This window comes from Homarus americanus, unplaced genomic scaffold, assembly GCF_018991925.1.
Source record: "Homarus americanus isolate GMGI-L3 unplaced genomic scaffold, GMGI_Hamer_2.0 scaffold39745, whole genome shotgun sequence".
NCBI lineage: Eukaryota > Metazoa > Arthropoda > Malacostraca > Decapoda > Nephropidae > Homarus > Homarus americanus.
Window position 1 is genome coordinate 518,519 of NW_024714068.1, and position 72,089 is coordinate 590,607.

General features: G+C 46.8%; 1 protein-coding gene across 1 annotated transcript; it reads left to right on the forward strand.

Annotated features, from left to right (window-relative positions):
* The first annotated feature begins 11,177 nt into the window (after nucleotides 1–11,177).
* On the forward strand, nucleotides 11,178–34,871 carry LOC121875503 (extensin-like). The gene is made up of 3 exons (XM_042380073.1): nucleotides 11,178–11,294; nucleotides 11,609–12,146; nucleotides 33,886–34,871. Exons 1-3 carry the CDS (start codon nucleotides 11,178–11,180, stop codon nucleotides 34,869–34,871), a joined length of 1,641 nt encoding a protein of 546 aa, XP_042236007.1.
* Nucleotides 34,872–72,089: the final 37,218 nt, after the last annotated feature.

The following is a 72,089-nucleotide window of genomic DNA, read 5'->3' on the forward strand; positions in this document are numbered from 1 at the left end:
CATGTTATGTTAATGTAATAAAAAAAAAATATAGCATCGTTTACCACCTATACACCAGTCACCCCGCACGACCAATAGGTAAGATGCCAGATATTACAACAAATAAAATAAAAAAATAAAAAATAAAATTGTCAAGGCTATTTTGCCCACAACTGTACATTACACGATATCAGTCATCACCATTAGACACACAACCACATTCCTCCGTGTACTGGTTCCCCTCGGCATAGTAAACACCTCTCTCTCTCCCCCACTCCCACACACACTACCCGCACCCTCCTCACCTCCCCCACCCCCTTACACATCCCCACACACCCTCCCACACGCACCCACACCCCACAACACTGATTTCCTCTGCTAACCAAGTCCTGTCTCGTCTCTACTCCCCCACTTGAGTGTCCTCCTCTTAGTTCCAGCGACATATACACCTGTAGGGTTGACCGTCATTCTATCCAAGGCGCAGTTGTTACCACGAGGCAGAGTATAATACGTGGTTTGTGTGTTACGATGGTGTGACGGAGTGAGTGTGACGGGAAGATGTGGAATGCGGGTGTTATCGAGAGGTGACGGGAAGAAGCGGTATACAGGTGCTAGAGAGAGGTGACGGGAGGATGCGGTATACAGGTGTTATAGGGAGGTGACGGTAACATACGGTAACATATTGCCTGTGTTACGGGAATGCCTTAACTTGTGACGGGAGCGAGGTGATGGTACAACACACACAGTTCCTTATAAGTTACATACAGAGGAGGGAATTACCACACACGTTCCCGAATGCAACACCAATACTGACAACACAAAACACAACACCGATACGAAACACAACACCGATACAAAAACCAATATGAAATATTTCAAGAAATTACACGGTATTATCTCTCAATAAAATTAATAACACACGGTGCCATCTTTCACAACACACGGTACCATCTCTCACAACACACGGTACCATCTCCCCCAACACACGGTACCATCTCTCACAACACACGGTACCATCTCCCACAACACACGGTACCATCTCTCACAACACACGGTACCATCTCCCCCAACACACGGTACCATCTCTCACAACACACGGTACCATCTCTCACAACACACGGTACCATCCCCACAACACACGGTACCATCTCACAACACACACCATCTCTCACAACACACGGTACCATCTCTCACAACACACGGTACCATCTCCCACAACACACGGTACCATCTCCCCCAACACACGGTACCATCTCTCACAACACACGGTACCATCTCCCACAACACACGGTACCATCTCTCACAACACACGGTACCATCTCTCACAACACACGGTACCATCTCTCACAACACACGGTACCATCTCATAAAACACGGTAATATCTCTAACAACACACTCAGAAACGTCCTCTCAGGGGTTCAAGGCTACACGGTACACTCAGAAACTTCCTCTCAGGGGGCAAGAAATGTTGGGAAGGTTTCATTACATTTTTGTACATCCGGCAAGGCAAGGAATTTGTCCCCCGTGAAGCTAATTTTTACCAGACACAAGATATTACATGGAGGGCGGTGTGTGGATGGTGGGCGGGTGTGGGCGGGTGGGTGTGGGGGGGTGTGGGGTGTGTAGGTGACTTTAGGTAACAGTATGTGAGTGTGTGTATCCGTCTGTACACACACACACACACACACACACACACGATATTTCCCGACCTGTTAATTAATCCCTCAACCTGTATTTGTGTTATTACAGTAAAACCAACAAGAAAACTCCCCAACATCCGTGTCACCAGGGGAGGGGGGTGTGTTGAGGACTTGACCGAATCTCCTGTAGGCGCCCCCACCACAACCCTCACCACATATATTGAATTCTGTGGTGTGTGTATATGTGTGTGGTGTGGGGGGAAAGGGGGTAGGGAGGGGGGTAGGAAATGGGGAGAGGAGGCCACACCAGTCACCCACTACCCGGCGATGATCCTATGATTCCCATCCAAGTCCAGTCACCCAGTCATCCTTTCTGTCCTCGTCGCCGCCGCCATCTCCGCCTCCACAATGCAGACGGTGCACCACGGGACACTTTTTATGCGTGGTGGTGCCGGCCCTCATAGCCAAATATCTGGTCCAGTGATGATCCGAGAGTGTGAGTTATTGTGGGTCACCCGAGTCCACTGCTTCTTACAGCTGACCTCCTCCACCCCCCCTCCCTTGGCTATAGTGGTAACTTAACGTGTGTGTGTGTGATGGTGGTGGTGGTGCAGCTGCTGTCCGTCTCACACGATTCTCTCTCCTCTCCCTGCACTTTCCACGACCACGCTCTCTGCCCACGCTTTCACTGTTGTACTTTAATCCTCATGTTCTCATTGTTCGTGTTCACATAATCAAAGCCCACACACACACACACACACACTCCAGCCCACGCACACACAACCCATACTTCCCCCGGTGTCTTTCAGTCAAGAGTATTTACAGTAACGCCAGAATAAAACAAAGTGTGTTACCTGACCACGACGCCTGGTGACCCCTGCCTCACCTTCCTCACTCCCTCCTTCATTCGCCCCCTCCTTCATTCATTCATTTACTCCTTCCCACTCACTCGCCCACTCACCCCAGAAACACGTGTTGGCTTTTGTACCCTCACTCACCACGTGCTGGCCTCTACACTCTCAATCACCACGTGCTGGGTCATAGTTACAAGCAGATACTCCCCCTCCACACCATGTTCTCCTCCCCCTCCACACCATGTTCTCCTCCCCTGCCACACCATGTTCTCCTCCCTCCACACCATGTGCTCCCTCTCCCCCTGCCACACCATACTCTCCCTCCACACCATGCTCTCTCCCTTGCCACACCATGCTCTCTTCCTCCACACCTTCACACACCACCTTCTTCCCTCCACACCTGCCTCCCCCTCCACCACCTCTTCCTTCCACACCACCTCCCCACACCTGCCCCTCCACACCACCTCACACACCTGCCCTCTCACTCACCCCCCCACATCAGCCTCCACACTCACCTCTTTCCTCCACACCACTTCTCCACACCACACCCATAAATCAAGATAAACACCATCTCTCAGTCGCGCTTAAAGCCCAGTGGCCACCTCCACCTGCCCTGCAGCTCCGCCATCATAGCTCAGGGTGTAATGAGGGGCCAGGGTGTGTGTAGGGGAGGGGAGGAAAGGGAAGAGATAGGGGATTTAGGAGGGGTGTGAGAGAAGGGTATGACGGGGGTGAGGGAGGGGGGTGGGAGGGAGGGGGAGGGAGGGGGGGTGAGGGTGGGGGTGAGGGAGGGGGTGAGGAAGGGGTGAGGGAGGGGGTGAGTAGAAGGTGAGGGAGAGGGGTGGAGGAAGGGGGTGAGGGAGGGGGTGGAGGAAGGGGGTGAGGGAGGGGCAGAGGAAGGTGGAGGAAGGGGTGGGGAGGGGGTGGAGGGAAGGGGGTGGGGAGGGAGGGGGGTGAGGGAGGGGGGGGTGAGGGGAGGGGGGTGGAGAAGGGGTGAGGGAGGGGGGGTGAGGGAGGGGGTGAGGGAGGGGTGTGAAGGGGGGTGCGGGAGCAAGGCAAGGGGTGAGGGAGGCGGTGTGAGGGAGGTGGTGTGAGGAAGGTGGTGTGAGGGAAGCGGTGTGAGGGAGGTGGTGTGAGGGAGAGGGGGACGGGGAGATATAACACTAACTTTAGCTAAAAGAAATCCCCGTGTAGGCCTATACCTCACTAATGACGCGACAAATACCAAATTGAACCTCCCCCCAAAAAGAGCCCATTTGTTCTTCAGCTAGGCCTATGAATTGCATTACCTTCTCTTTTCTTTTTCTCTCTCTCACTTTCTCTCTCTCTCTCACTTTCTCTACCCTCCCCTTCCCTCCCCCTCCCGTGTGGCGTGGCATTGATTGGACATTGTGATGGGCGTGGGCGGGCGAGCGGGCGGTGTGGGCATACAATGGTTCAGAGGCGACGCTGAGGAATGATAAGGTAGTGAAGGTAATGCGGATAATCACCCCGATGAGAAAGTTTCAGCACGACACACCACACTGGGGAGGGGGTGGGGGGTGAGGGGTGGGGTGGGAGGGGAGGAGAGGGGTGAAGGGGAGGGGGTGGGGAGGGGTGGGGAGGGGGGGTGGGGGGGAGGGGGGTGGGGGTGGAGGGGTGGGGTGAGGGGAGGAAGGGGAGGGGTGGGGGGAGGGGAGGAAGGTGAGGGGGGGGGGGTGGGGGGAGGGGGTGGGGTGAGGGGTGGGGGTGGGGAGGGGTGGGGGGTGGGAGGGGTGGGGGGGTGAGGGGTGGGGTGAGGGGTGGGGGTGAGGGGATGGGTGAGGGGGGTGGGGGAGGGGGGGTGAGGGGGTGGGGGGGTGAGAGGGGGGTGGAGGGAGGTGGGGTGAGGGGGTGGGGTGGGAGGGAGGAAGGTGAGGGGGGTGATGGGGTGGGGGTGGAGGGGTGGGGGTGGGAGGGGGGTGAGGAGGTGGGGTGAGAGGGGGTGAGAGGGAGGGTGGGGGTGGGGTGAGGGGGTGGGGTGAGAGGGTGGGGGTGAGGGGGGGTGAGAGGGAGGGGGGGTGGGGGTAAGGGGGTGGGGTGAGGGGGTGGGGTGAGGGAGTGAGAGGGTGAAGGTGAGGGGGGTGAGGTGTGAGCAGGACATAAGCATCGTCCCAAGAGCTATACACAACCTTCACCGGGTATAGGGAGCAGAAAAAAAGAAGTGTTCGAAATCCCAGTAAAATGAAGAAGTCGTACCGGTACTTGACTTCTACCGGTACGAGGAATCCACAAAAATGTCCTAAACTCCCCCCCCCCCTCCACCAACCCAGTAGTACGTAAGTTCAATCTCGGTACTTTATCTCTACCACCAGTACCACCAATCCACAATAACTAGTCACATAAACACACACACACACACACACACCAGGTAATTCAATCACCAACACCTGACCACCTTACCGAAATAACTTAATATGCCCCTCGACACGTGATCACCACCAGCCATAGACGAACACACAAAACCGTAAAAGCTAAGTCAGAACCAACCTCTGTGTCTGTGTGTGTGTGTGTGTGTGTGTTAAGGAATCACTGGTTGAGGTGTAAGCGAGGGGTAACCAGGGTAAAAATTATCTACCGTCCCATCAATAAGCAAATTATGATGTTGTAAAAGTTTGATTTACCAGAGGAATGACTTTGTTTTGTTTGATTATATGTTCCATTCCAGTATATGTCCCACTCCAGTATATATCCCCTCCAGTATGTCCCCGCCAATACATGTCCCCTTCACACCACGTCCCCCTCCACACCGTCCCCCTCCACACCACGTCCTCCTCTACACCACGTCCTCCTCCACCGTCCCCTCCACACCACGTCCCCCCTCCACACCACGTCCCCCTCCACACCACGTCTCCTCCACACCACGTCCTCCCTCCACACCACGTCCCCTCCACACACCTCGTCCCCCTCCACACCCATCCCCTCCACACCACATCACTCTTCTAAGCCCATCCCCAAAAAAAGCAATTATTTTTTAATAGAAATGCTTTTATGAGCATACAGGCAGCACACTCCACTACTCGAGCCACTAAAGGTTAACCAGGACACATGAGACACAAACACCGGATAAAAACGTACTAGGGAATCCACTCATACCACCACGCCTCCTACACGGACACCACGCCTCCTACACGGACACCACGCCTCCTACACGGACACCACGCCTCCTACACGGACAACATAACACCTGCGAGTTATAGTTGAGGTGAAATGTAATCTCTCACAACCTAACCTAACCTAACCTAACCCAATCCAACCCAACCCAATCTAACCTGGGAGAAGCAAATTCAGGTCTAAATTGAGCGGAAAAACAAGATTAGAAAATATTTTGTGTTGTATCTTTGTGTCGCGCCAATGACGCTATAAATCAAATAATACCAACGATGCGTCTCTCACAGCAGCAGTCACAGGGAGGAGGAACAACTACCAACGGTGGAACCTTATGATAAAAACCTCAGAGCTTATGTGGTTGTCAACATCAAGCAAGTCAAACGTGTGTGTGTGTGTGTGTGTGTGTACAGAGTAGGCTAAGTAAACCTTTATTTACGTGGAAATGGACACTATGCAATATAAAAGTAAAGATATTATGAACAGAGGGTAAGTGGTCTTCTCGTCTAGCTTTTGCACACACACACGCGCACCCACCCACACACACGCCCACACAACCCCGAACGTGCCCGCCCTTACACCAAATGACTATCATCCAGGATGCTATGACGAAGATGAAGAAGCAGAAAAGTGAGGATGACTTTCCATAACAATAAAACACAGTAATAATAATAATAATAATAATAATAATAATAATAATAATAATAATAATAATAACAACAACAACACTGATAAGAATAACAGCAACAACACAACAAAACACCCCCCCCCTCCCCCCTCCGGACACACCACATTTTTTATCAGTAACTCCCGCTCATTACACTTTTACCAGAGCGCACAGCTATTCATAATCAGTAATGAAGAAAGTTTTACAATAAAGCGAGTCCCGAGGAACATACCCTGTGTAAAGCATGCCTAGTAGTAACTTTAATATGTGTGTATTAAATAGAGAGAGAGAGAGAGAAGAGACCCCAGATCTCTCTCTCTCTCTCTCTCTCTCTCTCTCTCTCGTTTGGCCGCGGGTAAAAATGTTCCTAAAACCGACGCCGCCAACCACAAGGGGAAAATATCACGAGGAGGATAGTAGATGGGGAGGAAAGGGGAGGGGAGGAAAGGGGAGGGGTGGCGTGAGTGGGGTGGGGAGGTGATGTAGGCTATCTTCGCTGGTATATGTAGTAGTGTAGTGTAGTGTTGCTGTTACGTGTGTACCTGTAAGCCATTGAAGGCTCTACAGTCTACACAATAACATTCTTGGGAGTTGGTTACGTACACAACTTGCTCCGGGTTCTGTGTTACATTCCCGTGAACGTGTAGTACATTTCTGAGATCATGTTGTACTATATTTTTTAGTACACATGTCTTACATTCTGCGGCTGTGTAATACATTTTGTAGTACAATTTAAGCCATGTGATATTTTCAAGGTCATTTAGTACAATGATAAATACATAATGAGTTCATGTAGTACATCCTTAGGCCACACAGTACACCCAGTGGCCACATAGTACACCCAGTGGCCACATAGTACACCCAGTGGCCACACAGTACACTCGAAGGTCCTGAGGCACAGCGAGGTCCTCATAAGTGTACATTCAGCAGAGAAATATCGTGAAATCCCACCCAAGTGACCGTCATATTACCATAACCATCGTCCAGTCGGGAACAGTTTAGCATTCCTGGTATTTTCTGCGCCAGTACGGCTAGGCTAAAGTGGATCACCTGAAGAATCTCCAACCCAGCTTATTTTAGTTCAAACATTAACCATCCTAGCGGTTACCTAACTTATCCTATCCCATGTGACTTTGTAGTCTGTTACATTACTGTACTCACACTTCAGCCAGTACCTTGAGCAAAACAATTACAAAGCATTTTATTTTATTTTTTTCAACGTGTATATGTAATCAACGTCTCTCTTCAGCACCCAGAGAAAACAAAATAGAATATGGGGCATTTTCTTTACCTTTTTTATATTTTTATGTAAACATATCTTCAGTGTCCAGACAAAACTAAATATATCTTGATAAAATCACACGGGATGTCTTGAATAAAGACGAAAGCTAAGGTGCTCCGTTGTTTCCCTTTTCCCCATGTGATTTTATCAAGATTTATCTTATCCACGTTTTCATTGTGGATCTACATTATATATATATATATATATATATATATATATATATATATATATATATATATATATATATATATATATATGTGTATATATATATGTGTGTATATATATATATATATATATATATATATATATATATATATATATATGTATATATATATATATATATATATATATATGTGTATATATATATGTGTGTGTATATATATATGTGTAACCATCTGCCATTCGTCTCCAAGAATAAAAAAATAAAATAAATAAATAAAGAAGCATCGTCTCTTCAGTACCCAGTCAAGAGAATTTTGTCGTGTGTGTGTGAAATGGCCAGCCGAGGCTCATTAGCTCCTCTGAAGTGTATTAGAGTCAGCTTATATATTCTTTCCGAGGAGGGAGAGAAAGAAAGAAAGAAAGAAAGAAAACATACCACGCAGGGTTCACACACTCCAGACCAGGTGCACTACTAGAGGTCTCGAACCCCCCCCCATCCTATACCTACCTTCTACACCCACCTACCCTCCTCCACCCTCCTTCATCACGTTTCTTTCCACTCTACAAATGATCCAACTTCCCACAAACATACTCCACCACACTCTACACCTCCTTCAACCGCACTTGATTAACCAAGTTCCTCAGGTGTTACGACTAAGCCAAAACTAAATAACAAATACACAAAGACCACCCCCATGCGCTCCTCTCAGTCCCAGACCTCCATAAAATATCACATTGTGAAGGTATGGAACAACTTACCCCCACACACCCAAGCAAAGACTACGCTCCCTTCCTTTAAATCATCTCTAAAAAAATATCGATTGTCGAAGTATTAATACTTCTTGTAACACTTACTATATTTACAGTACCTGCTTTTATTGCACCATCAAAACCGTTTTATCGGAAATTATCATGTAAATAAATAAGTAATTACCATTGCAATAAACATAATTGCCAACTAGAAATAATCCTGAGAGCTCTGTCCTCTTGTTCAACCTTATTACTGTACAGCCCAGGTTGTACTGCTCCCCCATTATACTTATGTTTTTCAATTCCACTGTAATTTATATGTATATGTGTATGTGTGTATATATATATATGTATGTATATATATGTATATATAAAAAAATAAATAAATATTTAAGTGATAACCGTGGTAACACTATGAGATGTACTTATTACTACCATGCCATTGTACTATTCCAGATGTTACTAAATGTTACATAATACTTCCTTGAGATAAATGTATAGTATACTGTATATCAGGTGCCTCAAAGAGAGCTCAGGTTCTCAACTGGGTCAGCCATGTTAATATTGTTATTATTATCCACTCTGTATCTGTATTTTTCTGGCTAAATAAACTGTTACAATTCAATTCAATGTCTAATTAAAAAAAAGTTATGACCACGTGGGAGAAAAATTTGTCGTAGATGTTCCAATTAATTTTAGAACTCTATCTCACACGGTCATATATATATATATATATATATATATATATATATATATATATATATATATATATATATATATATATATATATATATATATATATATATATATATATATATATATATATATATATATATCCCATCACTGCCACCACAACACCATCACATTTCACTACATTCTACCTCAAGACAGTCTACCTTAACACTGTCACCATCACACACACACCACGGTTACTGCCACACTGTCATAATCACCACACAACACTTCCATCACCACTAGACCACAACTCCCACACACCACCTCACCATCACCACCCACCACGTCCCTAAGCCTCAACATTAAGTATAAGCCACCTGATCCTCGACGACTGTGCTCATCTCGGCCTTAAAGCCTCGTAACCCAGCTGGTGGCACCCACTATCCTCACTTACACTCCCCTCACCCTCACTCCACCCCCTCTCCCTCACGCCACACTCCCCCAAACCCCCTTACACTCACACTCCCACCCTCACCCTTCCTCGTCCTAATTCCCACTCTCCCTCCTCCCCCAGCCTTCACCCTCCCAACCCTTACCTTCCCCCTTCACCCACATCTCGTCTCTACCTTGTATTCAAAGACTGTCATCCCCCCCCCCACATGTCCTCCGCTCCTGTAATCAACACAGTAGCATCGTCTTACAGCCCTGTATCCGGTGTTTAATACCTGTACCCTGGTATTTTTGTGTTCGATTATTCGTTCATTTTTGTTCAGTTTTTGCACCTTATTCGCATCATTCCAAAGGTTGTTCCTCGTTATTCCAAAAATAAAAAACATTTATGCTGCAATATAAATTATTACAGCGTTCAGCTGGCTGGACCACACGAGAAGGTGTCAATACTTTCGAGTTTGCACGACTGCAAAACTAGGCAGTCAAGCGCCAACGCCGGATAGATGCTGCCGCCGCCCCTCCCGCAGTAGATGTAGCCCTCTACATGTGCAACATCAGTGAACAACACTACCAGTCCCGTATCAGCCTCTCTAGTCACATCAGAGCTCACCAACGAAGGTGACATCTATAATAACTCATATTATTTTATCATAGCTGGATGATCGTCATACTCGATTCCGAGTGACAGGAAAGTAGTAGTGTGTATGCGCGTGTTGTAATACACATCTTAATATTACACCTACGGACTCAGTAGTAGTTCATGTTACATTCTACTGTACTTGTTATCTCTATGTTTTTAAGGGTGAATTAAAATAGAAATTATAAATGTTTTGATTACTGAGCGTAATATGAATCAATATATCTTCTAATAGGTACTAATGTCCTCACTACATGTTCACTACAACAATGGTACAACATGTTCACTACAACAATGGTACAACATGTTCACTACAACAATGGTACAACATGTTCACTACAACAATGGTACAACATGTTCACTACAACAATGGTACAACATGTTCACTACAACAATGGTACAACATGTTCACTACAACAATGGTACAACATGTTCACTACAACAATGGTATAACATGTTCACTACAACAATGGTACTACATGTTCACTACAACAATGGTACTACATGTTCACTACAACAATGGTACTACATGTTCACTACAACAATGGTACAACATGTTCACTACAACAATGGTACTACATGTTCACTACAACAATGGTACAACATGTTCACTACAACAATGGTACAACATGTTCACTACAACAATGGTACTACATGTTCACTACAACAATGGTACAGTAATTCAAGTAGTATAATAGTACTATAATTATGTTCGCTGCAACTCGGTTTCACGACAAGTAGAGTAATAAGCGCAGACACTCTTCTACATTCCACACTGAGGGCGACCCATCCATACACTCCTTGCAGAATGAAACCACTAAATAGACAGTTTTAAAGATGGCAGAAGCCCGCTCAAAAATATTCGAATATGATGTATTTGAGGTTTACGTTCGAAACATCCCAATGGATTGCACATATGAGGATATTAAATACATTTTTAATGAATAAGGAGGCATGGTGGATTGTTATATGCCATATAATAGTCATCAAACTTGGCACCGCGGAGATGCACAAATCAAATACCAAGATGAGAAGAGCCAGAAGTTCGCCCTCAAGAATGATGGACGGATGGTGTACAGCCAACATCTGAAAGTTTTCGTTCCACATAGTTACCAAAGCACTCACTATTTTAAAGATTCAAGTCATTAAGATAAAAATAATATCCATTATAATACGGCACAGACAGAAAACAGTTATAATCAACCTAAAGTGACGCCGTATTATCTTCAAAACTACATTCAAGACGAACAATCATATTTCCGAACACTTATCACCGGAATAAGAACTTTCAACCACAACACCTTCCTCAAGTCCTACCGAGCACCTTTACATGGGGAGGTGTCGGGAACAATCGTCTACACCCTCAAAACAGAACTATTCCACAGGAAACTGACGGCGACTATTGGTGCAGTGAAGGTGAACTGCTCGCCTTTCCTCAGAAACGAACTATTCCACAGGAAACTGACGACTATTGGTGCAGTGAGGTGAAGACTGCTCGCCTTTCCCCTCAGAAACAACCTATTCCACAGGAAACTGACGACTATTGGTGCAGTGAGGTGAAGACTGCTCGCCTTTCCCCTCAGAAACGAACTATTCCACAGGAAACTGACGACTATTGGTGCAGTGAGGTGAAGACTGCTCGCCTTTCCCCTCAGAAACAACCTATTCCACAGGAAACTGACGACTATTGGTGCAGTGAGGTGAAGACTGCTCGCCTTTCCCCTCAGAAACGAACTATTCCACAGGAAACTGACGACTATTGGTGCAGTGAGGTGAAGACTGCTCGCCTTTCCCCTCAGAAACAACCTATTCCACAGGAAACTGAAGGGGAGTCGTGCAGTGAGGAGGAGGACGACCATCTTCCCCCGCATAAACGACGACACCGTCGACACCGTCGACAGGAAAGTGACGAGGAGTCGTCCGGTGAGGAGGCTCAGTGAGGTACTTACTGTATATCCAATTTTTTGTTTTGAATTAATAAAAAAGACCGCTAACAGTGTCACTCATTGCCCTGAGAGTAAGGCTCACCTACCTACAGTACGTACTTTTAACAACAAATTTGCTACAAATTCAGACTGTAGAACTGGTTCGACTACCTTATTTAATACCACTACTACCTTTACTACTATTAATAAAATAAAATAAAATAAAATAAAATAAAATAAAACAAAATAAAATAAAACAAAACAAAGAGTTAATCCCATAATCAATGTACTCGCTCTCAGGACCATACTTCCTTGAATGATTCACCTGGCAGTTTATTCTGAGTTATACTGTACTATGGTGGAGAATCACATCGACTAACTACCTGCTCAAGGTAAACCTTGAGTACGATAGCTTAACCCCCTGGAGTCCATTACCATGGCATTCAAGATAAAATATTTTTTTTATTTAAAGGATTAAGACATCGTGCCCAAGGGATTAAAATTATCGTACTCAAGATGTTAAAATATCTCCATTAGCCTATCTCACTGTACTCAAGGGATTAGAATCGTACTCAAGGGGGGTGAATAATTCCACTCTCAACTCCATCTCACATTCCTGCACTCTGTATCCAACACCTATAAGCATCATAGACCATCTTACAGCTCCCCAAAACATCCTAATCCTGTACCCAAACACACCCCCCACCACCCCAGCTGTACCGAGCACCTCAGAGGGTCACCCACAAATAACAGCCGTCACCCGGGAAGAGAAAACACCGGGGGAAATTGGGAAAGTGTCAATGAGGCACAAACAGGAAAATTTACGAGCAACCTTTAAGTACCGCTGACCCCCGACACCAAAATTTCTTATAGTATCCCGTTTATTAATATCCGTTTTCTATTATGGGAAGATATGGGGAGGAAAAACCCATTGCGATTTTTAATAATAATAATAATAATAATAATAATAATAATAAAATAATAAAATAATAATATAATGATAAAATAGTAATAGTAATAAAATAATAATAATAATAATAAAAGAAGGCCATATACAGTAATTAAGAGTAAAACGTGCCATATATTAGAGACCGTACTGATACTGAACACAATTAGCCTCGGTACTGCCTTCACACCTCCCTAATTCTGCGACTCAAACCTAAAACTTTTATTAAAGAAAACTGAACAGAATTATCCCCCTCCATATGACCTGAATTATAGCCATCCCAGTTTATCTCACCTAAAGATTAACCACACTAACCTGACCTGACCTAACGCAAACCTCACCTGACCCTTCCAAGCAGCTCTCAGCCTAAGACCTACCCTACACCACCACAAGTATGTATCAGTTTCATCTAAGACTAGCGAGACGGGTTATATGATACCTATGGAATCTTCTGGCCCAACTCCCCCGGGTCACCTCTCACTCTACTGCCCCGTGTGTTCTGGGACAATATTGTTGTGCTGTATGTGGATAAGTTTTTCAGTGTTTTGGGGGGTTTATCGTATTGAGCTAGTTATCGTATTTAGCAAGTAGATTATTGTTGTTATTATTATTATTATTATTATTATTATTAAAACCATTATTATCTATATTATTATTATTATTATTATTATTATTAAAATTATTATTATTACTTTAATTTTTGTCAATGGGACGTAATTACATTAAGCCAGGCTAGGTTACCACTGATCATCATTCCGTCAACTAATCTGAAGCGTATCAATGGACCAGTTTGTGTAGGATATAACCTGATTTACATAGTTATTTATGATGTGTTTAAAGTGATATACGTAGCGTGTAAAATGTTATTACGGGGATATATAAAATACATCCTTTTGGCGTGTACATCATGCAGAATATTGGATAGGGTGGGTGGTAGTGGGTGGGAGTGGGTGGGTGGGAGTGCACGTTACTGAATGGGTGGATGGATGGGTGGGGGTAGTCGGGGGAGGAGGAAGGCGTTGGTGGGTGAGGGTGAGTGGGCGGTACTGAATGGAAGAATGGGTGGGTGGGTGGGTGGGCAGGAAAAGTGGGTGGGTGGGTGGGTAGTGGAAAGAGGTGGATAGAGACAGTGGGCGGTGGCGTTGGTTGAGGGTGTAGAAAGGTGGAGGGTGTGGGCGGTGGTGTTGGGTGAGGGTGTGGGAGGTGATGTAGAGTGAGGGTGGAGAAAATGGGTGTGGGTGGAGGAGGGCGGGAACACTGCAACAAAACAACCTCGGCCTTGACACACTAACAGTCTGCACCTTAGTAATTACCTTACAATACCTGGCCCACCCACCGCCGCCTCCTCCTCTTCCACCCCTCTCACCTCCCCCTTCCTCCCCCCTTCCTTCCGTTTCCTTCCTCCACCTCTCCCACCTCCTTCCTTCCTTCCTCCACCCACAGCAGGACCACTACAACATAGCCAGGGCGGCTAAATTAATAACGAACCTTTTAAGAGATGGAAATAGAGGCCTGAGAGAGAGAGAGAGGACAATAACAAGGAAGAAGAAATAAGAAGAAAAGGCTTAAAAACAACAACAAGACGACGAACCAAAAATAAATACAATAATAAAAATAGCTAACAGACACACCTGGAGGAGGAGCTTCAAGACACACCTGGAGGAGGAGCTTCAAGACACACCTGGTACCTCTCAACATACCTCAGGAACTTCATGACCTCTCCACGGCCTCAAACTCTGAAAGGGAGGAGAAGGGGGAGGGGAGGAGGGGAAGGGGAGAGGATAGGGGGGTAGGTGAGGAGTCAAATCCCTTAAATCAACAGCAGGTAAACCCCTCCCTTCCTTCCTCCCTTCTTCCTTCCTTCTCTTCCTCCTCTTCCTCCCTCCTTCATCGTTTTCCCTCATTGGTTTAGAAGCCTCATTTCTCATCTTTCCTCCTGTCTCACTGGCATAGAGCCCTCCCTCCTCCTCCCCACGCTACAGAGCCCTCTCCTCCTCTTCCATTACTGCCATAGAGCCCTCCCTCCTCCTCCTCCCTTCCCCTGCCATAGAGCCCCTCCTCTCTCCCTTACTGCCAAAGAAAGCCCCTCCCTCCTCCTCCCTTCCTGCCAGAGCCCTCCTCCCTCTTCCTCCCTTACTGCCCTCCCTCCTCCCTTACTGGCATAGAGCCCTCCCTCCTCCTCCCTTACTGGCATAGAGCCCTCCCTCCTCCTCCCTTACTGGCATAGAGCCCTCCCTCCTCCTCCCTTACTGGCATAGAGCCCTCCCTTCTCTTCCCTCCCTCAATGGCATAGTCTTTCCCTTCCTCTTCCCTTACTGGCATAGTCTTTCCCTCCTTCTCCTCCTCCCTCCCTCTCCCCGTGTCCATTACCCCAGCAGGAGATGACACAAGTCCCCAGGAAAATAGTGTGTGTTAAACTCCTCCTCAACATTCCTGGTGAGAACTGCCCCTCACCTCAAGTCTTAAGGTGGTACTTGAGGGCCCTTCTTTTCTCTCCCTCCTTCCTCGACGTCGTAAAAATGGGGAGAAAAAAATAGCATAATAATAATCCGTGGAGGGACAGTAAAGGAAAGAAGAAGTGGTCATTGTTACTGTGGGTGTCGTCCCCGAGTTCTAAAGTTAGGTCGTATACTGTCTGGAGCCTGGACGACCTGCATGGCTCTTCCCTCCACCACAGCAGCCAGAGGAAGAACTTAAGTCATCCTTGTGGTCCTAATTCACATGTAATTGCAAGATAAATTAATTAAACCTCATAAATAAATTATGAACGATTGAACTAAACTCGATGACTTGAAGATTAAAAAAACAAAAAAACAAAGTTGGCATCAAAATTACACTCAAACTCTACTCAAACTCGTTATGTTCACTCAGCATCAATTAGAGGAGAAAATTAACGAGCAGAGGACCACAATTCTCAGCTATTTTGCTCAGTTAACTGGTGTAGAGTGAATGTATCTCGCTAAGGTAAAGAGTTTTGGTATAATGTTTATGTTACTTGTGTTTTGTTATATTTTTTTGTGTATAAATCTAAGTCAACCAGTGTGGTGTTTTCCTTGCGTCTGGTCACAAGAAATCTGTATGAGTCCGGATTCTGGGCGACGAACGAGAACGTAATATAAACTCACAGGACGAGTAATAATTCTGTTGTTCCGCCAAGATACACCCGAGCCACGAGCAGCAGCCTAGTTCACAAAATAAAAAATCATATGAGCTTCAAAATTAGTTCTTTCAGGGCTAGTTAAACACATTTAATGCCTCGCCTCGTAGTGACACAAGCAGGAGGTGGTGACGGTGTAGCTGCTGGTGGCACTGCTACTGGTCCCCCCGCCCCTCACACCGTCCCCCCGCCCCTCACACACCGTCACCCCCCTCATACGGTAACCCCGCCCCTCAGACACCGTTACCCCTGCCTCACACACAGTCACCCCCCTCATATGGTGTAACCCCTGCCCCTCAGACACTGGTCCCCCTGCCCCTCACGCACAGGCCACCCCCCCCTCATGGTAACCCTGCCTCAGACACTGCTACCCCTGCCCCTCACACACAGTCACCCCCTTCCTTATTTGCAGCTGTCATGAGGCGGGAGGGTCATGAAGAGGGGGTAAAACTAATATGAGGTTATTGACAAATCAAGGAGAGGGAAGATGGAGGAGGAGGGGGGGTAACGGATGGATTGCTGGCGGCGGCTGCTCATGCGAAACAGCGTCATGAAAGCGTGTACTGTCACAAAGTGGAGGGGATGAGAGTCAAAGGAGAGAGGACTGTCATCTGTCATAGCGGGTGGAACGGGGGTAGGGGGGGAGAGAGGGAAAAGAGGGGTGAAGGGGGAAAGGATGGGGTGGGGGAGGGAGTTAGAGGGGAGGTAAGTGTCACGAAGATCATCAATGTTTTGGACCAGTCAGAAGGGGGGGAGATGATGACTGCCATGAGAGAGGGGTGAGAGGGGGTAGGGGGAGGGGGAGATGATGACCGCTATGAAAGGATTGTGGAGAGGTGATGACCGCTATGAGAGAGGGGTGAGAGGGGGCAGGGGGGAGGGGGAGATGATGACCGCCATGAAAGGATTGTGGAGAGGTGATGACTGCCATGAGAGGGGTGAGAGGGGTGGGGGGGAGATGATGACCGCCAAGTGAAAGGATTGTGGAGAGGTGATGACCGCCATGAGAGAGGGGTGAGAGGGGGTAGTGGGAGGGAGGGGGAGTGCTGGGAATCGGGTCAGTAAAATATATACAGGTTGAGAGAGGAGCTGTAAGAGGCAGGTCGGCTGTAAACACTTTCATCGATTATTTGCAACACGATTAAAAAACAAACTACCCACGACACACACACAGACACCGAACGGAAATTAAACGATATAGTTAGTAAAAAGTTCTAAAGGTTAAATTAGCCATTGGTTTTAAAGCCTCTTCATATAAATATAACTCATATTTCACAAGTGCTGGCGTGTAGGGAATCGAACCAGTGACCATTGAAGTGCGAGTAGAACGTCCTAACACTGATCTAGGGAGCCACAGACCGGTTAAGATACTTCACTACTCCAGGTAACTCCAACTCCACCTATGGTAATTCAGATTCATCAAAGACTAATTAAGTGTTTGTATTTACAGTCTTATTATAGTAAACAGGGGGCGCCATATTAACCTCTTTACCAACAGGTGATCAACATAACACCTGATATATTAATTATTTATGGTAACAGGTGATATTACAGGTGTTATGGTACAGGTGGGTAGTGAGGAGAGGGGTCACGAGTGCGCGCGCTCTCTCTCTCTCTCTCTCTCTCTCTCTCTCTCTCTCTCTCTCTCTCTCTCTCTCTCTCTCTCCTCCACAACATAACACAACACAATCGACTCCTCCGTCGCGTACACCAAGAAAAAAAAAATATATTTCATCACTACCTTTATACTTAAGACTTTCTCGACAGCTCATTGAGAGAGAGAGAGAGAGAGAGAGAATAAATGGGGGAACTTCACATTTTACACCACAAATGCCGCGTGACATTCTAGTGTGAGCCGCTCCGCTGAACACCTACCCCCTGAGGATAACATTTATATGAACAATAAATTTATAAAAATTGAGGGAAAAATTATATTTATGGTGGTGGTGAGGAGAGAGAGATGTGGGATGTTAGGGTTCACAAAAGAGTAATGAAGAGACAAAGAATGACAGGGAGAGGAAAGAAGAAAAGGAGGGATAAGAAAGAGGATGGCCGGGAGAGAATTGAGGGAAGTGAGGCGGAGGAGGGGGGTAAAATGCCAAACAGACAGACAGATGGGCCATAATCCACTCGCCTCCCTCCCTCACAGAACCATTACCACGCTCCCAAAATATACCTCACCGCTGGCCTCATCCACACCAACTGACTCGCGAAAAAATATATATTAAACTAACTTAATTCCCAGACAGCCTAAGACCACTCTCCCCTTGTGATAACTAACGAATACAATACCTGAGACACTATACAGGTGAGCTATGCTAATTAATTACTTTTTCTCCAGGTAAGACAATATTCCACAGGTGAGCTACAGTACGTTAATTACTTTTTCTCCAGGTAAGACAATATTCCACAGGTGAGCTACAGTACGTTAATTAATATTCTCTACAGTTAAGACATCAACTAACAACGTTTTTATGATTTCTATGGCCGAAAATCGTCAACTTTTGAAGGTACATATAATTCAATGTATAGTGTTGAAGATGGCAGCCAGTGTTGCTCCGAAGTCTTTTCAATATCAGGCGTTTTGTTGTTATTGATGAGGTGACCTATGGATGAGGTGACCTGTGGATGAGGTGACCTGTGGATGAGGTGACCTGTGGATGAGGTGACCTGTGGATGAGGTGACCTGTGGATGAGGTGACCTGTGGATGTGGTGACCTGTGGATGTGGTGACCTGTGGATGTGATGACCTGTGGATGTGATGACCTGTGGATGAGGTGACCTGTGGATGAGGTGACCTGTGGATGAGGTGACCTGTGGATGAGGTGACCTGTGGATGAGGTGACCTGTGGATGTGGTGACCTGTGGATGTGGTGACCTGTGGATGTGGTACCAGTTTATGTAGTGTACAGTCGATGTAGTGCACAGTTTATGTAGTGTACAGTTTATTAATGTACAGTTTATGTAGTGCACAGTTTATGTAGTGTACAATATTATGTAGTGCACAGTTTATGTAGTGTACAGTATTATGTAGTGTACAGTCGATGTAGTGTACAGTATTATGTAGTTAATCATATACCGGTACCGTATATTTTGGGTTCATATGAAGATTAACCACCCAAACGCTAACCAAACCAAACCTAATGAACAGTTGAAATGATCTTCGTGACCAGTTGAGTCAAATGATCAACAAAAGTGGAAAAATAAAATAAATTAACAACTCTTTACAAACAGTGGTGAACCATACATGAAAAAAAGGCTAAAAAAAATAATACCTCACGAACATACACACAAAAAAATATCAGTCAGATCAGGAAGAACAGATATTGGATAGTCTAAAATGTGGTCCTAAAAATTCCCCTTTCCCACCCTCCTCCATCCACCCCAAGAAAAATTCACCTCCGGGCTGTCAAAATTTAGCTTTATATTTGCCGGCAATAGGCTGGATAAAAATCTCAGACCCACATAACGTTTCGGCTATATTCTGGGTGAGATTTACAGCTCAACATTTCACGGGATTTTAGTTTTCTACAACGCTGACCCGCCCGCTTGCCTCTCACTACTACAATACTGTACGGCAAGGTGTGTGTGTGTGTGTGTGTGTGTGTGTGTGTGTGTGTGTGTGTGTGTGTTTTGATGCCCGTACATACACACACACACGCACAGACAGACAGACAGACAGACAGACAGAGAGAGAGAGAGAGAGAGAGAGAGACTAATAGCTATGCCCAGGCAATATACATTCACTCAAAAAAAATATCTATACAAAATTGTGTTGAAAAAATATGACACAAAGGACGAAGAATTTTGACAATCCTATCGAGACAACAGGAGTCACAGTGTTCATTCTGAAATTCATCGATCACCCCAAGTACAGATAGTTTATGTTTTTTAAGTCACTCTGATGCCAAAAACCTTCGCCAGTTTAGTGGGTTTTTTTTATTAATTTATCGAGTTTGGAGAATAAAGGTGAAGGTCAGTGATGTTCTTTGTCTATAAGCTTCAATTAGGGGAAAATATGCCTGAAGAATTTCTGACAGCAATAGAAATGGTGGTGGTGGTAGTAATAATGGTAGTAGTAATGGTGGTAGTAGTAGTAGTAATGGTAGTAGTAGTGGTGGTCGTGGGTCGTATTTAAACAGGAAACTTTAGTAAACAAAATGAAACATATCCCCCACCTAACCCTCTTCTCCCCCAATAAAACAATACACCCTCCCCACCCATCCATCCCCTACAAACAAGCTCCTCCTATACCCCCCCCCACAAACATACACACACTCCCTTACCAAACAACACAATTCTCACTGATGACACCTCCAATCTGCGTCATATGGTAACACAATAAGTCTTTTACCTAAGTCTCCCCTTGTACACGTAAAGAAAACCAGTTAACTATATTATTATCCTGACCGACTGACATGCACGCAATAATGATTTATATTATTTATTAAAACATATTTCTCCCTTAAGTTATGTAATGTGTATGTGTGTGTGTGTGTGTGTGTGTGTGTGTGTGTGTGTGTTTATTGCACTGTAATTTTTAATATTGTTTTTCCAGGAAGCGTAAAAAAAATAATGTATATATCGGGGAAAAAATAGACAAATAATTATATATATTTCATAATAAGTGTACGTAGTGGAGTGCAGTGTCATTAATGAGGTCGACTTTTAATGAGTATACTGAACCATGTAAGCCGCCACACACACACACACACACACGTCGACCTCAGGAGTGTACACCAGGGGTCAAAATTCTCCTGTAGATGCTGACGTTTACTCCCCTCACCCCCCTCCCCTCTCCTTCAGAGCCAAGAGATAATAATTCCTTCTAGTCTGCAAGTCTCTGTGCTGATCCTAGGGAGTGTCAGCTAGACAGGCTCTCACAGTAACAGTTCAAAAGGGGAAGAACTTTTTATTTTTAACTCGGGAAACCTTTTTTAAAACACCCGACACCACAAAGACGCATTTGAGAGATTGTGGAGAGGTGGTGGTCTGCTAGTGGGTAATTTTAGCTACAGGAAAGGTAAAATTTAGCTTTATATATTCTTTAACTAGAAACTATTATGACGTTGGGTGATTACAGTACTATAATGCATAGATTACAACTACAGTACAGTAAATTCACAGGTTTCAAAAACTTTAATTCGAGCAATGGAAGTTAAAGACTTACGTGAACATTTTGTATACAATGATAACTAGTATGTAAAGACAGTCGACAAATGAGACGTGAACGGGTACCTGTCTTTGCAGTTGGGAGAATGAAGGCAATCGAGTGCAGTATCCAATGTAGTGTCTCAATTTATACCATATTTAAGGAGGTAAAATTATAATATTTCTCTCACATAAAAACCAAACATTGAGAGAAATTAACATCTCCAGAGGCAAAATAATTCGTCAACAGACTAAAAATTTCATCTCTGAATTTAAATAATAATGGGGGTTAAATTTCTTACCTTCCACCTTATACTAATTACATTATCAAGAGCTTTATTTACCCAGAATATTATCGTCGCCTCTTAAGTATCGTCTTGGTATTTCCTGCGTGACACACAATGGCCAGTTAGGGTCATATCTAATTACAACTTATCTCGGGGGCTTCCATTACGACACTATCACCTTGTGGTAATTACACTACCTGTACTTTATACCCGAATCTCCACTTTATTCCACCTGAAGATTAACTATCCTAGCACTAACTTAACCTAACCCAACCCAAGCTAACCTAACCAAACCCCAGCTAATCTAACCTAACTCAACCCAGGTGTAGGATTAAGATATTTAAATCATGAGGTGAAATAACCTGGGGGTTAAACTTCATGTGTTCCCTTATACAAATATTTCACCATCAAACTCATTATAACACAGGTAAGTCTTCCTCCAGGTGAGTTCCTTAATTAGGGAAGAAGAGGTTTAATGTGTGTGTGTGTGTGTGTGTGTGTGTGTGTGTGTGTGTGTGTCTGTGTGTGTGTGTGTGTGTAGGTCGGTGCTCACTCTCACAGGGTACAATTAGCATATTATCTCACAAACAAACACAAACACATTCTTACGACGCGTCTCATTAGAATTAACATACGATTCACACAAACACAAAACTCGGTTATTTTTATGTGGTAATTCATGTATTTAACACAACAAACAATAATGAAATACTAACTGGTATTTTTTTATGTATGTGATAAACTTTAACAGATTATTCAGCAGTAAAATAAACACTGGTATTATTTGTTCTTTACGAATCATATTACAGGTAATATGTTATTCGGTGATACACTAATTACAGGTGTTTTATAGGTGATTTACTATAATTAACATGGTTCGGTGGGACGGTGTTCAGTCACTTTTTCTATTGAGTTCTGTGAGGAGAAGGAGGAGGAGGAGGGGGTGAAGGAGGAGGAAGGGTGAAGGAGGAGGAAGGGTGAAGGGTGGAGGTGAAGGAGGAGGAAGGGTGAAGGTGGAAGAGGTGAAGGAGGGGGCGATGGAGGTGGGGACAGGGTTACGAGAGGAAGGGATGAAGGAGGGGCAGGGAGAGGAGGAGGGGAAGAGCGACGGTTGGGGGCAGGGAAGGAAGAGAAGGAGGGGTAAAGGAGAGGGTGAAGGAGGAGGAGAGGGAGGAGGAGGGTAGTCTAGGGAGAGGGAGGCCAGGGAGGGCTCAAGCACGCGCTACACTGCTTGTCTTCTAATTACCTCATTACTGCACTTAATGACACCAACACTCCCCTCTCCTCTCTCCCTTCCTCCTCCTCCTCCTCTCTCTCCACGGACCAAGTGCCACTTCTGCTCATCTAACACATCAGCTTAAACGTGTTCAGCTATGTCTCGGTACTGAGAGAGAGAGAGAGAGTGAGTGAGTGAGTGAGTGAGTGAGTGAGTGAGTGTGTGTGTGTGCAAATTAGGTCAAGGTCACGACTCTCAAAACGGAATGGCTCTTTAACAGAAAACATGACAGTAGAAGATCAGGGGAAACTCAAGGATAAAACCCAGGCTTTCCAACTCAGTTATACGACGATTTAGGACAAAGAACCAGAGTATACATAGTGCCAGAGCATACATGGTGCCAGAGCATACATTTAAAGTGCCAGCGAATACATACATAGTGCCAGGATATACATACAAGGTGCCAGGGTATACGAGGCACCCAATTCAATTCTCTCCTCCCACTGATACAAGATCCTGTGTTATGATATGGCCCAGTCGTTAAACACACACACACACACACACACACACACACACACACACACACACACACACACAGAGATACCAAAAGCGTACCTCCATCGTCCCAAACACCTTCCTCATTAACCTGTCGTCAACATACCTGAAATATAAACAAAGCAAGTGAAGAAATTTATACGCACATATAATAAAAGAGTTAAATATTATTAATGAGCGTAAATCCTACTTCTTGATGAGCTAAAACTAAAGTGCATCATAAACCGTGTGTGTGTGTGTGTGTGTGTGTGTGTGTGTGTTCATTAATTTGGTTCATGGCTCACAACAGGAAAGCATTAATGGGAAGTAGAGAGGAAAGGTGGAAACGACACACACACACACACACACACACACACACACACACACACACACACACACACACACACACACACACACACACACACACACACACACACACACACACCAGCCAAGTCAAAGCAGGTGGGATTAGGTGAGTCAGTCACTGAGCCTCTAGCATATTGTGGGCTTAGTGGAGGGTGAGTGATGAAGCAGTGTGTCAGCTGCTGGGGTGTCAGATGATGGGGTGTCAGATGATGGGGTGTCAGATGATGGGGTGTCAGCTGCTGGTGTGTCAGATGATGGCGTGTCAGATGATGGGGTGTCAGCTGCTGGGGTGTCAGATGATGGGGTGTCAGATGATGGGTGTCAGATGATGGGGTGTCAGATGATGGGTGTCCAGATGATGGGGTGTCAGCTGCTGGTGTGTCAGATGATGGCGTGTCAGATGATGGGGTGTCAGATGATGGGGTGTCAGATGATGGGGTGTCAGATGATGGTGTGTCAGATGATGGGGTGTCAGATGATGGGGTGTCGCTGCTGGTGTGTCAGATGATGGGGTGTCAGCTGCTGGGGTGTCAGCTGCTGGGGTGTCATGATGGGGTGTCAGATGATGGGGTGTCAGATGATGGGGTGTCAGATGATGGCGTGTCAGATGATGGCGTGTCAGATGTCAGATGATGGGGTGTCAGATGATGGGTGTCAGATGATGGGGTGTCGAATGATGGTGTGTCAGATGATGGGGTGTCAGATGATGGGAGATGATGGGTGTCAGATGATGGGGTGTCAGATGATGGGGTGTCAGATGATGGGGTGTCAGATGATGGGGTGTCAGATGATGGGGTGTCAGCTGCTGGGGTGTCAGCTGCTGGGGTGTCAGATGATGGGGTGTCAGCTGCTGGTGTGTCAGCTGCTGGTGTGTCAGATGATGGGGTGTCAGCTGCTGGGGTGTCAGCTGCTGGTGTGTCAGATGATGGGGTGTCAGATGATGGGGTGTCAGCTGCAGTGTGTCAGACGCTGGTGTGTCAGACGCTGGTGTGTCAGATGATGGGGTGTCAGCTGCTGGGGTGTCAGCTGCTGGTGTGTCAGATGATGTGTCAGATGATGGGGTGTCAGTTGCTGGTGTGTCAGCTGCAGTGTGGTGGTGTGTCAGATGATGGGGTGTCAGCTGCTGGGTGTCAGATGGTGTCGGCAGATGATGGGGTGTCAGCTGCTGGTGTGTCAGCTGCTGGTGTGTCAGATGATGGGGTGTCAGCTGCTGGGGTGTCAGCTGCTGGGGTGTCAGCTGCTGGTGTGCTGCAGATGATGGGGTGTCAGCTGCTGGGGTGTCAGCTGCTGGTGTGTGTCAGCTGGGGTGTCAGCTGCTGGGGTGTCAACTGCTGGGGTGTCAGATGATGGGGTGTCAGATGATGGGGTGTCAGATGATGGGGTGTCCCCTTAAGTGTCAGATGAAGATTCGGGTTGACTACGGAAGACTGTGATGCTATTTAACGGTTCATAATGACTAATGACTCACGCAACATGCCGCCTATGAACCTCTGAAACGACCACTTAAATGAGGTGGCCAAGTGGTAAGCGTTTATTAAGTGAACACCTCGGGGTAGTTAATCAAGTCCCTCGGGGTGGATGAGCGGTGAACTGATAATGTCAATGTTACCTCTCTGGTGATACGTGGACCTTCAAGTTGGCAACACTGCAAAGTCGGATATAACAACAATAATAACAATAACAAAAGCAACAACAATAACTATAACAAAACAACAATAATAATAATAAATCAATCAATATTATCAGTAGTAGTAGTGGTAGTGGTAGTGGTAGTAGTCGTAGTAGTAGTAGTAGTAGGATATTTAATTTTAAGGTAATAAAATGGCGGCGAAGGTGTGGCTATAAGGGGGGGGGGGTGGGATGGAGGCCACTTTAAAAAAATAAAAAAAAATAAAAAAAATAGTAGTAGTAGTGTAAACATTATCAGTATCTCCACTACCTGCATTAAGAGGGTTACCGTTGCTGTCAAAACTACCACAATCACTCATCTCTCCACAAAGGTGCTCCCTCTTCAGCGTCTCCAGCAGGCAGCACGTAACTCACATTTACACGAGCCAACATAAATCTCGCGGCAAGACGGATAGCTCAGGGCGCGGGTGTCACTCGTTACAACCTTCTGTCGCCTCGCCGTCATTGTTAGGGCGTGAACAAAGTCGTAGGTCATGGCGCCGGTCCTAGCCTTATGTAGTGGGTCGACCCCTTACATGGTCTGATTGTCTCCAAGGGCGTAATAAGACTTCACACTCATGAGAGCTATCGAGAGTCGGGTGAGGGCATCGAGCTGAAGTGTGTCAAGGACCAACCACACTTTGGCCTATCCTAACAGTCGAGCAAAATCCTGACGACGGGAGGAGAAATGGCACAATCTTGTACGACATCTCCTCTATCACCTCAAATGTCTCGTTACCTTGATGAAGACTGACTCGGACAACACTCTCCAGGCCTTTACCGCAGGTGGATGTGTTGTCACCAGTACTGCACAATGACGTGATTAAGTTATGTCTGTTCTGATAAATACTATAACACCAATTAGCTGGGGTTATACCATTACATGTCAACGTGGGTCAGTGAGTGTTAGTACTAAACATGACAACAACAATAGTAATGGTAGTAGGAGTGCCAAAATAAATCTTGATAAAAAACAAACACATTAATCTGTCTACCAGCGGGTGATATAAATAACCTGGGGTACTGTGGACTGACCAGGAATTAATTACCAACATCAATAAAAAAAAGTACAGTACTGATACAAACATATACATACAGGTATTACAGAGATTACAACAGTATCACAGTATAACCCACCCACCCCCCCCCCAGATCAATCAATCAATCAATCAATCAATCAATCAATCAATCAAACACACACACACACACACACACACACACACACACACACACACACACACACACACACACACACACACACACACACACACACACACACACACACACACACACACACACACACACACACACACACACACACACACACACACACACACACACACACACACACACACACACACACACACACACACACACACACACACACACACACACACACACACACACACACACACACACACACACACACACACACACACACACATTTACCTTCACATCGAAATCGAAATTACACAACCAGCGTTATCACCCCCGGGCGACACACCAGTCTACCAGATCTTAAGGACACTCAGGCCTTTATAAATCTCACCAAACCGATGAATTATCATATAAATGTCGGTTTATCATAAATAACTTATATAATATAACACCATTTGCATACACCTAGGGCGAACTATTTCCCCGCCGCGTAAATCATTTCCGCGTGTCCTGCCGTTCCCGACCAGACTTGGCGAATTTCACAACGCAAGTTTCCTGATGGTTCTGTCAATCACCGCAGCAACTTGTGTAAGCCTCTGCGGGTGAAAACAATTCCTTTCCGGGGCAGGGCGCCTTCCTCCTCATTATGAGGAACAGCGATGCCAGGGACACACCATGTGTGTGTTTGTGTGTAAGGAGATACCTACTATTATCCGCCAGTCTCCACCTCCCGCTTATTACCCCAATCTAATTCAATGTTCTCCTGGTCTCCTGCTGTACCCCTCGTTCTCCTGGGCTGATGGTCCACTCCACTCTCTCGTTTTCAAGGGGTGTGAGTCTCTCGGCCGCTTTCTCCTGAGCCTGGCAGCCTACCACACAGGGGAAGGACGAACCAGCATGGGTTATCCGAGGCACCGACATATTTAACAAGACTGTCATAATGAGATTTTAGCGGTCAAGATGGCTGGCTGGATCTCCCGAGTCTCGCCTCTCACCTCCCTATACACTCATAGCCCCTTACCTCTCTCTCTCCCCTCCCCACAGCCCCTCCCTCTCCCTCCCTCCCCTCCAGCCCCTCACCTCTCTCCCTCCCCTCCTCACAGCCCCTCCTCCCTCTCCCTCCTCCCACAGCTCCTCACCCTCTCCCTCCCTCCTCAGCCCCTCACCCTCTCCTCTCCCTCCCTCCCCTCCCTCACAGCCCCTCACCTCTCTCCCCCTCCTCCCCCTCCCTCACAGCCCCTCACCTCTCTCCCTCCCCTCCCTCCCCCTCACCTCTCCTCCCTCCCTCACAGCCCCTCACCCCCTCCCTCCCTCCCTCCACCCCTCTCTCTCCCTCCCTCCCTCCCAGCTCCCTCTCTCTCTCCTCCCTTCCCTCCCCTACAGCCCCTCACTGCCCTCCCTCCCTTACAGCTCCTCACCTCTCTCCCTCCCTCCCTCCCAGCCCCTCACCTCTTTCCCTCTCCCTCCCTCTCACACCCTGACCTCTTCTCCCTCCCCCCCTCGCCCCCCTCACCCCCTCACCTCCCTCCCCACAGCCCCTCACCTCTCTCCCTCCCTCCCTACAGCCCCTCACCGCCCTCCCTCCCTCCCCTCACAGCCCCTCACCCTCCCTCCCTCCCTCCCCCTCCACCCTCCCTCCCCTCCCTCCCTCCCTCACAGCCCCTCACCTCTCTCCCTCCCTCCCTCCCCTCCCTCCCCCACCCCCTCACCCTCCCTCTCTCCCTCCCTCCCCACAGCCCCTCACCTCCTCCCTCCCTCCCCTAGCCCTCACCCCCTCCCTCCCCTCTCCACAGCCTCACCTCTCTCTCTCCCTCCCTCCCTCCCACAGCCCCTCACACTCTCCTCCCTCCTCCTCACAGCCCTCACCGCCCTTGCTCCCTCACAGCTCTTCATCACCTCCATCTGACTCCACACTTAACACGAGTACCACTTTATCCGCCATGAAAGTGAATTAAATTACTTCCATCACGTACGGCCAGACAAGGCATCAGGAACATCACACACACACACACACACACACACACACACTTCCCAAATTTAACACATCCTCATTTCCTTCTCTACCCCCCCCCCCCTTCACAATACCTCTATCCTAAGTTTCTATTCATCATTTCCAGCACCCGTCTCCCCCTCCTCCCTCCCCTTCCCCCATCCCAACTCCATTTTCTTTTTCCATCTAAACCACCACCCCCACCTACCCCAACACTATCTTACAACCACACCCCCACCCCACTCTCACATCTCCACCCCTTCTCTATCACCCCTCCTCGTCCTCGAAACACAAAGATCAGATGTTTCTCCAATACCACAACATTCCTCAATATGCGAGCAGGCGGTGTTGTTTTGAGCACTTGTCGTTTACGCGTGAAGACAATATCCTCCCTTTGCCCACATCACCACCCCCCCCGCCTCCCTCTCCACAAGCACAACCTCTATTCTGCGCTACAACAAAACAAAGAATATAAAAGCGCACGTATCCAGCCAAGTCCTGTAATTATAATGATGCTATGTTTTTAATATGTATTCAGCGGATACGAGTCTCGAGGGAATCCGAATACAGTTATGTTTTACCGATATCACCTGTGGGACAGCACTCACCTGGCTGGCCTGCCTCGTGATGTACTGTACTGTATACTATTGCAGGGAGGACACACACACACACACACACACACACACACACACACACAAAATGAAGGTGGTGATAGACTAATAATAACAATAAACAAGAGAATAATACATGAAAAGGTAAGTAAAAATAGGAATATAAACAGCGTAGAAGGAAGTAGTAGAACACATGATAAAAGATGACACAGAGAGAATAATCGTGAAGGTTATTATTATTTACTACACAACTACGAGAGATGTTGTCAAGTGGTGGCTCTCATTTTAATTAAGGTCCCACTCACACCCAATTTATCGAGCCACCCACTCATCTACCCACTCACCCACCCACTCAGTCAACTATACCCAGACCCATAACCCATCCACTATCCTTTCCTGATATCCTTCCCATCCACTCTCCCTCCTTCTCTCGCCAGCATCTTCTCCAACAGTCTCTTAACCTAAATCACCACCACCATCACCATACCTTCTACCCACATCCCCAACACCCGCTCCATCACCTTCACCACACCACACTTCCCCCTCCCTCACTATCACCTCCAACAGACTTCATCATCATCTTCCTCCTCACGACCGCCACCAGAACCCAACACCTTCACTACCACCACCCAAAGACCAACACCTCCTTCACCACCTCCCTGCACCCCAAACCTCCACCATCTCACCCCTTCTACCACCACACCCCTTCTACCACCACCCCACTTCTTCCACCACACCTCTACCACCACCCCACCCCGCCGGCGACTCCCACACCATGTATAGGCCAGACACACAATGAGCTCCTCCACAGTATTGCCGAGTTATTACGAGGGCGTCACGTGCCTTAACCTCACCCGCCCTCCTCCACCCCTTAAGGAAGACCCCGAGAAGAGCCTCTAGGGAGGGACGCTCAGGGCAGCACACACACCCACCCACCCTTATCATTGCCCAGCTGACTTACCCACCCACCCTTAATACTGCCCTAACTTCTTGATGCTGCCCTAAAATCACCGCAAGATGATCTTCCTTCCTCCTTCCTTCCGCCCCTTTCCTCCCTCCCTTCCCTCCACTCCTTTCTTAACTAAATGCCACAGATGTAATAACCCGTTATTAGTGAGTAGATGAAAGGTGTTGCAGGTTAATGGTGCTCTCTCTCTCTCTCTCTCTCTCTCTCTCTCTCTCTCTCTCTCTCTCTCTCTCTCTCTCTCTCTCTCTCAACGCGCACGCTGCTTTTATCTACTGATTTTCCTGTTCGTATTTCCGGTTCATGTCCACTATTTATCAGGCTCTTATTCCCCTTTATATCCTGGTATCCACATCCGCCTCCATATCACCGTTGTATATCCACAGACACGTGTTTTTATCCATATCCCGCGTCCATGCCGACTTCCACATTATTATTATTTATTTTTTATTGTTATTTTATTTTTTATTTTTTAGGGGATTAACCCACTAGGGCACAGGTCAATGACCCACATCAGGGCCTGGGTGCGAAAACAATAATAATAATAATAATAATAATAATAATAATAATAATAATAATATTTAATGGGTGGATGGATGGGCGGGTGCGTGGGTGGATGAGACACAAACATCTAGAATAAACAAATTTCAGACTGATTCCGTTGTTTACATGTACACAGGACAAGACTCGGCTATTACCAGGTAGATTGTTATTCATATATACAGATTACATTATCAATTTATCACCTTTATCGTAACTTCAACACAAGCAAACCACTGCTGTCTGTATCTCATGTAAACATTGAATCTGCACTCACAAGCCCGAATCACAATTTTCCTGATTGTGTAACGCCAAGGAAATGTATGGTGATGGTAGAGCGTCTATAAGCACCACAGTCACCACCACTACCCCGTCCCTTCACAACTACGCACACACTTTCAAGTAGTTCCCCCTGACATCTTCCTCCTCTGTGCCTCGACTCCGTAACTTCCCGTGAGGAGACAAATGCAAAATAAACAGTGTGTGTGTGTGTGTGTGTGTGTGTGTGTGTGTGTGTTCAACCACGCCGCCACAACCACCCAACAATGGCATTAACATAACCGCCGATTAAAAGAAAACAAAACCTTCAGGGCTCGTCTCACAGCAGCCAATCAGAGATCAACGTGGCATCGCTCAGCCAATCACAGGACAACAACAAATACCACATCCAATCGCAGAGCAACAAGAGGGGGAAACAGGGCCAATCAACAGACCCATAATAAACAGCACAGAAAATCAATTAAAATCTACCAATCAAAATAAGACGAGACATTACACTAACCAATCAAAACAAGACGAGACATTACACTAACCAATCAAAACAAGAAGAGACATTACACCAACCAATTAAGACATCACAAGACAAACTTACCCTCAAAACAAAACTAGGATTACCACAGATCAAACTAATTAGCAGGTAACAATTAAATAAAAGTGACTCTATAATTAATTAATCTGGAGACACGACAATTAAGAGCTTATGAACCTCTAACCAGACTGTAACCGGTAATAGTTTTAGAATCTCTCTCTCTCTCTCTCTCTCTCTCTCTCTCTCTCTCTCTCTCTCTCTCTCTCTCTCTCTCTCTCTCTCTCTCTCTCTCTCTCTCTCTCTCTCTCAGCATACAATAAAAAAAACTGATACCCACCCTCCTCTCCACCCCCACCACCTCCACACCCTCCACCACCACGTCTCCACCCCCACACCCTCCACCACCTCCACACCCTCCACCTCCACACCCTTCACACCATTCACCACCACGTCTCCACCACCACGTCTCCATCATTCACCACCAAGAGGCCCCACTACGCCACTACGCCGCCACAAATTAAATAAGAAAAGGGCTAAAATGAAGAGGTCGTATTTCAGTCAATGAGAAGCCATGGGGAGGGGAGGAGAGGGGAGGGAGTGGGGTGGGAGAGGGAGGAGGGGTGGGGAGGGAGGGGTGGAGGTGGGGGAGGGGAGGGAGTGGAGGCGATGGAAGAGAAGGGGTGGGAGGGTGGTGAAAGGGGAGGTAGGGGTGGGTGGGAAGGGGGAGTGGTGGGGTGGGGAGAAGGGGAGGGGTGAGGGGGGATGGCGGTGGTAAGGGGGGATTAGGGGTAGGGGGGAGGCATGGTGAGAAGGTAGGGGAGTGGGTGGTGGGGGGGTGAGGAATGGGGGTGGAGGAAGGGAGGGGAGGGAAGGGGGGGTTAGGGGAAGGGGGGAGGGGAGGAAGGGGAGGTGAGGGAAGGGGGGAGGTGGAGGAAGGGGGAGGTGAGGAAGGGGAGGGAGGGGAAGGGGGAGGGAGGGAAGGGGAGGTGGAGGGAAGGGGTGGAGGAAGGGGGGTGAGGAAGGGGAGGGAGGAGGCCAATCCGGAATTTTCAAGGAGGCAAATTGACGTAACTATCACTGATAAAAACAACGAGGAGGAACACGTCGACGTGGAGGGAACAATGCGACGTGGAGGAACAATGCGACGTCGACGTGGAGGGGAATGATAAGACGTCGACGTGGAGGAACAAATAAGACGTCGATGTGGAGAGAACAATAAGATGGAGGGAATGATTTGCGACGTCGACGTGGAGAGAACAATAAGACGTCGACGTGGAGAGAACAATAAGACGTCGACGTGGAGGGAACAATAAGACGTCGACGTGGAGGGAACAATAAGACGTCGACGTGGAGGGAACAATAAGACGTCGACGTGGAGAGAACAATAAGACGTCGACGTGGAGGGAACAGTAAGACGTCGACGTGGAGGGAACAATGCGACGTCGACGTGGAGGGAACAATAAGACGTCGACGTCGAGGGAACAATAAGACGTCGACGTGGAGAGAACAATAAGACGTCGACGTGGAGGGAACAATAAGACGTCGACGTGGAGAGAACAATATGACGTCGACGTGGAGGGAACAGTAAGACGTCGACGTGGAGGGAACAATAAGACGTCGACGTGGAGGGAACAATAAGACGTCGACGTAGAGGGAACAATAAGACGTCGACGTGGAGGGAAGAGGCAGCTGCTCTCCGCCAACACGGGGAAACTATAAATTTATTCGACTGCAAGAGGAGGAGGAGGAGGAAGAGGGGGAGGAAGGTGAGGCGGAGCAGGAGGGGAGGAAGGTGAGGCGGAGCAGGAGGGGAGGAAGGTGAGGCGGAGCAGGAGGGGAGGAAGGGGAGGGAGAGGAAGAGAAGGGGGAGGAGGAGAAGGAAAATATATTTAGCTGTTCGTTTATAGGAAAGAAGAGAGTAGAAGGGAAGGAGGGAAGGGAAGGGAAGGGAAGGGAAGGGAAGGGAAGGAGGGAGGGGAGGATGTGGGCCAGAATTACGGTTATCAGTTATCAGTGAGTAAAGGTATTTATTTGTCCATTTATTCATCTTCTCTCATTAATAATAGTAATAATAATAATAGTAATAATAATAATAGTAGTAATAATAATAGTACCACCACCACTACCACCACTAACCCCACTACTACTACCACTACCACTAACCCCACTACTACTACCACCACTAACCCCACTACTACTACCACCACTACCACCACTACCACAACTAGCACTACGACTACTGCTGCTACTATTAAATATTACTAATTGTTAAATACTAATTAAAATACAATTATAAACCGAGTGTCTTCCAATAAATGACGCAACACCCACCACCCCACAGTCGCCCACGCGCTCCACCCCACAGTCGCCCACGCGCTCCACCCCACAGTCGCCCACGCGCTCCACCCCACAGTCGCCCACGCGCTCCACCCCACAGTCGCCCACGCGCTCCACCCCACAGTCGCCCACGCACTCCACCCCACAGTCGCCCACGCACTCCACCCACAGTCGCCCACGCACTCCACCCCACAGTCGCCCACGCACCCACCCCACAGTCGCCCACGCACTCCACCCCAGTCGCCCACGCGCCCACCCCACAGTCGCCCACGCCTGGACCCACAGTCGCCCACGCGCCCACCCCAGTCGCCCACGCCCACCCCACAGTCGCCCACGCGCTCCACCCAGTCGCCCACGCGCTCCACCCCAGTCGCCACGCGCTCCACCCCACAGTCGCCCACGCGCTCCACCCCCACAGCGTCGCCCACGCGCTCCACCCCCACAGTCGCCCACGCGCTCCACCCCGCAGTCGCCCACGCGCTCCACCCCACAGTCGCCCACGCGCCCACCCCACAGTCGCCCACGCGCCCACCCCAGTCGCCCACGCGCTCCACCCCACAGTCGCCCACGCGCTCCACCCCACAGTCGCCCACGCGCCCACCCCACAGTCGCCCACGCACCCACCCCACAGTCGCCCGCCACGCACCCCACAGTCGCCTACGCACTCCACCCCACAGTCGCCCACGCACTCCACCCCACAGTCACCATCACGCACTCCAATCACAGTCGCCCACGCACTCCACCCCACAGCCCACGCACTCCACCCCAGCCACGCACTCCACCCCACAGTCACCCACGCACTCCAATCTCTACAGTCACCACGCACTCCACCCTACAGTCACCCACGCACTCCACCCCACAGTCGCCCAATACGACTCAATTCCCCACAGTCGCCCACGCACTCCAATCATTGCGTCGCCCACGCACTCCACCCCCAGTCGCCCACGCGCCCAATTGTCACCCCCTGCCCCCCCCGCCACCCACCTATAGCGGCCGGCACACAAGTCAGCCTGGCAAATAAAGACCTAAGGCCCACTACCTCTGATGTACAGTGTGTGTGTGTTAGTCACACACACACACACACACACACACACACACACACACACACACCTCCCTCTATGATCACCCCATCAACGTGGATGTAAGGGCCGGTAATAATAGCCTCTGGTGCCGTCAACTAGGAGCTAACTACCCATTAACTTTGTGCTTCACTAGTTAAAATGGAATTAGAGGAGGGGAACGGAGAGAGAACTACCAGTATAGCTCATCCGGGACTTATCAACACCCACAATACGGTGATTAATTCATTGCTTCATTGGTTGTTACAGTAGACACACTTTCACCGTGGTCAAGAGATGCTTCGTGGTTCATTTAAGGCTTCGAAGATATTGTGAAACCCTTGACCCTCACCTCAGCGTTGACGACTCAGGAAGACATTTGTGTGTTGTTTCCAAATAAATAATAATAACTCTACTTTCTCGTCTGTACAAATGATTATGACGTAACTATGTACAGAAATCGTTAATGACTAATATTTACGTTCTGTTACAGCTTATAATTCTGAAATCCATGTCGCTGTATAGGCTGTAACTGTTCTTGTAGTATCGTGTCTGAACTAATAAAATGAAATGGAGAAATAAGATGAGGATTACAAGCAGGACAAGTGATGGCCAGACGTGATATTGGCTGTCTGGTGTGTGTGTGTGTGTGTGTGTGTCGGTTCGTTATACTGTATATACCTACACAATGTACACCCATACACTTCCAAAGTGACTCACAGATAATACAGTTAGCATAACTCGCTCTCTCTCTCTCTCTCTCTCTCTCTCTCTGCGCCGACAGGGTTATGTACAACAAACGGTCACAATATACAAGCTGCCACACCATGTTCAGTCCTGATATTATAGCTCCCCCTCCCTCCCCCTCCTCCGACACACACCAGGCGACAGCAGCCGGGAATAACTCTGGACAGACCTGCAGGACCCCCGCCGCCTCCTGTGTCTAGTGTCCCCGGGGGCAGAGGACACAAGGATAGCATTGTGCAGCCCCCCATCCTCTAGTCTAGTCACTACCACAACCCCCCGGCTATCCCACCTCCTGTGTCTTAAGTGTGATGATGATGTCCTCTGTGGTGGGGGGGACACAGTGGCAATGTGTCCAATAACAGCGTCAGTATAAGACACAAAGGGCTTCCATCTCTTTCACAACAGCCCTCCCTACTCCTCGTCTCCTGGGTGTCACAATAGTGCCCTCAGAGGTAAGGTTATAGGACACAGGGTTGACTCTGTATCCGCAACGTTGATTCAGAACATCCTGTTACTCCTCACCTGTGCCCAACTAGTGGTAGGACACACACACACACACACACACACACACACACACACACACACACACACACACACACACTACAACAGAAAGGTTTTGCCACAGTAACACCAGCAAGGAATAAATCCCTAACACACACAAGGATTACCTACAGTATGTGACACTGGGTAAGCCTACACACAACGTCTAGCGTGAATTGTGTACTACAGAGTTCACAATTTACCTGAACATTTTTAGGTAAGGTGAGGTTAGGTAAGGTGAGGTTAAGTTAGGTTATAATAATCGTTTGGTGCACGGATATATCAGACAAATGTAGGTGTCATATATATTCACCAAGGTGTCCGCATGCCAAACACTGAGGATGTAAACCAAGATGTTTTGAACTGTTGGAGGCGATATGATAAACAAGACACGTTGACAGGGAGATCAAAAGAGCTCTAGTCGCAGGTATGAATGAATGTCAGTAGGTAAAAATAATTTCTGCAAGTTGCAATATTGCCAGAAAGGGGACGTATTCTCCTCCCACCTGCTTTGATAGTGGATGAAAGATGACAAGATGATACTATTTATATTTATTTCACCATAAGTGACCACGTAAGCGATGAAATGTCTCCGTGAATGTCCGGTGCTGAAAGTTTTCCCGCGTAAAGTTGTTATTGATGATGGTTCTGGCGGGTTTTTCTGCAGTGAGACGAGAGAACCCAAGTGTCCAACTGGGAGCTGATATCTCTCATATAAATAGTCACTTGCCAACGTTGTCAGTCAGCTTTCTTTTTGAGCTACCCAGCCACCACTTGAGGGAGGGAAGACTGACCACACACACACACACACTTACGGTGGTCAGGGTTTCCTTAATAAACTTGGCTGCAGTAAAGGAAGTTCCGCTACGTTTGGTCAAGTGAATTTAATTAACGCCATTATCAGCATTAAATTGTGACTTGACATTATCCAAATTATTATTATTATTATTATTATTATTATTATTATTATTATCATTATTATTATTTTCATTATTATTTGCATTGGTATTATCATGCTCATAAACCCCGTCACTACATTTATGATGATAGCTGTCTACCCTTCACGAGCCAGCTGGGAGTTACATCACGTAAGGAGAGCACAACATAATATACTCAGTTACCGACGACTGACACTAGTAATTACCTGAGTTACCTGATCTCACCACCACCATCACCACCACCACCCAGCACTATCACCACCAGCATCACTATCACCACACCACATTACGGCATCACAGTCTCTAAATAAAAGACCACTGTCACCCACCTCCCTCACCACACAACCACCGCCCTCAAGGTGACACCCACAACGAACACACTGACCGCTCCGTCCTATAAACAAGAATTATTAAGACTGACCATCACTTCAGTCATTAGATACATGGTGTGTGTGTGTGTGTGTTGGGAGGACGTCGGTAGCAACACACAAGTGAGAGTTCAGTTTTACTCCGTGGACGATGAAAAACGATATCATACTCCTGGTAGTGACGCACGAGGAGGAGAGGGAGAGGGGTACTAGCAGGGAAAAAACATAGTAAAACGTTCAGTAGTATGACAATCAGTAAGTCAGTCAGGGATGGCAGGCACAGGGTTAACCGACCAGCCAAAAATTAGGGCAGCCACAGTGTGTCCCCTCATGGTAAGATGGCCCGCCTGCCGCCCAGGGGTCACTGTACTCCTGGAGGCCCCCGGCGGCACAGTGCCATCATGGGCGGCGGGACACTGAGGCGCTCATAAACCCAACACGAGGAAACATGTGGAGCAAATTTGCAGTCGTAAAAGTTTTGTCGCCATTATCTGCCATTTTGGAAGGCCTGGCCCACTACCTTCTGACGCCTTATATTGTGTGTGCGTGCGTGCGTGCGTGCGTGCGTGCGTGCGTGCGTGTGGCCCCCCACACACACACCATTTTCATAACCCCCATTCCCCGCACACACAACGTTCATGACCTTTCCCCCCACCCACCCACCCACCCATCCACCCCCCACACGCGCGCGCCGCTAAAATAGTATCGGAAAAGCATTCTGCCAGCCCAGTGACGCTCCACCCCACAAAACCTCTACAACATATTACTCAATAACACCGCAAGACACCGCCCAACTTTGAAATTTATCACACCATCACAAAACACCGCCGCGGGTCATAATCTTCGGGGAGGAAATGCTTAAGTAATTACGATAAAACACCGAGTTGTTCTTTTTAGCTTCCAGCCAACGTTAGGGCGGACCACGCATGATTTAACGTTCCTGGATAATTAATTTTGCGAAGTTACCCCCCTCTAACCTCCCTCCCCTCCCCTCCGAACCCTGACTTTACTCCGCCGTGAAAGTCAAATATATAGAAAATATCTCAAACACGGGATTTATATATACCCGGGACACATATATATATTCGCTCTATTTGTTCTCCCCTAAGATGTAAATATTCATGGAAGCTCTTATATCCTTTTTAGCATTTTTTTCCCTTATAGTTTGCGAATGGTTACCTGTACAACATTATAATAAGCAGGTGTACATGAGGGTAATAATAACAGGTATTTAGCTTTTACCTTTAACTTACGAGGGATGAGGCGGAAGGCAAAGTCCAGGCGGGAATCATCAGAATATTGACCATAACTCCACACATAACATCAGTTCCAGCCTTTATCTAGAATTTACCTGGATACCACATGGAGTTTGAACCTGTGTGTGTGTGTGTGTGTGTGTGTGTGTGTGTGTGTACCTATCAGTTACCACAAGCAGGAAGGACTTGTCCCCACAGCGCCGACCACTAACCCTGATGCAGCTGGGGCACTACTCTTGTTTATCCTGGTGTATTAAAACGCAAGAAACTATATGTACTGTATATGACCATGTAATTCACGGAGAGAGAGAGAGAGAGAGAGAGAGAGAGAGAGAGAGAGAGAGAGAGAGAGAGAGAGAGGAGTGATGTTTTCGAGGATATAACAATACGCATTTGCATGCAGGTCTGGAGATCAGTGAGGATGATTAGGTGAGGGAATGGGCAGAGTGTGGAGGAGAGGTAGAGGGAGGGGTAGAGGAGGTAGAGGCAGAGGTAGAGGCAGGAGGGGGTAGACAGGAGGAGTAGCAGAGGGTAGACAGTAGGAGGGTAGAGGTAGAAGGGGTAGATAGTAGAAGGGGTAGAGGTAGAAGGGGTAGAGGGGTAGGAGGGTAGAGGCAGAGTGGGGGTAGAGGCAGGAGGGGGGCAGAGGTAGGAGGGGGTAGAGGCAGGAGGGGAAGGCCATTAAAAACAGAAACCATCAACCATTTGCCATGACACCTCACCACCACCACCGACACCTCACTCACCACGGGACACCTCACCTCCACTAACACCACGGACACTCCTCACCTCCACCACGGACACTCCTCACCACCACCACGGACACTCCTCACCACTCACCTCCACTACGACACTCCTCACCACCACCACCACGGACACACTCCTCACCTCTCCACCACGGACACTCCTCACCACCACCATTATGGATACCTCACCACCACCATTATGGACACTTCACCACCACCATTATGGACACTCACCACCACCACGGACACTCCCTCACCTCCACCACGGACACCTCACCACCACCACCACGGACACTACCTCACCTCCACCACCACCACCACGGACTACTCACCTCCACCACACCACCACGGACACTACCTCCAACAACCAGCAACTTTCACCTCCAATACACCAACAATCTATGCGCCACCACCACGGACTCTCGCCTGACGTAGTAACCTAGCAACGAATCCCAGGGGCTCCTCTTATACTCCCTGCGGCCGGCGATCGACGGCGACGAAACTTCCAGGATAATGACGCATGCGGCAAAAAAAAAAATAAAAAAATAAATAAAATCACGATAGCCTGGTTGATTGCGGCGTTAATTATCCTCCACAATGCAAAGAGACGAGAGATAATGAGGACATAATGGTAATGACATGACTACAGGGACGGTCATTTCTCCTCATCTCTACCTGGGTATCAACATTTTCCCTCCCTAACCCTCCTCCCCTCCCCCTCTTTCTCTCTCTCCCTCACTCAAAAGCGTTACAGTGTGTTTTAATCATCAGGTGAAATAAGGTGTGTGTGTGTGTGTGTGTGTGTGTGTATGTGTGTGTCTTATCTTCATGTGATCCTTCAAATGTCTTCTTCAACCTACTTGGTGATGATGGTGATGGTGGTGATGGTGGTGATGGTGGTGGTGGTGACGCTGACGGTTTGATATAGACAGGCGGGATTGAGTTTCCATCTTGTGGATATCTACGTTGAGTCACCCCCCGCCCCGCCTGGCTACACCCGTCCATAACCATCGGGCTACACCTCAACCCCTACCATACACCCCAACCCCTACCATACACCACTAACCCCTACCATACACCCCCAACCCCTACCCCAACCCCTACCATACACCCCAACCATACACCTCGACCCTACCTTACACCCTCTAAACCCTACTATACACCACTAACCCCTACCATATACACCCCAACCCCTACCATACACCCCCAACCCCTGCAATTATTATATACACCACTAACCTACCATACACCCCCAACCCCTACCATACACCACTAACTCCCCTATGTAAACTGCTTGAGGACAATCTAAGGTAAACTCAGAAAATCCAACGTAACCATTAATAAAATCAAGGTAAATAATGTCAGCCATTGAACAACCACTCTCACTCACAACCTCTACCACCACAACAACCACACCTCTCATCACCACAACAACCACTCTCACTACCACAACAACCACCACCCACTACAACTTACCACCACAACAACCACCTTCACTACCACAACAACCACCTTCACTACCACAACAACCACCTCTCACTCACTTCACAACAACCACCACCCACTACAACCCTACCACCACAAATAACCACCTTCTTACCACCACAACAACCACCCTACTACCACAACAACCACCTCTCACTACCACAACAAACGACCACCACTACAACCTCTACCACCACAACAACCACACCTCACTACCACAACAACCACCAATTCACTACAACCTTCTTTTGCCACTGCCATCAAATCCACCTACCACCACAACAACCACCTCTACCACCACAACACCACCTCACTACCAATAACAACCACCTCTACTCACCACAACAACCACCTCACGGCTTCACAACAACCAATTTCTCACTACCACAACAACCACCACTCACTATCGCAACAACCACCACTCACTACCACAAATAACCCACCACCCACTACAACCTCTTGCCCCACTACAAATTTCTTGCCACCACAACAACCACTCTCAGCCACCACACAACAACCACCTCTCACCACCACAACAACCACCTCACACTACCACAACAACCACCACCACTACCACAACAACCACACCACTCACTACCACAACAACCAGTCACGGATAAGCCCCCCCACCCCCCTTTCCCGTAGCCTTTCACCAAAACATCTCAGGTAGACACGAAGGCATAAATAAACTTTTACCACACTACTTCTTAAGTCAGCCAGCCAGCCAGCCAGTCATCCATCCACCCATTCATTCATCCATCTGACAATCCATCCATCCATCCACCCACCCACCCAACCACTCATCCACCCACTCACTCATCCATCCAAACCAACCAGAATTTCATCACGGGAACATAAACTTAATAAACCACATCAATTACCTTAATAAAGACTAAATCAACAAGTTAATCAAGCGGTAAAGATGTTAATATTACTCTAAAGAACAAATAACAACAACTAAAGTAAAAAAAAACGTATATGGAAAACCCAGGGTGTTATTTTTTGTTATTTACGTGTTAATTTAGTGATGTGTGTTTTGTTATTGTTGTGTGATTTACATGTTATTTAAGTGTTATTTTTGTGTTATTTCTGTGTTGTTTTTGTGTCATTTCTCTGTTATTTCTACGTTATTTCTGTGTTATCTCTGTTATTTTTTTTGTTATTTTTTTCCGTTCTCCCTCTCTCTGAATTTCGATCAACTATAATTACATCACTATACCGAGGCCACACTACACACACACTAATGACCTCACTATAAACTCTACCGTGGTTCTCGCTAACAAATTTACTGTATACATATAAGGGAAAAAATATTCGCCGAGATTGTTGATATTCAGAGGGAAAAAAAAGATAAATATATAGTGATGATTTGAGGGTTAAAAAGTAGTAGTAGTAGTAGTAGTAGTAGTAGTAGTAGTAGTAGTAGTAGTAGTAGTATGTGTGTGTGTGTGTGTGTCATTGATAATTTTGATGGAATGTACAGCAAACCAGATGTGTTAAATACGTCCTAGAGTTTATTTTTTTATTCCATTTTATTTACCTTTATTTTATTAATTTTTTTTGTGTGTGAGAGAGAGAGAGAGAGAGAGAGAGAGAGACTGCCCAATGCACTGTAGGTCAGAGCTACATCACACCCGGTGGGACTGTAAGGCTGCACCGTCACACTATACACAATACAGGTGGTCCACTTAACCCGGAAATAACCTATAAACGCGTACCTTGACCAACATACTCTACCTGTTGTCCTAATAAGTAACTTTGAACCGACTACCAACAGAATACCCACACATCCTGGCTTACTGCTTCCCATAATACCAGCACACGAGTAATAAATTGTTAATGTTTAAATAATATGTTATGAATTAGTAATGGACGTACAAGGTGTACCAGTATCATCCCGCTTCTGACGTAACGACAGCTCACCTGGGTACAAATAATTCACCTTCTGTACGGCAGTAAACACCTGTACCATACCTAAACGTTCTGGAATACCTGATTTTGGGGTCTTCATGATCCCTAAATTCCCGTAATATTTCAGAAAATTCCGATAGCGAAAAAAAAACAGATTATATTGTATTCTCGCTCAGGTGACACAAACATCAGTAGTCTCTGGTATCGATACGGACTAAACCTGACAACAGAGCCTCCCACCTTTGATCTCCCACCACACTCACTCTTGAATAAAATAAATAAAAAGGTAAATAAATAAACACAAAGAGCCACATATCATTACACTAAACTCTAATATGTGGCCAAAGTAATTCAATCTCTTAATTACAGGTGTAGAACATAACGCCACCAGGTGTAGTCTACGAATAAAAATGTTTGTTATTGACTTCGTTATATACACATTACGTTCGTTATTGACTTCGCTATATACAGGTTATGGGTGTCGTGTAAGGTAGAGTTCGCGTATATAACAAAGAGGTGTTTAAAATTCAGCCAATCATAATCGGACTATACAGTTTTAGAAACCCATCAACACATCCTGAATAAAAAAAAATAATAATTGTTACTGATATATAAAGAATAATGATACAATATCCAGGACATAAAAAAATAAAAGATAAACTAACCTAATTTACTGTAAGTTTCCGGTAACCTCATTTGCGGACTTCCGAAGCACAACAATTCCGCGCCGGGAACCACGACGCCATAAATAGCGACAGCCAGACAGACAGACAGACAGACACACAGACACACAGACAGACAGAGACAGACACAGACACAGACACAGACAGACACAGACACACAGCCAGACAGACAGACACACAGACAGACAGACACACAGACACACAGACAGAGCACACCCCCATCCTTGTATCTTTACGTCAGGTAAAATATAGTTAGTACTACTTTACCTTCCGAGATAAAAATAAAAATAAAATCCGCGTGTCGTCATTTTCAACTAAACCATTATATTTTTTTTTTTAATTTCATCCGAAGAAAATACAATCTCCTGTCCCATTCTGTCTCTTTACTCCCTTTCTGCCCCCTCCCTCCTTCCTTATCACCCTGACTTCCTCTCTGCCTGCCTCTCCCTCCCTCCCAGACTCCCTCTTTGCCTACCCCGTCTCCCTCCCTCCCTACCTTCTCTTCTCTCCTCCCCCACCCCCTACCTACCTCTCCTCTTTCTCCTCTCTCTCCCTCGCCCTGCCTCCTCCCTCCTCCCACCACTCCTCTCCTTCTCCCTACTGGCCCTCCTCCCTTCATTAAGAACCTCACGCCTTGGGGAAAAAAATTGGCCATCTCACGGGTCATAAGACGCGTTCATACCCCAGGCTATATGTCATTCTTATCTGCCCCAGTAACACCTGTTACCTGAGATTAAGTAACCTTGGTTACTGCAATTCACTCTCTCTCACAGACTACCCTCACACACACACACACACACACACACACGACACCCTCCCGACGACACAACACAACACACCTCCAAGTCCCGACAGCAGCCTCCAAAATCCCCTTTGGAGGCTCTGGTGGTGTCAGGGTCTGGTACATGTTCTTTCTAACATATTTCTCCTTCCTTCTTCTTCATCTCTACCTCTTCTCAACAAACAGAATGTAAGTGGGAGGTAAGAGGATGTAAGGCGCCTGGCGGTGTGGTGAGGCAGAGGTAAGAGCATCACAATAGTAATAACACACTCTGTTCATCCACTTCCGTCCACTCCAACGCACACCCTGTCTGCCACTCCTGTGCCACTCCACTCCAATTCCACCGAAATTGCCACCCACCTCCGCCCATCCCTGTCTCCATGTTAATTTCCCCTCGCCTCTATCTCACACTCCTCATTTCTCAAATATTTCTGACATTTCCACAGCGTGTTGGGTCCGGCAGAGGCAGCGAGCACCACCAGTACAATAAGCGGCTCTCCTCCCTCAACCAGCGTATATAAATATTGCAATACTGAGCTTAGTGGTGGCGACACACACACACACACACACACACACACACACACACACACACACACAGAGGTTCAAGGGGCAACACTATCCTCCTCAAAGGGTAAAATCGTTACAAATACATTACATTACATTGCGGTACAAACACACTTCATTGCGGTACATTTTGTCACATTACAATTACATTACATAACATTACACTACAAATACATTAAAATACACTACAATACAGTACAAATTTATGTCAATACATTACAAATAAATTTCATACAAATAAAAAATACATTACATGACAAATACATTACATTACGTTCCATTACATAACAAATACATAATATAAACTCGAGCTACAGTCCACACTTGAGGCAATTTAAGAGTATTTCCGGTGTAGCTGTGTTGCAGTGACGTCCTGCAACACACCTTTCACCTGTTGCTGCTTCATCGGTTGGTGTTGGGACCTGAAGGTGTGGGTAAGAAACTGGGGGGTAGGTAGGGGTAGGTAGGGAGGGGTAGGTAGGGGTGGGGGTAGGGGTGGGGGGGTAGGGTGGGGGTAGGGTTGGGTGAGGGTAGGTAGGAGTGAAGAAGGGAGGCAAGGAGGCTCTTCAACACCACAAAAAGACAGACAGGCAGACAGACAGACAAAATAAGGCATGACAGAAAAAGACATGTAGCTAGATAGACAGATTAGACAGAAAAAAAAAGACGCAGAGGAGAAGAAGCAGGAATATTAGCAGTATAATAACAACAACAACAACGATAATTAAAACAAAAACAACAAAAACAAGAGCGACCAAAAAAAAGGGTAATATAATCATAAAAAAATAACGAAAATATTAAAAAAAAAATTCTGACACGGGCCGGACAAACAAACAAACAAACACAGACAGACAGACAGACAGACAGACAGACAGACAGACTACTACGAAGGCTTCCGGCCAGAACGGGATACAGGCCAAGAGGAACCACCGTCTGTCTCACTATAAAAAAAATGTGAGGGAGATAAGGCAGTGTGAAGGAAGGGGGGGTGAAGAGAAGGGGGGGGTGAGGAGGGGAGGAGGGAGAAGAGGGGGCAACAGAGGAGAAGAAGAGAGGAGGGGGGAGTCAGGCCAGCTCCATCATGGTCCAGTATAACAGCCCCCATCATGGTCCAGTATAACAGCCTCCCCATCATGGTCAGTATAACAGCCTCCCATCTTGGTCAGTATAACAGCCTCATCATGGTCCAGTATAACAGTTTCTATCATGGCCCACAGCCTCCCATCATGGTCCAGTATAACAGCCTCTCATCATGGTCCAGTATAGAAGAGCCCCATCATGGTCCAGTATAACAGCCTCCCATCATGGTCCAGTATAACAGCCTCCCATCATGGCCCAGTATAACAGCCCCACGCGGTCCAGCTGCATGGTCCAGTATAACAGCCTCCCATCATGGTCCAGTATAACAGCCTCCATCATATCCAGTATAACAGCCTCATCATGGTCCAGTATAACAGCCTCCCCATCCAATGGTCCAGTATAACAGCCTCCCATCATGGTCCAGTATACAGCCTCCCATCATGGTCCAGTATAACAGCCTCCCATCATGGTCCAGTATAACAGCCTCCCATCATGGTCCAGTATAACAGCCTCCCATCATGGTCCAGTATAACAGCCTCCCATCATGGTAGTTCCTCACGCCATCTCGCTCATGGTAAACGACACTCCCATCACGTTACAGTCGCATGAAATAGGGAGAGAGAGGACATCCAATTTGCACAACGCCTCGATGCTGGACGCAAATTGGCAAAGTCCACGCGAGAGAGAGAGAGAGAGAGAGAGAGAGAGAGAGAGAGAGAGAGAGAGAGAGAGTTGTGATAAATAAAGTAAAGGAAAGAAGAACACGATAAACGATGGAATAATTAAAGAAAAAGAGATGAAGATTGAAGGAAAATGTATGTAAAGAAAATGAGAGAAATGGAGGCGGAAGACACAAGAGGAAGAAGACGCAGTAGGAGGAAGACATGGAAGACAGAAGAGGAGGAAGACATGGAAGACAGAAGAGGAAGACAAGAAAAACACAGAGAAAGGAAGAAAAAAAAGAAAGATAAAACTTCAGTGGGATTCACGAATGACTCCCTCCTCCTTCCCTTTCCCTTTCCCCTCCCTTTACTCCCTTTCCCCTCCCCTTTCCTCCCTTCTCACTCACTCCCCCAGCTAATGTAGAGTCTCAGTTCAATCTAGACGCCCATGTGGTATATACCGTGTTTAGACCGTTGCTTAAAGACACAGACAGACAATCACTCAGATGCTTAGTTGTGTATCGAATATATATAATAATTTTTCTTATCACCATAATGTTTATCGCCCTCAAAAATGTACCGATAAGTCAATGTCAAATTTATATATGTAAATACAAACACTCAAAATTATATAAATCTGAAAAAAATTGTATATGTTAAACAAATAAATAACTTAATAACTATTCAAATCGGTGCAAAATGCATATCAGTGTATATATATAAACAGGTGGGAGGTAAGGTATAGATATAGTTAGCTCTCCTCCTCCTGCCATCGTCTTTAAGAGGGCTTGTGTTCCCCCTCAGGAGTGTTGTAACTCTCCTGAAGAAAGTGTTAAGTGATATTAAACACCACAGCTGCTACCACGTTAACTCTCACACTCTACCACTGATTTAGACATTATTATTATTATTATTATTATTATTATTATTATTATTATTATTATCTCTTGACTTTTATTTATTATTTTTATATATTGTAAAGATGTTGTTGTAGTTATTGTTCTGTTTTGTGTTATTTTTTTTAGACTCGAACGCTCAGGAATGGTTTGTTTTCTGCGGAATTTTCACTAAAACGTTCACTCTAATGAACACACAATACCAGCCAGACGGGGTAGCAACATAAAAACGATGCTCCTCAATTTACTCAGGATGCCCTCCGCGGCGTCTTAACACTTTATATTTTAGCCAGTCGACCAAAAATAAATTAAATACTGAAGAACGACTGATATTTAGTTAGAACGAACCAGCTTACGTTTGGCAGTACTCAGTTATCCTAAGAGAGTGACAATGACTACCTTGTCATCTGTACCAAAAAGACTTAAAAAATATACTGGCGTCGATAAAGTAACACGAGTTCAGAAAGATGGCGTATTAGTTAACCCAATCAGCATAGTGTGGACGAGGAGGAATTAATTAACCACTTCTCTGGTGGCCACTACAAGGCCTTCAGGCCCTCAGGTGGTGGGTGTGCTGTGTTACACGACTCATCAGGTGGCCAAATACTGCTGCCTCTACCCCGCAGCCCTGCACCTGTGAACTCAGCGCAGAGGAACACGAGACGAGGACACTAAATACACGATACATCTGCCCCCAGCCCCCATCCCAACACAATACCGTTCGTCTCCAACGCCAGCACGAGCAATTAACAGCGCCAGGCTTGTCCTTCCAACCCGCAAAATACGTTTATGGCAGCTACGCCAGACGAACGATCGCCCAGCGTTTTTTGTTTTTGTTTTTAAGGTAAGGCCCATGGTTTCGGTATGACTGACGTCCGCTCCGTAAACATCGGTGCCATTACGAACCACTCACCTAGCCTGTCGCTCCTTGCCACACTGATGCTGAAGTTACCAACGCCAGACGCACCCTCGCCAGCCTACTTCTCTCGACAGGTAAACATGTGAACTAACCCAAAAGAGGATTTATGTGTCGGTGTCATTTGGAAGTCTTCGTACAGCACGTATACTGATCATATAAGATTTCTCGATAACACAGGAAGAAAATTATCAACGTGTAATTCACCTGTGACTAAAAACTTGCTACCAGTTGAGCGCTGAGGGAGAGAGGAAGGGAGAGAGGGACGGAGGGAGAGAGAGAGAGAGCAGGAGAAAAGGAGAATGAGGGAAGGAGATGAGAAGGGAAGGAGGGGGAGGGAGGGAAGAAGAAGGAAGGAAGGAGGAGGGGAGAGAGGGCTCAGGAGAGTAATGTTAACTAGTAGCAAGTGGCAGTGCAGGAGAGAGAACAGTGGTGTGTTGTGACCTGCCGTGAATGACCGTCCAGTACCATGAAGTAGTGACGCCCCTCCACAACAACCCACCTCACTCTCCCCCCTCACACTTCCTGCCCCCCCCCTCTCTCTCTCTCTCTCTCTCTCTCTCTAAGAACATGTACAATAATAATAATATTTCGCACCCGTAAACTCCCAAGGCCAGATGAAACACACACACACGATATAATTACCCTCATCATCACCACCATTAGCCAGTATCTGCCCACTACGGGATAAAGGCTCCAGCTATCTGTTTACACAATCACCTGTCCTGAGCCTACCTTGCCATGAAGCACCTCATTTCCTGTTTTACCTGGCGGGTCTCAATCAGTGTTACAATGAGGATTTATTATTCTTGGACAATAAACACGTATAAAATACACTACAGGGTGACACAAAAGTCGGTATTCACAGGAAAGAATCCACCATACACTGAAAATACACGACAGGGTGACCCAAAAGTTTGTATTCGTAAAGAAAATTCAACATACTCTTTCATTTCATCAAAGGTTCAAATTGCATGCCCAAAAATTTTTCCACAAATCTTAATTCTTACACGTAATCGCTTATTTATCGTTGATCTGGATGTTCTCATTCCGAAAACTCATTGTTCCATTCGTCGATATGTGATTGCGGACTTTTGGGACACCCTGTATACCGTGTAGCTTTAAAAAGGCCCAGGTCAACAGGTAAGACTAGAGAACTAAGCTTACCGTCTACCTGTTGTATAGGGTCAGGTGTTTTCCTCATCACGTACCTGAAGTAGAGAAAAATTTTATTAGTGTCACTCAAGATAATTAAACGTTACGTGTGTGGCGTAACAACACATAATATTATAACATTTACTGTTACCTGGTGTTCATTATCTGGGGGTTTAGTTCATGTTACCTGTATGTATGTATGTATGTATGTATGTATGTGTGTGTGTGTGTGTGTGTATGTGTGTATGTGTGTATGTGTGTATGTATGTATGTATGTATGTATGTATGTATGTATGTATGTATGTATGTATGTATGTATGGATGGATGGATGGATGGATGGATGTGTGTGTGTGTGTGTGCATGTAATAATAATAAACGGTTTATTAATAGAGTTGCAGCCGGTGGCTGAAAATATACAGACTTACATTTGATTTAGACATAATGATATAATATGCATTGAATACATTTACAGGGCTGTACAGTACATAAGTCAGGAGTTGTTTATTATTTTAACAATAGATGGGATGGTGCTATTCTTATATCTATCAGTGGGGGCTCTTATGGGCTGAATTTTGTTGAAGTGGCGGACTGCGTGAGGTGGGCGGGGGACTGCCGGTGGCAGGAGGTGGCGATGACGAGGATGGTGCAGTAAGTAGTCCACTGCCAAACCTTGCTAGTGCTTAGTGGTGGAGGTCACTGAGGGATGGCATTTCCAGGGTGGAGAGAGCATTGTTATAGCTGGAGTAGTCTGCGCCGAGCATGATTCTGCAGGCCCTTTTCTGCACCTTCCCTCGCTGGTGTTCTTGGGTAGAGTTGAGAGAAGACGACCAGGCTGGTGACGCATACGTTAATTTGGGGAGAATAAAGGCGTTATAGATAGTCCTCAGCTCTGGCGTGGGTGTCCCAAGTGACCTGAGTCGTCGTAGCATGTAGAGTCTGTGTGTGTGTGTGTGTGTGTGTGTGTGTAATTGAAAAGGTGAAGGCGAGTCTCAAGAGGCTATAACAACACACACTCGGACACCATAAATTCTGTGTACGAGGAGGCAATATGGTTCCGGCACTGCACCTGACCCCCATCACTTCGCTAATTAAAGTCAGGTACCCAATCACCGATGGGTCAACTGGGGGTGATTAAGACACGAACCAGCGACCATTAGGACAGGAAGCGAGCGCTGTATCCTATCCGCCTCCGAAATATACATACACTCACGAGGAAGTTTTTTTTTTTTTAACCAAATAATGCCCACAGTCTCACCATCTACCAGGACTGAACACCAATGCAGTGATTCCCCAGGGTGATAGAAACTATGGTGTGTGGAGGAGGTCGGTGGAGGGTCGAGGTGGAGGGGGTCGAGGGGGGAGGGTCGAGGAGGTGGTTTGGGAGAGAAGGAGGATGTGAGGGAATACGTGGGGTGGAGGAATAGGAGAAGAAGGTTGGGGAGGAGGACGAGGAGGAGGAACAGAAGGGATGGAGAGAGTAGGAAGAACAGAAGATAGGGGAGGAGGAATGGGGGAAAGGAGGGAAAGGAGGGAAGCGGAGGAATAGAAGATAGGGGAGGAGGAATAGGGGAAAGGAGAGGAGGAGGAGGAGGAAGAGGGGGGGAGGCGCAAGTCACACACACAACGCCAGCATATCCCCCCCTCAGTACCAAGGTCATCTCAATACCCACCACCACTACACACAGTGTACTGCAACACCACTGATGACGTGTTTATAAGGTCACAGGAGAGAGAAGAGAAGAGAAATGAGAGAAGAGAAAAGAGAAGAGACCCACCTATACACCTTCCCAAATTCACCCTTGTTACTAAAGTTAACACCAACACCCTACTGTACCCACGCCCCCCACCACCAGCCAGGGCACTGCAGTACCCACCATGACCCCAGGGCAGCAGGAAGTGCTTCAGGTGCCGCTCATTATATCTACCCTCCCAAACACCTGCTACTGACTCACCTGATGCTGCTCTCTCTCTCTCTCTCTCTCTTTCTCTCTCCACGTAGTATTCAAGCATCATACACACTGCCACGTCCCTCCGGTATTAACAAACTAAGAGGCTAGATTCTCAGAGATTAGAAGGACTAATTTTCCTCATAACTAGACCCGACAGAACGTACTCAGTTATGATAGAGTCTGGACGTAATGCTGAAGCCATTTTGGGTTCATCGTGTTAGAGGTGATGCTAAACTGTGACGTATTCAGAGCACAGGTCAAGGATCACCTGAAAATTAGGCACCCCAGGTTATTTCACCCGAGGATTAAACACCTCTAAATTTATCTGGCGGGGAGAACGTTTTAGGTTAGGTTAGGTTAATTTATGTGAGGTTAGGTTAGGTTAAAGTAGTTAATCGTGTGCAATAGTCAGGGGTGCCTAATCTTCAGGTGATCGCAAGTCACACGAGATGAGAGACCTTGCTGTCAGTGCCTCGGGAGATGAGTGAGTGTGAGGTAGCCTGCAGGTAGACGCCACTCAGGGACACCTCCAATATTTATCTGGTCACCCCTCGGCTCACACTCCACCTCCCCTCTCTCTCACTCCACCACCTCTCCCCTCTAGCTCCACCCCCCTTTCCCATCTCTCTCCACCCCCCTTTCCCATCTCTCTCCACCCCCCTTTCCCATCTCTCCACCCCTTTCCCATCTCTCCACCCCCCTTTCCCATCTCTCTCCACCCCTTTCCCATCTCTCCCCCCTTTCCATCTCTCTCACCCCCCCCTTTCCCATCTCTCTCCACCCCTCTTTCCCATCTCTCCCCCACCCCCCTTTCCCATCTCTCTCCACCCCTTTTCCCATCTCTCCCCCACCCCTTTCCCTCCTCTCTCCACCCCCTTTCCCATCTCTCTCCCACCCCCCTTTCCCATCTCACTCCACCACCTCTCCCCTCTAGCTCCACCCCCCTTTCCCATCTCTCTCTCTATTATACCTTTATCCACCTCTATCACTCACTATCTCACCTACCGACAGACCAATCAGAACTGAGTATCCAACACCCAATAACCAATCACAACGAGACGAAGACGTGACCCGGGGTGTAGGAGAGAGTGACCCAGGGGCCGGAAATACCTGCTGTAGACCTCAGGTGAACCTCCGCTCACCTGTATGTAATTAGTAGAGCTGGAAGTAGGCTAGTTCCTCTCGCCAGCCCTCTCTCTCCTACCTACCCTTTCTCTCCCCCTCCCTTTTTCTTTTCTAGCTCTTTCCTTTCTTCTTTCTCTCTCTCCCTCACTAATTTTCTTTCACCCTCTTTTCTTCCCTCTCTTTTTCCTTCCTCCACACACACACACACACACACACACACACACACACACACACACACACACACACACACACACACACACACACACACACACACACACACACACACACACACACACACACACACACACACACACACACACACACACACACACACACACACACACACACACACACACACACACACACACACACACACACCTTCGGGCTGCAGAACTTTTCAATAAACCGTTAATTATTATTAGTAGTAATAGTGATAGTAGTATTAGTAGTATGCAAAGCGTGTCTAAGCAATAGTCTATTCTAATGTCATGGAGGAGGAGGAGGAACCAACCTGCAGAGAAGGGAACACAGATGATGACAGGAAGGGGAGATGACAGAAGGACGTCGATGGGAGGGAGAAAGGGAGAGAAGGACGTCAGGAGGGAGGGGAGAAGAAGGACGTCAAAGGGAGGGAGAAAGGGAGAGAATGGTGTCAAGGGGAGGAGAAGGACGATCAGAGGGAGGAGGAGAAAGGAGAAGGACGTCAGGAGGGAGAAAGGAAAGGACGTCAGGAGGGAGAAAGGAAAGGACGTCAGAGGAGGAGAAAGGGAGAAAAGGACGTCAGAGGGGGAGGAGAGAAAGACGTCAGAGGGAGGGAGAAAGGGAGAGAAAGACGTCAGAGGGAGGGAGAAAGGGAGAGAAAGACGTCAGAGGGAGGGAGAAAGGGAGAGAAAGACGTCAGAGGGAGGGAGAAAGGGAGAGGACATAAGTGAGGAAATAAGTACAAGAGAAATCATGTGAATCTAGACAACACAACAGGCTCCGGGATCTACTTATAAACTACTTGTTACTTATAAACAGGAGATAAGTAAGGTATGTAAGTGGGCAGTGACGCGAGAGGGAGGGAAGAGGGGGAGAGAGGAGAAGGGAGAGGGAAAGAAGAAAAGGGAGGGATAGGGGGAAGGAAGAGAGAAAGGGGGAAAGGGAGAGAAAAGGGTGGTACTACAAGCTTACAAGTGGCCTCTAGTGACGTGGTGAAGAAGACTAATAGTGAGGATCTTGATGTAAAGACGGTCACAGCCTCCTACAACCACTACCCTCCTCCTCTTCCTACTCCTACATAAGCTGACCCCCAATGACCGAGTCGACATAAACACACGTCATTCACTCTGGTTAGCACACACACACACACACACACACACACACACACACACACACACACACACACACACACACACACACACACACACACACACACACACACACACACACACACACACGATCCTGCCTGGCATTAGTGACAGATTTAACCACCCCCCCCCTCCGTCTCCTGAAAACGTGTGTCGTAAAGCGCCAATCCTCTAAATCACACCCATGACCGTCTACACACACACACACACACACACACACACACACACACACACACACACACACACACACACACACACACACACACACACACACACACACACACACACAGTCACGTGGTTCACAACGATTCTCTCACTCACCAATATTCAAGGAGCTATCAATTGGTTGTGTAATGCTGGGAAGTGGCACTGAGCATACAGGCAGTCAGGCACTTAGAAACAAAGAGTGCCAGGCAGACACACTGAAGCAACCATATACATCGTACAGCCAACCAACTAATACTTCAACTTCTCTATGTAACACAAGTATGAAGTGAACGTAAGGTTTAGTCACGAACGGTATCTCCACTATAAGCCTGAGACTTTGAACGGATGTAAAGAGTCTCAGAACGCCTGTAAAGAGTCTCAGAACGGCTGGAAAGAGTCTCAGAACGGCTGGAAAGAGTCTCAACGCCTGTAAAGAGTCTCAGAACGGCTGGAAAGAGTCTCAGAACGGCTGGAAAGAGTCTCAGAACGCCTGGAAAGAGTCTCAGAACGCCTGGAACCAATCCCCGACCCTACCTATCTACCTACCTACAGACGGCGTTGTAGTGCAGTATCTCACTACAGTCTTAACACAGTTTGAAACATAAGACTGTAGACTCTACCTGGGGTCCATCTCAAGGGTTCTCTCTCTTCACCCTCTCACCTCCACCTTCGACCTCGCTAACCAGGACTGTCAAACCCGCACTTGTCTATAGTTACGTACAATGCTCAAACCAGTGAGTGGGATGAGGTGAGTGTGTGATATTTAACTCACTCTGTCGCCCACTAACACACTCAACTCACGAGTCGCCTGAAGCATTTAAGCTTGTTGGGAGTAAAATCATCCCACAGGTTCACACTAGTTTGGGCATGGTTCGTAGCTATAGACATGTGCTACTATAGCTTGCGGTCTACAAAGATATCTATAGTCTAACCTAACCAAACCTGACCTAACCTAACCAATCTGACCTAACTTAACCTAACCTGACCTAACTCCACCTAACCTAACCAATCTGACCTAACTTAACCTAACCTAACCTAACTCCACCTAACCTGACCTGACCTACCCTAACCTAACGAATCTGACCCGACCCAACCCAACCTGACCTAACCTAACCACCAGAAAGAGAACAAAAGTGGAGTTAAAATCACACCCCCTTCCCACAACCAGCCCGTCACAGCTTTCCTGAACACGAGGTTATACAGGGACATATTTCTGTCCTTTTTTTTTTACAGTTCGACAAAAGGACAGATTTATTTAAAATTTCTGTCTTCTAGTAAAAAAAAAATAAAAAAATATTAAGAGGAATTATAAAGATTACACTCTCCATAATCCTGTAAAAGAACCAAAACAAGAGTAATATGTATTAATAACACCTACCATTAACAGAACACCAATAATAACATCAACTTAACCACTTAACAACATCACCACCAACAACAACAACAAACAGCATGGCCAACAAAACGACAAAAAGACGACCACAAGAATAAAAAAATATCTCACTTCAGATTCCAGACGTAATAATAACCAAGCAGCAGAGGAAAGTCAAAACACCAGAGGGAAGTCAAAACACCAGAGGAAAGTCAAAACACCAGAGGAAAGTCAAAACACCAGAGGGAAGTCAAAACACCAGAGGGAAGTCAAAACACCATATTCTACAAGTGAAAGGACAGAAGCGTGTTTCCCATCTCCCAAGAGTTAATAAAACAGAATATTACCCACAGTGAAAATATAAGAGAGAGGAACACGTCGATATTGTCTCTCTCTGTATCTTGCATCACACTTGTACCCGTAACTTGTCTAGGGTGTGGTGCGGTGGTGATGGTGCGGTGGGTGATGGTGCGGTGGTGATGGTGTGATGGGTGATGGTGTGGTGGTGGTGGGTTATCATGTATGTGTTTGTGGTGGTATAGTAGTGCTGGTAATGATAGTGGTAGTTGCGTGGTGATAGTAGTAGTAGTAGTAGGGATGCTATTGGTGGTAGTGCTAGTGATGATGGTGGTAGTGCTAGTGGTGGTGGTGGTGGTGGTGGTAGTAATGGTGGTGAGGTGGTAGTAGTGGTGGTGGTGGTGGTGGTAATGGTGGTAGTGTTAATGGTGGTAGTGGTAATGGTGGCGAGTGGTAATGGTGGTAGTGGTAGTGGTGGTAGTGGTGGTAGTGGTGAAGTGGTGGTGGTGTGGTAATTTTTCGAAAGGCAGAGCGGTGAGTGGAACCATTTGTAGGCAGCCGGAGACAATGGACATAATTTGTATTCCCTCACACAACACTGATCTACCCGGCCCATACATCACTGAGGCTATTGCTGACTGTCAATGGTAGGGGGGGGTGAATAGTGGTAGTGCAAGTGGTGGATAGTGGTGATGTAAGTGGTTGCCGGAGGTGTAGTGGTGTAAGTGGTGGAGTGGATAGTGGTGGTGGTGTAGTGGTGGTGGTGTAGTGGTGGAGTGGATAGTGATGGTGGTGTTAGTGGTGTAAATACTGGAATGGATAAGAAGAATTAACTGCAGGCAACAAAAGTGTCAAGAGAGTGAGCGTGATGTAAGTAGCAACAGGAGGTGGGTCACGTGCGGTGGTTAGGTTAGGTTGGGTTAGGTTAGGTTAGGTTAGGTTAGGTCAGGTCAGGTCAGGTTAGGTCAGGTCAGGTTAGGTTAGGTCAGGTCAGGTCAGCCTCCCCCATGCCACGCTTTTTTAATTTCCTTATATACAAGTACCAATTTAGATACTGTGTTGAGAGAGAGAGAGAGAGAGAGAGAGAGAGAGAGAGAGACCCCTTTAACATCTCCAACAAGTAGAGTGATCAACCCCTCCCTCCCTCCCTCCCTCCCCACCATTATTTTCCTCCCTCATATTCATTACCATCTCCCGTGAAACTTTCAACATTAATAATCCTCTACTTTTACACTGGACGTCTCAGGCATTATAGGTCCTGGGCGGGAAGTTCCTTGATGTACTGATTTCAATGGACGATGGGCTGAGTTTCCTGAGAATTTGGGTGTCTTATGACTCTGATCTGACGATACGATACTACTATTATTATTATCATTACTACTACTACTACTACCTCCTTTACTACGATATCTACAATCCCCTGAGTACGATACCGTAATCCCTCGAGTATGATGACTTAACCCCTTGAGTATAATGACTTAATCCCTCAGATACGATGACTCAGCTCTTTACAATGAATTAACCCCATCATACTCAAAGAGGTTAAGTCATCGAACTGAGGTCAAGCCATCGTACTCAAGGGGTTAGTGAGGACACATTTTACCGAGAACAAGTTAGGCAGCGACGCAGACTGGTGAGGAGCCGCCAGAGGGAGGCGAGCAAGCCTGACAAGTGTGGCCGACGTGAAGGCAACTACCACACAAGCAAGCAAGCAACAATAAATGTCACAGCCACCATGAAATTTACCTTTTTTTTTTCTCTCAGTAAGGGAGAGAAGGAGGGAGGGAGGGTTACAGCGAGCGTGAGTAGCAGCCGGAAGCAGGCAAGCATGACAAGTGGTGGGGCAAGCACATTGTAAATCACCCCCACCGCTTTTATATATTTTCCCTTTTCCTAAGAAAGCAGAAATTACTTGTTGTCAGTGGATGGTAAGGCTCTCACACCACTACCACAACCCCTCACCATCAACCACCACGTCTACCCCCACCACTATCACAACCCTCACCATCAACCACCGTCTACCCCCACCACTACCACACCCTCACCATCAACCACCACGTCTCCCCCCACCACTATCACAACCCTCACCATCAACCACCACGTCTCCCCACCACCACCACCCCTCACCATCAACCACCACGTCTCCCCACCACCACCACAACCCTCACCATCAACCACCACGTCTCCCCACCACCCTCACCATCAACCACCACGTCCCCCCCACCACTACACAACCCACAACCACCACCCCCACCCCACCACCCCCACCATCAACCATCACGTCTACCCCCCACTACCCACACCCTAACCACCATGCCTCCCATCATCATACTTCGCCCCCACCAAGACTACGCCCCCACCATCACCACCACTCCCCACCAAACATCACCATCAATTCAACTCCACCAAGGTGAGTGTGGTTCCTCTACCCACTCAACCAGCCAAAGTAAATGTTTCCTCCCGGGTTCCTTATGTGCTTCTGTTGCCCGTAGTGGTGGGAAGGCCGCTCTTATGGTCGTGTCCCGTGTCTCCCGATTTCAGAGAGAGAGAGAGAGAGAGAGAGAGGAGACGCACACAAAGTTACACTCACAAAATTAATTAAATAAATAAATAAGACCAGCACACACCAACAGTGATCACGTTCTCGCCATACAGGCTGTAGGAGGGTTGGGGAGGGGGTAGGGAATACATGAGGGGAGGGATGGGATGAATGAAGGGGGAGAAATAAATAAGGGAGGGATGGATAGAAGAGAGGATTGAGAGCAAAATGGATGGATAAGGGGATAGGGGTTGGAACTGAGGGAAGGGGGAATGGAGGAGGGGTAAAAAAGGAAGGAAGGAAGGAAGGAAGGAAGGAAGGAAGGAAGGAAGGAAGGAATGGGTTGTAGGAAGGAAATATATGGATCTAAGGAACAGAAGGAAGAGAGAATGGATGGATCCTGAGAGGAGGAGCAGAGAATGAATGGGGGTGGGGCTGGGGGTAGGGCTGGGGGTAGGGGCTGGGGGTAGGGCTGGGGGGTAGGGCTGGGGAGTAGGACTGGGGATAGGGACGGGGGATAGGGACGGGGGTAGGGACGGGAGGGTAGGGACGGGGGTAGGGACGGGAGGGACGGGGGTGGGGACAGGGAGGGGGGTAGGGACGGGGGTAGGGATGGGGGATAGGGCTGGGGTAGGGACGGGGGTAGGGATGGGGGTAGGGGACAGGTCAACAGCATAGGGGCACCAGCCGGACAAACTTTTCTCCTCCCACTTCACCTTGAGCCGTGTGAGTGTGTTGTAAAAGTGGTTCCCCGGAGCCCAGAGAAACCTTCAACTTATCTCCTGATTACACTACAGGAATACAAATGGGGGCCATGTACTTTGCAACAAGAGGGAGTGAGGGAAGGGGGTGTGAGGGAGAGAGGGAGAGGGGTGAGAGGGGGGGAGAGGGGGTGTGAGGGAGGAGAGGGGGATGTGGGGGGAGGGAGGAGAGGGGGGGTGATGGGAGGAAGGTGTGGGAGGAGGAGAGAAGAGGGTAGGAGGAGGAAATGAGAGGGTGGGAGAAGGAGAGGAAAAGGGGGAAAGGAGGAGAAACACCCATAAATAGGATGACGGGTATAGGCTGTCTAGTAAACCAGTTAACCACAATAACCGACCCAAGACTGAGACTCATATTCTTACGATCATTTTACCCCCATAAACAGAGGCGGGAATATGTCTGTCTTATGGTCGTGTCTTCAAGTGTAAACCCAAGTCCAATTTCAACTTCACATCATCATCAACACTATCAATCATCACCACCACTATCAATCATCATCATCACCATCACCACTATCAATCATCATCACCATCACCACTATCAATCATCATCACCACTATCAATCATCAACACCACCACTATCAATCATCATCATCATCACCATCACCACCACCACCATCAATCACCATCATCATCACCACCACCACTATCAATCACCATCATCGTGCACTTAAGTCAAATTACGAGTTCGAAAGTATTATTATATATTTTGAACTTGTATATATGTTAGAAAAGTTTGTCTTGCCTTGGATAAAAACAAAAATCACTTATGTTAACTTTGAATACGTGAACTTACACATGTACAAAACGTCAGGTGTGTCTATCTCCCCCCAACACACCTGTTAATCCATACCTGTCTCGGGGTTTAGTCTAGTGATTCACAGTTGGTGTGTGTGTGTGTGTTGTGTGTTTTAAGGGAGTTCCCACACACACACACACACACACACACACACACACACACACACACACACACACAGTCCAAAACCAGTATCTTGTGGCACCTTTGAACCCCTGAAACGACTCTTAAAGTCCCTCAGTGAGATGGGTTCTTGACTCTCGGATAAAGGGGGTGGAGGAAGGAGGGGGCTGAGGGGGTGGGAGAAGGGGGCTGAGGAGGGTGGGGATGTGAGGAGGGTGGGGAAGTGAGGAGGGTGGGGAAATGAAGGAAGAAAGGGAAGGAAGGGGGAAAGGGAAGGGAAGAAGTGAAGTGAAGAAAGGAAGAGGAAGTGAAAGAAGTGAGAAAGAGGGAGATAGTGGGAAAAAGAAGGGGTTCAAGAGAGGGGGGAAAGGGAGGGATAGAAGGATGGGTAGGAGGAGAGAAGTGGGGGAAGGGAGGGAGAGAGAAGGAGAGGAGAGGAGTAGGAGAGGGGTAGGAGAGGGAGAGGAGGAGAGGGAGGGAAGGAGGGGGGAAATGCACTTGGATCTTTGAGAATCTCGGCGCGTGTGAGGGAACAGCATCCAGAGATATTATACTGTTCGGGGGAGCTTTGGGAGTCATGGTGGAGTTTGCAAGAGACTCTCTTCGCCATCACCCCCTCTTCGCCATCACCTCCACTTCGCCATCACCCTATTCACTATCCCCCTCTTCACCATTACCCTCTTCGCCATCACCACCACCTTCTCCATGACTCCCTCCTCACCATCACCTCCTCACCATCACCCTCTTCACCATCACCCTCCTTATCTTGCTTCATTATCTACACTTTCACTCTCAATGATGTTTTTTACTTTTTAGTACTTTCAATCTATATGTATGCTGACTTTCCCTTTAACTTCTACTTTCTCTTATATTCCATTATATTTTTGTAAGTCCTTTAAATTCTATAACATTTTTAAAGTACAAAATAATCAAAGTTTTTTTTTTTAATCTTCATTTTCATAATTTTTTCAGGTATATTTTTTATTCATTAATTTCCATCACTCTGTATAGTTTATTGTTGTTAATCATCTATGTCATTTCAGCTTTTTTCCTCAATTTCTCAACTTTTCCTTTTTTTTTCATTCATTCATCAACCTCTAAATCCTCATCTTTATTTTCTTTTAATTAATTATATTCAAATTTGTCCACCAGACACTCATACACCACCGTAAGTTTGTTTTCGATATTCAGACTTATTCATCTTCCTCCACCAATCCTCAATTATTTTCGATATTCAGACTTAATCAGCATTTACTTCCTTTCATGGTAGAAGTTTTAAAAGTCTTAATATTCCTGACGCACGACTCTGAGGTCAGGGACGCTCTAAGTCTAGTGTCAGCAAGTCAGGAATCAACAAGATGGGTGTCAGCAAGTCAGGAATCAGCAAAATTTAAGGTGAAACTCCCAAACCACAAAAAATGGTCAAAATCGCTCGAGCTTTACAACCTCCCCACAGCTCCCACCCTCCCCACACAGCTCCCACCCTCCCCACCCCCACACACCTTCCCCGTGATCTCTCTTTATTTAGTGTCACATTATCACGGAAGCGACATTGGTCTCTCAACTCACAAGGCCGAGCCCAAGGTTAATCTGACATCAAAGCGGTCAGCTATGAATAACTTCCGAGGTTAAACATACATTGTCTGTCAGGTCAGGTCAGGTCAGGTCAGGTCAGGTCAGGTGAGAGAGAGAGAGAGAGAGAGAGAGGGTTAGACAAGGTGGTGACTCTTCAGACGATCTTTTACGAACAACTGGGAGACATCAAGTAAAACCACCTCCTCTAACTCACCAACACAACACCATAATCGACGTCTTAACTTAACCCGTTTACCAACACAAACTGCAACATAAGCTGACCACCACCACCACCACCACCACAACCAAACACCCACGGACCACCACAACCAAGCACACACAGACCACCACAGCAGGCCAACCAAACATACACGGACCACCACAACACCACAAACAAACACACAGATCACCACAGCACCAAACCTAAGCACACACGGACCACCACAACACCACAAACAAACAGATCAACAATACAGCACCACACAACCAAGCACACACTTAATCCACACCACACAACACAAACAAACACACAGATCAACAGCACCAAACCAAGCACAATAACACGGACCACCACACAACACCACACAAACAAACACACAGATCACCACACAGCACCACAACCAAGCACACACGGACCACCACAACACCACAAACAAAACACACAGAGAGATCACCACAGCACCACAACCAAGCACACACACGGACCACCACAACACCAAACAAACACACACAGATCACCACAGCACCACAAACCAAGCACACACGGACCACAACACCACAAACAAACACAATAGATCACACCACAAACTAAGCACACACACGGACCACAACACCACAAACAAACACACACAGATCACCACACAGCACCACAACCAAACACCCACGGACCGCTGCCAACCAAGGCCACACAACACCAGCACCACAACCAAACATACACGGACCACCACAGCACCACACAAACCAAAACACACACGGACCGCCAAGCAAACCACACACACAGACCACCACAGCACCAATAAACCAAACATACACGGACCACCACAACACCCAAACAAACACAGATCACCACAGCACCACAACCAACACCCACGGACCACCACAACCAGCACACACACACGGACCACCACAGCAGGCCAACCAAGCATACACGGACCACACAGCACCACAAACAAACACACACGGACCACCACAGCACCACAGCACCACAACCAAACACACACGGACCACCACAACCAAGCACACACAGACCACCACAGCAGGCCAACCAAACACACACAGCAGCACGCCACAAGCTGCACAGACCGGCGAGGTAGCACATGATCGCTGGTGCAGTTGAGAACCCTCACAATATCGTGTGACCTATCAGGACACACCTCATGGGGGGAGGGGGAGGGAGGGGGGAGGAAGGTGTGGAGGAGATGGAGGACTGGAGGAGAGGCAGATGGAGAGAAGTGTGGGGGGAAGAGGAGAGGTAAGTGAGAGGGGAGAGGAGAGGGTTGGGGGGAAAGGGGAAGGAGGTGGGGGAGATGGAGGGAAGGAGGTGGAGGAGGGCAAGGAGGTAGGGGGATGGAGAGAAGTGAGAAGGAAGAGGGAAAGGAGGAGAGGAGGGAAGGAGAGAAAGGAGGAGGAGGGAAAGAGGGGAAGGAGGTGAGGAGGGGAGATGGGGAGGGGAGAGAGAGAGGGGCGACACGGGAGTTACTGTATTAACAGTTATTTATATCACCAAATTACCCACTAAAGGGTTAAATTATCGTCATAATTTACTTAATATGGTCAATAATCTCTCTCTCTCTCTCTCCGTGAATTATTGCATTTAGGTTAAGTCCCATTAACCTGGTGATTAAGGGTCAAATACTAGGGTGGGGGAGGGAGAGAAGGAGGTCACAGTGGAGGGAAGGTCAAATCAGGAGGGAGGTCACAGTGGAGGGAAGAAGGAAGGGAGGGAATAAAGGAAATAGAGAGAGAGAGAGAGAGAGAGAGAGAGAGAGAGAGAGAGAGAGTCGTTAAGACACCTCTGTTCACGGTGCTCATCTCAACTGGCAGTCAAGACCCCCGGCACCAAATCATCCCGTCAGGAGGTTTATGTCGGCACCACGGCAGTGAGGACGGACGGAAGAGCGGATTGGACGGACAGGCGGATATTACCACCAGACGGACGGAGAGAGATTACGCCCAGCGGACCAACAGACAGACTGACACACACACGTTAAAATAGGTGGGCGAAGTGACAGACAGAAAGACAGACAGACAGACAGATGGTAGGGAAGTCTAGACAGAAAGAGATGAATAGGTGGTACAGACACAAAAACTAACAGACAGACACACAGACGAACACACACAAAGACAGACATCACACCACCAACAACAAAAACACTATAAAAAAATATTAAACAAAGACAAAACAAATAACCAGTGACAGCAGAGCCATCTTGCACCTGGAGCCATAAATATATCTAAGAGCCATTCTGAAGCACCACACAAAAGGAGCCAAGTACCAATATAAATAAGACTACCGATATAAATACAAATTATAGTACGGGTAATAATAATAAACCAGGGAATATATATAATAATAAAACTAATAAGATGAACAATGAACAACCACGATGATGAACAATGAACACCCACGATGATGAACAATGAACACCCACGATGATGAACAATGAACACCCACGATGATGAACAATGAACAACCACGATGATGAACAATGAACACCCACGATGATGAGCAATGAACAACCACGATGATGAACAATGAACAACCACGATGATGAACAACCACGATGATGAACAATGACCACCCACAATGATGAACAATGAACACCCACGATGATGAGCAATGAACACCCACGATGATGAACAATGAACAACCACGATGATGAACAATGATCACCCACAATGATGAACAATGAACACCCACGATGATGAGCAATGAACACCCACGATGATGAACAATGAACAACCACGATGATGAACAATGATCACCCACCCAATAGTCAAATAATAATAATCTTAATAATAACAATAACACACCAACGTCAATAACTCAGACGTAAATACTAATAAAATAACCATAAAAAAACGCGATAATATAAATAGCAATGATAATAAAAGCAATAACGAGGTAATATTGTAATAACCATAATAACGCCAACGATATGCAATAATAACGCGACAATATAAATAACGACAATAATAACAATAACGGGTAATGTAAATAATAATAATAATACTAAGAGGAATATGATCGTTTAGTAGCCCAGACGCCCTTCCTAAATTCTGCCCAGGAGCGTGATGGCGTCGGTAATGTGCGCATAAAGTGTGTGTGTGTGTGTGTGTGTGTTTTGTTTACACTTGTGGGTGCCTGTGCATGACCGAGCCTCTTATGATGGGTCAACAGACACACAAGTGACCAAGCAGGTGCCTAACAACCACACACACACACACCAAGTCCACCCATTACACACAAGTCACGCACCATCACCAACACCTTACATTAATTATTCTTTCCACTGACGACCTGCTAATCTCACCTCCTCAAGGCACGTCAGAGAAACAACAATAAATTTCGTAACAAAGCTAAGGTGTCTTTTTTTTACATATCCAAAGCCACCGACGTTGACCAGGGTTAAAAACTACACTGGCACTCACTGACCCCATTCCTAGTCTTGTGTGGCACTCGTCTCTTTAAGTCAATATTCCTTCCCTGTGATTTATATGAGTATTTAAGATCAATATTATCAAGGCTCAATTGTGTCAATATTATTACTAGTGGATGAAGGTAAATGTAAAATGCTTTCTATTTAACATCAATAACACTCTTAGGGTTATATCTTTTATCTTTCTGCGTAAATAAACATTATCAACATTTTACGAAGTATATCTGATAACTCTCTAACTCAATAAACTACTTCACTTCATTTTCAAATCAACCCAAAGATTCAATAGTACTCCACTCCACAAACTCCTATACGAGATAAGCACCTCCCGGGCCCCTACTTCACGCCCTCCTCGTGGACTCTCATCACCTCACAGCCTCCTCCCGGACCCTCACCTCTTCATGCCCTCCTCCCGGACCCTCATCACCTCACGCCCTCCTCCCAGACCCTCATCACCTCACGCCCTCCTCCCAGACCCTCATCATCTCACGCCTCCCCAGACCTCACCTTCTCCCGGACCCTCATCACCACGCCCTCCTCCCCAGACCCTCACCTTGGTGCTCCTTCCTCCTGACCCTCACCTCATGACCTCCCTCCTGACCTCACCTCTTCTGGCGCCTCCTCCTGGACCTCATCACTCCCCACGCCCTCCTCCTGGACTCCTCATCACTCTACAGCCTCCTCCCAGACCTCATCACCTTGCGCCCTCCTCCCGGACCCTCACCTCTTCATGACCTCCTCCCGGACCCTCACCTCACGCCCTCCCTCCCTACCTATCATTACTCACGGCAGCTTAACAACAAGGTAAACACACCTACCAAACCACACCATTAAATACTTCTCTAATCTCAAGTGTCTACTATTTTTTCTTCTCTCTCCTGAACAAACTTTTCCAAGCTCGGTTTCACGTGGGCTGTCTCCTGTATCAACCACCTGTTATGGATCACCCGAGGATTACACACACCTTAGCTTATTTCGCCTCTGATGATTAAACACCCTAATGCTACCAGGATGGGGGGGGGAGGCTTTGGATTGGGTTGGGTTGGGTTGGGTTGGGTTGGGTTGCTAGGGTGAGGCTGCTGGGTGAGGCTGGGCTGGCTAAGAAGATAGGGTGGGGTTGGGTGGGGTTGGGTTAGGTGAGGTTGGGTCGTTTAATCACCAGGTAAAATAAGCTGAGAATACTAATCTCCATACGATCCTCCTCTGTTATTTAGGAAAACATTTTAAATCTTCTCACAGCCAAGAGCCAAAGCAATTTCCGCATGCAATTATTTCTTAACTAAATCCATTATTTATCAGAGTCGTCGTCAACAAGCAATTTCGACACGACTAAAACTAAGGGATATTTTTGTTATGTACAGTGTGATGCAGCCTGCTATAACATGTTGATCCCTGGCTGTGTTTATTAGCATTACTTATTTGAGGTCATTAATGTATTGGTGTCTCTGAATTAGTGAAACTCAATACAAATTTTTAGCACTCAAGATACCACTCAGTTGGTTTCATAGTTGCTGAGTATTATTATTATTATTATTATTATTATTATTATTATTATTATTATTGTTGTTGTTAGCTTGAAGTTAGTATTACACCCATTGATGTTTAAATTAAATCATTATTAATTACACAAAACCTACACTATAGTCAACTTCACTTTATTTAAACAGTAAAAAATTTCAACTCGATCGCCAGTGTCATTGTTACACATTACCAGGACGGTGTATCATAAGGACAGGAAGAAGGTGGTGGCGCACTGTCCAAAAGAACGAACCAGTGTCCTCAATCAAGACCAAGAAGACAAAAAAAACCCAAACCACCAACAAAACAATAGACCATAAAGAATGAGACTCAGCGGGTACAGAAGGATAAGACTGTACCTTGGGGTGACTACTGTAACCAAGAAGGTGAAGGGGGCAATAAGATGCATCGAGTCTCTCACCCTCCTTCATCACCACAAACATTATATTAAGAAGAAGAAAAAGAAGTTGTAAGAGTACTGTGGAGGGCAGCAAAGCGGAGGTGTGTGGAGGAAGACAAGGATATACATCATCATCATCAGCACCACTCGCCACCATCAGCAGGAGCACCAAGCAACAGCAGCAGTAGTGGCGTTATAATGACTGCCCTCAAGGCTGACAGTGGCGTCTCGGAGGTAACTCTGTGCCCCGAGGCTGTCAGGTGTGGTGGTTGAGGGGGACGGGGTAGGAGGAGGGAGGAACCATGGATACCCCACCACCCTCCTCCTCCTCCTCCTCCTCCTCCACACCGCCCCTACCAACCCACATGGGGAGGTGAAGGAGGTAATAGTGCTGGTGAGAGGATGGGGGAAGAAGGGGAGAGGAGGAGCAAGAGGGGAGGAGGAGGAGCAATAGAGGAAGAGGAGGAGGAGGAGGAAGACGGCCACAAAACATACATTTACCGAGTCATGTCTTAATACGTGTCTCTCGGCATCAGTATAACGTGATATTTATAAAGAATTGAACACACACACACACACACACACACACACACACACACACACACACACACACACACCACCTGATGTCTCCATTTCCACGTGAGGTCCTTCATATCAACACCCGGGGACGAGTTCCTACACCACGTGAACACCACACCACCTGGTGTCTCAATGACCAGCCAGGCGCGTGCCATCAACTGTAACCTATAATAATTTGTATGTTCAATTCATGTTCCTCCTCCTTTCAGGAATGAAAGCTTTTGTTAAACGACCCACCCACCCCATGTCTTTGTATGTAATAAGTCATTTTTATCCAATGTATATCTTCAGCCTTCGGGTTGCAGAACTTTTTCAATAAACTGTTAATTATTATTATTATTATTATTATTATTATTATTAGACACACACGGGAACAAGGACTTGACAAACTTGGAATAAACAAATAAAAAAATATATTCATGTGAGAAATAACTTCAAGTGACAAAAAATTAAAAAGAGAAAAGAAATTTAAGAACAAAAAAGTCAGTTAAAGTAACCCAACAACAACAAAATAAAACAAGAATAAACATACAAACGAACAAAAACAAAAGAAAACACAAAATATCGACCACAAAATCCACTCACCATTATTACTCAAAATAATCGAACTCCTGAACCAGTGAGCCAGCGAGACAGACCTCCCGGTGTACCAATGAGACACTCCACCTAACCCAGAGAGGAAACAGCTACAGAAATACTACTGCTAATCATTATAGTTTTGTTTAATCCTCCTTTATTATACGGATACACACCAGCGATAGGACACAGGATATACAAAGAATATGAACAGGATAGTGATTATAAACAGGATATACGATAGGTTATATCAACAGGATAGATATTAATTAGGTTCGATGTTCTCACCGTCACTGGGGACTTGATGATTATAATTATATAAAATGACTGACTAACTTGTGATGCTGATGCCTAACAAAGATGGCTGCTTACTAATACCAAACAAATATGGCCGTCTAATGATAACAAAGATGGCCGCCAACCGATACCAATAAAGATGACCGTCAATCAATATCAAAGAAATATGGCTCCCTAATGATACCAAACAAAGATGGCCGTCTAATGATAACAAAGATGGCCGCCAACCGATACCAATAAAGATGACCGTCAATCAATATCAAAGAAATATGGCTCCCTAATGATACCAAACAAAGATGGCCGTCTAATGATAACAAAGATGGCCGCCTAATGATAACAAAGATGGCCGCCTATATGGAGGGGTCAAAAGTAAATTAGGATTAGATAGTCGATGGAGGGAATTTTGAGGATTTGGAAGGTAGGCATGACAGACACAGGCATCGGGAGGGAGCAGAAGGTGAGTAGTAAGAGAAGAGGTGAGTGAGTGGTGAGAGGACCCAATAAAAAGACCAAGGAGAAAGATGAGATGTAGGCAGGAGGAGGATGGCTAGCATGGAGGAAAGGGGGGGGGAGGAGGAGGGGATAATGATGGTGGTGGTCTTTGTCAACATCTGTAAGGACCAATGTGTAGTGTGAATCTAATGAGTGGGAAGACCTTACCAACACCAGCTACACCGCCAGCTCACATTACACACACACAACCCCCAGTACCTACCTACACCTACACAACCCCTCACCCTGACCACGTGTACGCCATGGCACCCCCCCCCCCCTCCTCCTCCTCCTCCTCCTAATTTACACAATAGTCAATATCTTTACCTCCATCGTTTACCCTACTCAATTCCTGGGAAATTTGTTGTAGCAAGAGGCTGTGAAAACCCCCCACGACCTACGCCGCCCCCGCTGACGATATACGCCATTAGGGTGGACGGTCAGAGTGGATGAGGCAGGAAACTGAGCCTTAGGGAGAGAGGTGGCTCGCATACCCCCCCAGGCTATGACCATAGTCCTGAGTGGCCCCGGGGTGATTTTTTGGGACTCGGTTGCCACTTACAACAATACCACGCGAATTTTCTCTTATTATTACTAAATATTACGTACTTTTGAATAAACAGGAGGAATAATAGTGTGGGTGATGATTGTTGGAGGGTACGAGAAGTGGGGAGGAAAAACTAATAATTCCATGGGTGAAGGTCGTAGTGAACAAGCAGGAAGCTGGTCCCTCACTCCCGTCATCTTGGTTACCGGACCCTCCTCACACTCACTAACACTCACGGCTTCCACCTTCACACCACAATGATCCCGACCCGTTACACCTAATTTCATACACATAACATGTAACAAAAGTACACATTATTCTTCATGCTAACTACGTGACAAGGCAACAAAAGCTCCCTCCACCCGAAACTCACTTCAAACGAGAATTTACCAGATACCAGCTGAAATACCACAAATTCTGGAAGGTAAGATGTACAGTGTTCTAAATATACGAACAAAAAACAGAACGCCTAAGAACGATGTAGAAATCTGCCTCAAGAACATTCATACGTCCACTATCCACCAACCTAAGGCTTTCTTCTACTCCTTAAGACACCGTATTTTAACATCTACGTGAGCCGTGAGAGTTAGTGTCCAGGGTAGCAGGCAAGCCGAGGAATGCAGGTAAGTACAGTTGTCAGACGGTCCAGAGGTTGGATTACCTTCTCTCTCTACCTCAATGCATCACCTCTCATGCACGTGGGGGTAACGCATCCATGATAATATACTCACATGCTGCTACACGCTCGTCACTACACCTCATCATGATACATTACAACACGTCATAACAGCGTAATTCCATCCAGAACGTAATGTATTAGGTACCATCATCTTACGGTAGCAGCGGAGGCCATTGGTCCTTTATAAGCCCTGCGGAGGTATTAAACTGCCCCTAAAAGTAGATAACAGGAATGGCCCTACTGACGTGACACACACACATTATCGACTGTATGAATGAGGTGGTGGTGTAGAGGGAACGAGCTGGGAGACAAAACTACAGTATTTATCGTAATGAACATCTGGTTAACAACATGGCCGGGTGAGGTGAGGTGACAACGGTTTACAATATGTGGAGGGAGAGAACGTTCCTCACTCACCCCCTGTGTACCCGTCGACAACCTCCTGCCTGCCTGCCTGACCCACCCACCCACCCACACCCCTCCCTACTTCCCCTCCACACCTGTCAATACACACGTTGTATAACTTTAATAACCTGTCATAACTGAGAATATACCTTTGTCTTTAATACTTCTTCAAATACCTCAATATCTCGACAAGTAACCTCCACACCTGCAAACATAGCCTCAATATCTCGACAAGTAACCTCCACACCTGCAAACATAGCCTCAATATCTCGACAAGTAACCTCCACACCTGCAAACATAGCCTCAATATCTCGACAAGTCACCTCCACACCTGCAAACATAGCCTCAATATCTCGGTAGCCTCCACCTGCAAACATAGCCTCAATATCTCGACAAGTAACCTCCACACCTGCAAACATAGCCTCAATATCTCGACAAGTAGCCTCCACACCTGCAAACTTAGCCTCAATATCTCGACAAGTAGCCTCCACACCTGCAAACTTAGCCTCAATATCTCGACAAGTAACCTCCACACCTGCAAACTTAGCCTCAATATCTCGACAAGTGCACCCACACCTGCAAACATAGCCTCAATATCTCGACAAGTAGCTCCACACCTGCAAACAGCCTCAATATCTCGACAAGTAGCCTCCACACCTGCAAACTTAGCCTCAATATCTCACAAGTAACCTCCACACCTGCAAACATAGCCTCAATATCTCGACAAGTAGCCTCCACACCTGCAAACATAGCCTCAATATCTCGACAAGTAACCTCCACACCTGCAAACATAGCCTCAATATCTCGACAAGTAACCTCCACACCTGCAAACATAGCCTCAATATCTCGACAAGTCACCTCCACACCTGCAGATAACATACACACATCTACCCGTTGCCTACAAACCTCCACACAGCCTTACCTTTCATTCCTCCTCCATCAACAACTTAGTACTCTCAAACTCTTACAACACGACACAGGTACATTAATCACACCCCTCGTCCACCTGACCACCGCCACCACACCTGTGTTCATCACCACCATCAAACACCGCCAAGGAATGAGACGAACACTAGAGGGCGTAAACAACAACAAAACACACACACTGGCATTTGTATCCAATTATTTAAAATATTATTATTTATTTATTACCAATCACCATCATAATCATACGTTTC

Coding starts and splice junctions, on each gene's coding strand:
- LOC121875503 (XM_042380073.1), top strand. CDS start 11,178: ATGGTGGATTGTTATATGCCATATAATAGTCATCAAACTTGGCACCGC. Junction 11,295..11,608: donor TCAAGAATGATGGACGGATG/GTGTACAGCCAA, acceptor ACTATTCCACAG/GAAACTGACGGCGACTATTG. Junction 12,147..33,885: donor AAGTGACGAGGAGTCGTCCG/GTGAGGAGGCTC, acceptor ACCACCCCACAG/TCGCCCACGCGCTCCACCCC.